Raw genomic sequence first — 72,089 nt, forward strand, 5'->3', positions numbered from 1 at the left:
TCTATCGATTCTGAGTCGTGCTCCTTCTTGTTAGTGTTTTCTCTCTCTCTGTGCAGTGATTTCTGCCATCACTAGACCAACTGCCTGTTTTGGACTGCCCCTGCGGATGCTGTTTACTGATTGTTTGACCTCCTACAATCGCCTACCTGTCTCCTAAAAAATCCAGAAACCTGTCTCCTAAAAAATCCAGAAACAGAAACATTCCAATCTAGGAAAAGAAAATAGGTGTTATTAAATTCTTTAATGTTATTAATTATACTCTAGTCCAGTGCTAATTCAAAGCATTTTAACAGTATTTATTATTTTGTATCATTGTTCTGTGACTGACCAATATTGTTCTTGCCTTCCAATACTAGCACCCATTAAGTGTTACTGTCCTCATTCCCCCTAAAAGATGTCAGACTGTGCAAAAAGTGATTAATGGGCTATAATAGCACATGTCAATATGAGACAGAAAACGTACATTTTTACAAGCATGCAGTTAGCACAAGTGTGCACAGATCGCAGAACTATGAGAAAGATGTAATAAAACATTCAGCATATTGTAAAATTTAATTGCTCACTTAAACATCTGATAGCCTGATACATATTCGAATTCAGCATATTACTACATAATTAGCATGAGGTCCATCTATTATTCTTTGGGGGACAAAAATAATTAACATTTTCTTGACCGATGCTATTGAGGTAATAAAATAATATTGTAAGCAGAAAAGTATGGATGGGCCAGAATAAACTGGTTTCATGTAGGAAAGGCCTCTGTAGGCTTCACCCTCTTTGACAGGCCTCTAGGGGCGTCAGTCAAGGGGGGAGCCTGGTTTCAAGGCCAGAGCATCTTGGCCTAGCACCGTAAGAACCAATATGGGCACCCAGTGGAATGAAATAGGATCCCCAGAAGAAAGAGTATGGGCATCCGGTAGTGTGAAATCGGATCACTGGAAGAAACACCGGATGTGCACCTGGTGGTATGAAAAAGGATCTCCTTTTTAAAAAAATAGAAGTAGTTCTGGTTGAACATAATGGTACCAAGAACTGGTTGTTGTGAGTATTGAATATCAATTTGCCTATATATTGAACACAATAGTGGAAACCTGGAAAAGTATTCTGAAAAAATAAAAATGGTTATGTAAGTGTCCTTGAAGAAAATGTATAAAAGTTATGCCCACCTAAGACTCTATATTTTGGTTCACTGTATGTTCTGTCTTTGGTTTGTGAAAAATAGCACCCCCCCCCACCTGAGGACTTTTAGTTTGGCAACTTTGTCTTTCTTTTGCAAAAGCAGGAAGTAGGTGCTGGTGCACCAGCTTTAACACTTTTATATATAAAGATTAATCCCCTGCAATCTTGTTGTTTATGCCATCGAAAGCATCATCTGTAAGTGGTTAAGGATATTGTACAGATCCTAGATTAATTTCATTCTTTTTTTTACCTTAATTCTTAAATCTTATTTGTTAAGAATTGAAATGTTTATATTTACAGTGTAATATTACATTTACATTTAAGGCATTTAGTAGATGCTCTTATCCAGAGCGACTTACAAAGTGCTTTGTAATTTACTCATAGAATATCCCAGTACAGTACAGTAGGTTGGAGTCCAACATACCAATAAACTAGAATACTCTAGAATACAGGGATCAATGCTGATACCTAGAAGTACAAAATACATAAGGTCTATCTTAAACAATGATAAGTGCAATAAACAATAAGTGCTAGAGTTTGTTAAACAACATAAACAATACCCTACAATAAGTACTAAAGTCTGCATTTGAAGACTGCAAGGGACTCTGTTGTCCGGACAGCAAGTGGGAGTTCATTCCACCATCTTGGAGCCTGCTTGTCGTCCATGAGTCCTGAAGCAAGGTATTTCAAGCCGAGCCATACTTGAGGTTCGAAGCACTCGAAGTATGGATCTAGCTTTGACCATTGACCTCATGTATGAAGGGGCTGGTCCATTTTTTGCTTTGTAGGTAAGCATTAAGCTTTTAAATCTGATGCCTGCAGCTACTGGGAGCCAATGAAGGGAGCGCAGCACTGGAGTAACGTGTAATCTTCGGAAGATTGAAGACCAGTCCTGCTGCTGCATTCTGGACAAGTTGTAGAGATTTGATGGCTCTTGGAACAGCAAGTAGAGAGTTGCAAGTAGTCTAGCTTTGAGATCACAAGAGACTGCATAAGCACCTGGGTAGCTTCCTGGGATGAACAGAAGCTCTGCTTTACTGGGGTTGAGCTTCAAGTGGTGGGCTGTCATCCATGACATGATGTCAGTCAAGCATGCTGAGATACTTCTCAAGACCTGAACCAACCAGAGAATAATCCAGCGAGAAAAACCAAAGCACACTTAATATTAGGTTGGTAGCAGAAGGGTTTTATAAGCAGTGGACCATTGTACTTGATAGTTAGCTTTTACTGATTCATATTGTCAAGCGTGCTTTAGCTCTTGACATACTTATACTGTGTTTTTATTCTTATTTTCATTATAACTTCACTCCCATTCATTCCGTGCATGAATTCCTGGGTCAGTAAAGCACAGGGGCTTGGAGGATATATCCTGGCTCTCATGTGTTTGTCTGAAGAGAGTTTGGCTTGCTGTTAAATTGTGTATACTTATACACACAAGGAGAACGGTACAGTGAAAAGGCATGCATTTTGCTGAATAAACATTGCTGCAGTGATGTATTGCAGTATCATGGAAGAGAAATATTTAAAAGTCACTAAGATACAGATGGATGACGCAGCATCACACATCAGCTCTCGCTACTCCGCGTCTATGCAATCATCTAGATCATCATGATAAACGTGGATAAAGCGAAGCTGGAGGCTAATTTGGAAAATTTACGTCTAGAAAAGGAGGCTGCAGCTGCTAATGCTAAAGCAGAGGTATTGGAGGTAGCTGCCCAACTAGAGGGCGAAGAGCTCTATATAGAGAAAGACCACCCCATCATGGCACAAAATGCAAGTAAATACATGAGTGAGTATGTTAGCAATCAAGCCATGCATCTTACAGAACAGTCCATTTCAACTGTCAGTCCAACAGACAAGCATAAGTCAGAACACAGCATCCGGATAACACCTTGCATAGCTCAGACTTCAGTGAAGCAAGAACCCAGCCAGTGTGTCATGATTGACTCAAACCCTCGTGACTGCAACTCACCATGATAACAACCCAGTCTGCTTCATCAAAGAAACAGTGAGATTCCTCAGCAGGCTGAAAGAGATGGCCCAAGGCCTAGTGATTGGTTCCAACAGCCTAAGCCAGCCCCCTCTCAGTACATAGCTCATCAGTACCAGCTCCCTCTGAGGATGCTCTGTTGGTGGATTTAGGAAAATATCTAGCTTGACAAGAAATCGTAAATACCGGTCTCTCTCATTTTGGTGATCGTTCCAAAAGCTACAGAACATGGAAGTCCTCTTTTGTTAACACAATTACAGACTTAGGATTTACAGCTGGTGAACAGCTAGATCTGTTATTAAAATGGCCTGGCAAGGAATCTTCTGCATATGTGAATTATATTAGCACTTGGAGATCTTGTGATGGAATTACTCTCTGCAAAGGAAGATGGTTACTTAAGTGGCTTGGCCTATGTGGACACTTCTTCTGGCATCGAACCTATATTGGAGAAACTATCATAGAAACTTCCATGTTTCCATAGAAACTTTATAGTGTACAGGAAAAATGGATCTTTTAAGGCTCAAAGTTTAACGTTTCCTATTCACCTTTCTCCTTTTTTACTTAATTGTCATCAAGCGAAAATGAGAAATGATCCAAGCTTCATTCTGCCAAACATCAACAGCTCTCAGGGTGGAAGAACCTCCACTTAGACATGCCAGCTACAGGATGCTAGTGTCTGTACACAAAACAGATCTTTTGAGCTGTAGATCTGAACACCAGCAGCTCTTTGAAAGATGATCCAGCTAAACACTGCCCTATTCACAAAAACCCACTGAGAAAGTGTTGTGGTTTTAGACTTAAAACTCTAGAAAAAAAGAAAGCTACCTAAAGGAGAAAGGAATATGCTTCAAGTGGTGTGCATCTGCTTCACATGTCACCCACAGCTTTAAAGCCACGATGAAGTGTGACAGCAACAATCACAATACAGCCCTTCATCCTGGTTTACCTCAATGGAAAACAAAGGCAACAACCCCTTATCAGAGCATGGTGGGGAGGAAGAGGTACATCCTTCGTCAACACCTGCAGTGAAATCTCTGTGCACTGAGATCTGTGGCAAAGGGCTCTTAGCAAAATCCTGCTCGAAAATATGCCTTGTCAAGTTCTACCCAGAAGAGAATTCTGAACATGTTATACGCTATTCTCGATGACCAGAGTAATAGATCTTTAGCCACAGTTTTTCAACCTGTTCAGCATCTGCACCAGTCCATTTCCTTACATGCTAAGGACATGTGCTGGAACTGCGGAGGCTTCAGGCAGGAGAGCCTCTGGTTATCAGATTGAAGCAGAAAAAGGAGACAGGCTAATGCTTCCAATGCTGATTGAGTGCAAAGAAATACAGAATAATCGATATGAAATCCCTATACCATAAGCAACTCTGCATCATCTTCACCTTAAGTGCATTGCAGCAGAGAGCCCAGTGTTGGAACCTGATACCCACATCATTCTCCTCTTGGGCAGAGAGATCTTCAGAGTTCAAAAATTGAGATCACAGATCAACGGACCTCACAATGCTCCCTTTGCACAGAAACTAGATCTTTGGTGAGTTCTTATAGGTGATTACTGTCTGGGAAAAGTCCACAAGCCCATTGTGCACAGCTTCAAGACGAACATGCTGGAGAATGCAAGGCCTTCATTCTTTATTCCATGCCACAGACACATTCACTTAAGATAAAGCTTTAATCACAGCCTCAAGTTGCATGCTTCCAAGGGTCACTGGGGAAGCAAATCAGACAATGGGCTTGCGCTCACCATCTTCAAAAGAACATGTGATGATGACCCAAAGATATCAGGGAATTGAATATGAAGGTCCATGTATTTGGAAATACCCCTTCACCAGCAGTAACTATCTACAGCCTGAGGATAACTGCAAGATAAGGTGAAAAAAAGAACAGCAGTATGGAATTGATACCACACAGTTTGTGGGGCGCCACTTCAATGTGGACAATGGGCTCCTTTCGCTGCAGACAGAGAAGGAAGCCATCAATCTGCTCAGGAGGACACAAGCATCTTTCTGAATAAAATCTAAGGCATCACAAGTTTGTGTCAAATAGCACAGAAGTACTGAAAACTTTTCCTCACAATGACCTTGCCAAAGACATTAAAGACCTTAATGGAGAAGTTGCTCACACACAACACAGCCTTGGTCTAATCAACAGTGGCATCATGTTCACAGCCTGGCAAACCAGTTTTGGAACCGTTGGAAGCAAGAATACCTACACACTCTGCACGTGTGCTGCAAATGGCTGGAGCCGCTGCCAAACATTCAAGTAGGAGACCTTGTGCTGCTGAAAGACAACCAAATGGTAAGAATTGACTGGCCAATGGTGTTAGTCACCAGGACCTGGAAGGTTCGAAAAGTCAAATTGAAGGTAACCAAGGGGATGTGCAAGAACTTCCTATTTTATCCTGTTCTTTTTATTCTTATTTTTTTAGTTTCACTTCCATTTGTTTGGTGCATGAATTCCTGGGTCACTAAAGCACAGGAGCTTGGAGGCTACATCCTGACTCTCATGTGTTTGAAGAGAGTTTGGCTTGCCGTTAAATTGTTTATGCTTATATACACAAGAAGAAAACTACACTGCAACCGATTAAAAATATTTGTTTTTCAGTAAATGGTGCAGAATTATATCATGGTGCCTTTTTTTCCCCCATAAAATGGGTTATCACCATTGAACATTTGCTGTTTTAACAAATACAAGTTTTAACTGTTACACAATATTTTAACTTCACAATTAAATTTATCATCTTCTCTTAACCTTTAAGGCTCTCCATTCACATGGGATTTTGTAACTGTGAAACATCATGACACTGCTACTCTTCCCTGCAATAAGATGTGTTCCTGTTTGGTCACATGGAGAATGCTTGATAAACCACATGACTTTCTGGCTAAGTGTAATCAGACATCCTGCCAGTCAGAGGAGGGATTTCACCTGTCACATGATCAGTACCTGAAGGGAAATCTCTCCCTCACCATCACTGATGTTGATTTCACTATGAGGGGCTGGTAAACATGTGCATGTGATGGTAGAAAACAAGTGCGTTGTGAATCTGCAGATTGAGGATAAGTGGATTATTTAATATGCTACAAAACCTTATTGATTTAATTGTATTATTTTGTATCAGATTTGCATCCAACTGATTTCCAATTTGCAAGTTCCTAATTAGGTTTTTCCTCAGCATTGACTCATTCAGTTCAGATAAAGACTGGTGAACCTCTTGTGTTGGATTTGCTCATTTTAGAGTCAGTGGAGGTGATTTATAACAGCACAGGTGCAGCTGCTCCCTCTAGTGGACAGATCTGTACAGTGGCTACAGTTTAAAGATGAATACACCCAGAGAGCATTGCTCATCTCTGCTGTTGACCTGAAAGAAACAGCTTCATCTGATAGTGGAATTTACACCATCCTTGACAAGACTAAAGATGTTATTCAAATCTACAACATGTCAGTCCAAGGTATGACATCAGTGTGACTAACAGTTTAGGTGGCATCAATGAAACTGTCATAGTACACATAGTGAACCACTGTCATGTGCTGTCATGTTAATACAACATGTATCTTCAAGGGCACTAGTAGTTATTATTGCACATTTGGGTTCAATGCAAGTGTCCATTTGTAAATCTTTGCTTTTAAATATTTATGGTCATCTCAACAAACTTGAAGTTGTGTATATAGTTTATGTTAAATAATATTAACACATTAATAATACTAATATGTTAATAACAATATGTTAAAATTAAATTATTAATTTAAGTTTAATTATTATGCTAAAGGATATGTAGTCAGTGTAACTCATGAGGGCAACTTCCAAACTGTGTACTACCAGAGAAGGTAATAAAACATATGATAAAGTAACTTGCGAACTTGGATGCAACTGCTGTGTTTTAACATCAGTTAACATCATGCTAAAGTTACTGAGTATTAATCACTGTAACTTGTTTTCCTTGTATGTCGTAACATTAGAGACAATAGCAGGTAGTACCTGGTAGTGTGTTAAAAGGTTAAGGGTTGTCTGTGTCACATCTTAAAAATCTCCCTCTATCCTACTGCAGTGCTCCTCTGTTACACAAACACTTTTATAACTTACAGTGACGTGATACTGCCTCTTTACTGGATTAATGATGGCATATTTTGTTAGCTTGCTGTGTTTATAACAAATTGTAAATATGTTTTGACCTTCTAACAGAAGTCACTATAGACACACAGTACAGAGACACAGTATTTAACCACTTTTTTTTTTTTCTAGAGGAGGCAAGCAGAGACCAGGAAGTATGGGTGTTTACACTGATTGGGAGTTCACTTCTGGTGGTGTTCACTGGGAATGTAGTTATGATATCATTACACTTCCACAGGGGACATGCACAGAATGGACAAGAAAACAAGTCCAGAAGAAGAACATAGTCTGGCTCCATCTAATAATGACCAGAGCAGATCAGGAGTGTGTATGTTTTATTTATATATAATATATATAAATATACAGAATGCCCACAGTATCTTTCGCCCATGAATGTTGTAGGTCTTAAGACTTCTTTTTGTTTGTCTGGCTTTTTGCCATAATACAAATATTTTACAGTGCTTTATGATTTGATTTTCTTTGACATAATGATCCTTATACAAGTGATTTTAAATTACATAGTTTTTGTATTTTGTTTCATATAGCTTATATAATGTGAATATGAGAGCTGTAATTAGTTATTTGGAAGGGAATTCTTCTGATCTTTCTTCCCTCAGAAGGTGAAGGGTGTAGGAATGCCCTAATACCATGTGTACTGTCATTCTAATTTTAAGGCTTTAATAACTATTCCATACCACTGGGTGGCGATGGAAGGACACTCAGCCGATAGTAGGCTTACATAACTACTACATTACACAGGTAGGCGCTGTTACCTCACCCAGCTGCAAGCAGGGTTGTACAGATTCAGCACCAGAGTAAAAAAATGTTTGACATAACAAGGATCAAACTATATATACGCACACACACACCAGGTATAAGGAGGGTAACCCTTAGTTGTGTTCAAACTAAAAGTGTCATACAAGCCATCCAGACACTTGGAGAGGGTCATGGGATGCTGGTCGAAGACGAGATTAGTGGTCGACCAATTAACTGGGCCGAATAATGACATGAGATAATCGGCATCAAAAAAGAATGGTGCAAGTGCTGTGCAAGTCTGTGCTTGCTCCTTTATGCTTGAAACTGATTTGCAATAGTAAAAGGTATATTACACGCTGGGCAATGAGCACGACGTACAGACTCGCACGACGGAGACAAACGTTTAACATACGATACAGACAGCGGCACTCACACATAACACAAACCGTGAACGTGAACACATACGGTGTACAAGAACAACGTGAACACGAACATGACCAATGATCGACAATAATGCGCACACACTGACAAGGGTTTAAATACATACAAAGGATACAAGACTAAACTGATGCAGATGTGCGCTAAACAACCTACGCGTGGTTACAAACGAGACACAGTCAACGGAGAAGTCCCACTGCACTCGGCGGGCTATACCACGTGACCAGTGCTAGGGCCGCGTTCCGTGACACTCGGCACAGTTTTGGACACCAGCCTTGAGTTTTGAGGGAAACTGATGCAGCAGCTTTATCTCATTAAAAAGTGTGAGAACGAGTATCACACCATAGATTGGGAATTTAAGATGCAAGGGTATAGGAAAACTCGTGAGAGTTGAGAGTATTGGCAGTAAAAGAAGAGGAAAGCAACGACATTTACCGCCACACACCCCCACAACCGCTCCACTGACGATGCGATTGCACATCTGCTCCACACTACACTGACTCACCTGGACGAAGGGAGGGGAAATTATGTTAAAATGCTATTTGTCGACTACAGTTCAGCATTTAACACTATCATTCCCTCCCTACTCACTACTAAGTTGGGAGATCTAGGACTGCATACATCCCTGTGCGACTGGATCTCCAACTTCCTAACAAACAGACCACAATCAGTACGGGTGGGCAACTGCGCCTCATCCACCCTCACCCTCAGCACTGGAGCTCCTCAGGGTTGTGTCCTAAGCCCCCTGCTCTACTCACTGTACACCTACGACTGCACAGCCACTTCCAGCTCTAACATCATTGTCAAGTTTGCTGATGACACCGTTGTCGTGGGTCTGATCTCGGACAACGACGAGAGGGCCTACCTGGAGGAGATTAAACACCTGGAAAACTGGTGCCAGGAAAATAATCTCCTCCTAAACGTCAGTAAGACAAAGGAGCTGATCGTGGATTGCAGCGAGAAGCAGGAGCGGCACTACCAACCTGTGAGGATCAGTGGAACCACGGTGGAGAGAGTAGATAGTTTCAGGTACCTTGGTGTTCACATCTCGCAGGACCTGTCCTGGTCCCGCCATACCAGCTCCCTGGCAAAGAAGGCTCGTCAGCGTCTTTACCAGCTCAGACGCCTAAGGGACTTCAGACTGCCCTCCAAGGTACTGCGGAACTTCTACACCTGCACTATCGAGAGCATCCTCACGGGGAACATCACAGTCTGGTTTGGAAATAGCACCAAGCAGGACAGACAAGCACTCCAAAGGGTAGTGCGTTCAGCAGAGCGCATCACTCACTCGGAACTTCCTGACCTGCAGACCACCTACTACAAGCGGTGCCAAACCAAGGCCAGGAAAATTGTGAAGGACCCCACCCATCCCAACAATAGACTCTTCTCTCTGTTGAGGTCAGGGAGGCGCTTCCGCTCCCTGAAGGCCAAGACAGAGAGGCTGAAGAGGAGCTTCTTCCCACAGGCCATTCGGGCCCTGAATCAGGGAAACTGATAAACTGTGGGGACCACCACCACCACCACGTAACGTGACTGTATATCTGTACATCTGTATATATAGATTTTAGATTTATACTCAATTAACCTGTTACAACAACTGTAGATATGGTACTATACAATGGATCTGTACATTCTCTAGATTGTGTACATATATACTCAACCATATACATTGTACATTGTGTATATAATCATAATATACATATATTGTACATACATTGTTAATATATTTTTGTACATACATAAAATATATTTATTTATCTGTATATATATTTTTTTCCTCTATGCACCCCTGGTTCTCTTCCTCAGTTTGGACAGAGCACTCTCCACCATTTCACTGCGTGTTGTACTGTGTATGACTATGTATGTGACAAATAAACAAAACTTGAAACTTGAAACTTGAAACATTTGGAAGATTTGTACAGGGAACAGACTTATAAAAAGGCACTGGGAATAATTAAATGTGTTCTACAACATCTCAATTCACAATTTATATAATTACCATGTGAGATGTGCTATAGGATCCTCAAGGCAACTGAGAACATTTATAAGACGTCCTTTTTAGCACATGCAGCAGAAATGTGTAACATTTCAGGCTTGGAACTATGATATACTTACAATGTGTGTTGTTATTATGTCTTATTGTAAATGTTATGATGTCAGAAATGTTGTAATTTAATTTTTTAAAGCCACGAATGACCAAAGAAAAATTCCTTCAAGGAAGACAATACATTTTCTAATCTAATTATTTGGCTCCACAGAGAAATTCTTGCACTGCTTCCTGTGTGTCATAGACCCAAACCTTTCTAGTGGAATTCCGTGTTTTGCATGTCGTGACAGCAACTGTTTGGTTGCCGCATTATGGCATTATGGTGCATGTTGTGGCAGTGTCTGATTGGCTGGGCTGTTTATATAAAGCTGTTGTAGCATGAGTTCCTGTCTCATTTGAACGGGGATAAGGACTGTACGTTTTGAATTGGTTTCTCTGCATCATGAACTTCTCTGTTGTTGAGCTGACTTCGGTGAATATAGCAATGCCAGATGAACAACCTACAGTTAATGTTGAGTCTGACACAGAGGAAGGTGGTCTTGATTTATCTGTGCATCATTTGATAATAGAAATGATAAACTTGATAAGACCACTGTCGAGACGATTTCACCAGCTACGTGCTTTGTGGAAATTTGTAGTAGCTGTGTTCGATCTTTATAGTGCATGTCGATAGAATAGAACATAAGTTCAGCTGTTTGGAATGGTGTATATATAGATATGTATATTTATTTTAGAGATTTGACGGCTGGATACGACCAAAAAATATAACTGAAATATTTCCCCCTCTCCCATAAAAAAAAAACACCCCACGTTCTTTCTAACACTACAACAAGAATCTGCATATGGAGCGCTGAAACCTTTCAGATGGGAATGAACGAAAAGTATAACTCAATTCTACAAAATTAATTCTACAAAAACATCACCACTAAAGCAAGAATCTTTACACGGAGCAGCGAAGGCGTGATTGTTACCTTACAAAACAACCTTGAGAGTGAGAAAGGCGCTATTGAAGCGTAAATAATATTAACAATAATAACAATAACAACAATAACAATAATAAGGGCAGTGGTAGCTCAGCGGTTACGGCGTTTCAATTATCATCCAAAGGCTGCTGCTTCAAACCCCACCACTGCCAAGTTGCCACTACTGCGCCCCTGAGCAAGACCCTTAACCTTCAATTACTCAAGCTGGAATCACTCATAATTGTAAGTTGATTTAGATAAAAGCATCAGTATGAATGTAAATTATTGGTTACAATGTTCTATCTAATAAAAGCGTTTGAAGCCTTTATTTGTTGCGTGTTTTTGTTATATATAAAATGCTGTCTAATATACAGACTTATACAATTCATCTGAAAAGACAGTTATGCTTGTAACAGCTGAAACAAGAGCAATTGGATATTATTAGAGGAATCATGAACAAGCCTTGAAGAAGTTTGAAGTCCCACACAGAATGCAGGATATTTTGGTGGAAAATTTGTATACTAATTATTTATATAACAACAACTATTATTCTTAAATATTTAAAAAGAACTAATAGGTAGCCAATAAAAAGGTTTAGAGCTCTAAAATGTGTAAAAACTGTTTTTTAAAAACATTTAAAAGGACTTTCCACAAAAGTCTCATATACAGTAATTCTATATCATTATTGTATGCAAATGTACTTCCGTATCTTCTTCATAATAACTATTTTACACACCAAACGTACACCATGCACTAAGTTAGCAGACAGAGAGAGGCTACCAGAACTACGAATGTCTCATCACACGACCTCTTCTTAAAACCACTAGTAAATTAATTTGCTAAAGATTAGAATATGGCTATTCTTTCTAGCCTATGTAAGTGTGTGAGTTAGCTGAGGTTAGTTTATTTTCTGGCTTCTTATTCCAAATTTCAACTCCGCCTTAAAATACTCAGCAGGCTAATGGCAAACAGCTTTTTTTTTTTTTTTAATCTCAAATGGTTTGAATATAGTAAAGCCACGATGTAATGAACATTATGAATTGAGAAAAAGTGAGTGCTTTACTTGTCGACTTGTTATTTTCTCCTCTCCTTTCTCCGACCCTGAACGTCCTTTACCTCACGGCCAAACTGGAAATGTCATCATTTTTTATAAGAATGGATTAATAAACAAATGACACTTGGTTGTGGATCCACAGTAGTGAACAGTGTAAAGCGCTATTTTATCTGGTTCAAATGCTTTCAGTAGAACGTTGGTAGCTTGTTCCCCACACTGGGTCATCAAAATGATAGGAGTGGAAATCACCAGTTTGTGAGTGCATGGTTATTCTCATTTGAACATAATATGTTTTTAACTGTTAACAAGAAGAAAACGCTACAGTTAAACTCTACAGCAGTGTATAAACTAGCCAGGCTATTTTCAGGCTAGATATCCGATGGAATCGGATCGGATTCCTTGTAAACTCTTTATCAATATCTTATCCAGAAAGAATTGGTGCAAGTGCTTTTTTTACATACTAAAAATATTCACTCTGACATGGTCACACAGCCCTGTTCATGACACCGTTTAGTCAGGCTTCACATGCTTGCTGTGCAAGTCTGTGCTTGAAACTGATTTGTAATAGTAAAGGGTATATTACCAGCTGGGCAATGAGCACGACGTACAGACTCGCTCGACGAAGACAAACATTTATTAACAAACGATACAAGACTAAACTGATGCAGATGTGCGCTAAACAACCTACGCGTGGTTACAAACGAGACACAGTCAACGGAGGAGTCCCACTGCACTCGGCGGGCTATACCACGTGACCAGTGCTAGGGCCGCGTTCCGTGACACTCGGCACAGTTTTGGACACCAGCCTTGAGTTTTGAGGGAAACCGATGCAGCAGCTTTATCTCATTAAAAAGTGAGTACGAGTATCACACCATGGTTTGGGAATTTAAGATGCAAGGGTATAGGAAAACTCGTGAGAGTTGAGAGTATTGGCAGTAAAACAAGAGGAAAGCAACGACATTTGGAAGATTTGTACAGGGAACAGACTTATAAAAAGGCACTGGGAATAATTAAATGTGTTCTACAACATCTCAATTCACAATTTAAATAATTACCATGTGGGATGTGCTATAGGATCCTCAAGGCAACTAAGAACATTTATAAGACGTCCTTTTTACCACATGCAGCAGAAATGTGTAACATTTCAGGCTTGGAACTATGATATACTTACAATGTGTGTTGTTATTATGTCTTATTGTAAATGTTATGATGTCAGAAATGTTGTAATTTAATTTTTTAAAGCCAGGAATGACAAAAGAAAAATTCCTTCAAGGAAGACAATACATTTTCTAATCTAATTATTTGGCTCCACAGAGACATTCTTGCACTGCTTGCTGTGTGTCATAGACCCAAACCTTTCTAGTGGAATTCCGTGTTTTGCATGTCGTGACAGCAACTGTTTGGTTGCCGCATTATGGCATTATGGTGCATGTTGTGGCAGTGTCTGATTGGCTGGGCTGTTTATATAAATCCGTTGTAGCATGAGTTCCTGTCTCATTTGAACGGGGATAAGGACTGTACATTTTGAATTGGTTTCTCTGCATCATGAACTTCTCTGTTGTTGAGCTGACTTCGGTGAATATAGCAATGCCAGATGAACAGCCTACAGTTAATGTTGAGTCTGACACAGAGGAAGGTGGTCTTGATTTATCTGTGCATCATTTGATAATAGAAATGATAAACTTGATAAGACCACTGTCGAGACGATTTCACCAGCTACGTGCTTTGTGGAAATTTGTAGTAGCTGTGTTCGATCTTTATAGTGCATGTCGATAGAATAGAACATAAGTTCAGCTGTTTGGAATGGTGTATATATAGATATGTATATTTATTTTAGAGATTTGACGGCTGGATACGACCAAAAAATATAACTGAAATATTTCCCCCTCTCCCATAAAAAAAAAACACCCCACGTTCTTTCTAACACTACAACAAGAATCTGCATATGGAGCGCTGAAACCTTTCAGATGGGAATGAACGAAAAGTATAACTCAATTCTACAAAATTAATTCTACAAAAACATCACCACTAAAGCAAGAATCTTTACACGGAGCAGCGAAGGCGTGATTGTTACCTTACAAAACAACCTTGAGAGTGAGAAAGGCGCTATTGAAGCGTAAATAATATTAACAATAATAACAATAACAACAATAACAATAATAAGGGCAGTGGTAGCTCAGCGGTTACGGCGTTTCAATTATCATCCAAAGGCTGCTGCTTCAAACCCCACCACTGCCAAGTTGCCACTACTGCGCCCCTGAGCAAGACCCTTAACCTTCAATTACTCAAGCTGGAATCACTCATAATTGTAAGTTGATTTAGATAAAAGCATCAGTATGAATGTAAATTATTGGTTACAATGTTCTATCTAATAAAAGCGTTTGAAGCCTTTATTTGTTGCGTGTTTTTGTTATATATAAAATGCTGTCTAATATACAGACTTATACAATTCATCTGAAAAGACAGTTATGCTTGTAACAGCTGAAACAAGAGCAATTGGATATTATTAGAGGAATCATGAACAAGCCTTGAAGAAGTTTGAAGTCCCACACAGAATGCAGGATATTTTGGTGGAAAATTTGTATACTAATTATTTATATAACAACAACTATTATTCTTAAATATTTAAAAAGAACTAATAGGTAGCCAATAAAAAGGTTTAGAGCTCTAAAATGTGTAAAAACTGTTTTTTAAAAACATTTAAAAGGACTTTCCACAAAAGTCTCATATACAGTAATTCTATATCATTATTGTATGCAAATGTACTTCCGTATCTTCTTCATAATAACTATTTTACACACCAAACGTACACCATGCACTAAGTTAGCAGACAGAGAGAGGCTACCAGACCTACGAATGTCTCATCACACGACCTCTTCTTAAAACCACTAGTAAATTAATTTGCTAAAGATTAGAATATGGCTATTCTTTCTAGCCTATGTAAGTGTGTGAGTTAGCTGAGGTTAGTTTATTTTCTGGCTTCTTATTCCAAATTTCAACTCCGCCTTAAAATACTCAGCAGGCTAATGGCAAACAGCTTTTTTTTTTTTTTAATCTCAAATGGTTTGAATATAGTAAAGCCACGATGTAATGAACATTATGAATTGAGAAAAAGTGAGTGCTTTACTTGTCGACTTGTTATTTTCTCCTCTCCTTTCTCCGACCCTGAACGTCCTTTACCTCACGGCCAAACTGGAAATGTCATCATTTTTTATAAGAATGGATTAATAAACAAATGACACTTGGTTGTGGATCCACAGTAGTGAACAGTGTAAAGCGCTATTTTATCTGGTTCAAATGCTTTCAGTAGAACGTTGGTAGCTTGTTCCCCACACTGGCTCATCAAAATGATAGGAGTGGAAATCACCAGTTTGTGAGTGCATGGTTATTCTCATTTGAACATAATATGTTTTTAACTGTTAACAAGAAGAAAACGCTACAGTTAAACTCTACAGCAGTGTATAAGCTAGCCAGGCTATTTTCAGGCTAGATATCGGATGGAATCGGATCGGATTCCTTGTAAACTCTTTATCAATATCTTATCCAGAAAGAATTGGTGCAAGTGCTTTTTTTACATACTAAAAATATTCACTCTGACATGGTCACACAGCCCTGTTCATGACACCGTTTAGTCAGGCTTCACATGCTTGCTGTGCAAGTCTGTGCTTGAAACTGATTTGTAATAGTAAAGGGTATATTACCAGCTGGGCAATGAGCACGACGTACAGACTCGCTCGACGAAGACAAACATTTATTAACAAACGATACAAGACTAAACTGATGCAGATGTGCGCTAAACAACCTACGCGTGGTTACAAACGAGACACAGTCAACGGAGAAGTCCCACTGCACTCGGCGGGCTATACCACGTGACCAGTGCTAGGGCCGCGTTCCGTGACACTCGGCACAGTTTTGGACACCCGCCTTGAGTTTTGAGGGAAACTGATGCAGCAGCTTTATCTCATTAAAAAGTGTGAGAACGAGTATCACACCATGGATTGGGAATTTAAGATGCAAGGGTATAGGAAAACTCGTGAGAGTTGAGAGTATTGGCAGTAAAACAAGAGGAAAGCAACGACATTTACCGCCACACACCCCCACAACCGCTCCACTGACGATGCGATTGCACATCTGCTCCACACTACACTGACTCACCTGGACGAAGGGAGGGGAAATTATGTTAAAATGCTATTTGTCGACTACAGTTCAGCATTTAACACTATCATTCCCTCCCTACTCACTACTAAGTTGGGAGATCTAGGACTGCATACATCCCTGTGCGACTGGATCTCCAACTTCCTAACAAACAGACCACAATCAGTACGGGTGGGCAACTGCGCCTCATCCACCCTCACCCTCAGCACTGGAGCTCCTCAGGGTTGTGTCCTAAGCCCCCTGCTCTACTCACTGTACACCTACGGCTGCACAGCCACTTCCAGCTCTAACATCATTGTCAAGTTTGCTGATGACACCGTTGTCGTGGGTCTGATCTCGGACAACGACGAGAGGGCCTACCTGGAGGAGATTAAACACCTGGAAAACTGGTGCCAGGAAAATAATCTCCTCCTAAACGTCAGTAAGACAAAGGAGCTGATCGTGGATTGCAGCGAGAAGCAGGAGCGGCACTACCAACCTGTGAGGATCAGTGGAACCACGGTGGAGAGAGTAGATAGTTTCAGGTACCTTGGTGTTCACATCTCGCAGGACCTGTCCTGGTCCCGCCATACCAGCTCCCTGGCAAAGAAGGCTCGTCAGCGTCTTTACCAGCTCAGACGCCTAAGGGACTTCAGACTGCCCTCCAAGGTACTGTGGAACTTCTACACCTGCACTATCGAGAGCATCCTCACGGGGAACATCACAGTCTGGTTTGGAAATAGCACCAAGCAGGACAGACAAGCACTCCAAAGGGTAGTGCGTTCAGCAGAGCGCATCACTCACTCGGAACTTCCTGACCTGCAGACCACCTACTACAAGCGGTGCCAAACCAAGGCCAGGAAAATTGTGAAGGACCCCACCCATCCCAACAATAGACTCTTCTCTCTGTTGAGGTCAGGGAGGCGCTTCCGCTCCCTGAAGGCCAAGACAGAGAGGCTGAAGAGGAGCTTCTTCCCACAGGCCATTCGGGCCCTGAATCAGGGAAACTGATAAACTGTGGGGACCACCACCACCACCACGTAACGTGACTGTATATCTGTACATCTGTATATATAGATTTTAGATTTATACTCAATTAACCTGTTACAACAACTGTAGATATGGTACTATACAATGGATCTGTACATTCTCTAGATTGTGTACATATATACTCAACCATATACATTGTACATTGTGTATATAATCATAATATACATATATTGTACATACATTGTTAATATATTTTTGTACATACATAAAATATATTTATTTATCTGTATATATATTTTTTTCCTCTATGCACCCCTGGTTCTCTTCCTCAGTTTGGACAGAGCACTCTCCACCATTTCACTGCGTGTTGTACTGTGTATGACTATGTATGTGACAAATAAACAAAACTTGAAACTTGAAACTTGAAACATTTGGAAGATTTGTACAGGGAACAGACTTATAAAAAGGCACTGGGAATAATTAAATGTGTTCTACAACATCTCAATTCACAATTTATATAATTACCATGTGAGATGTGCTATAGGATCCTCAAGGCAACTGAGAACATTTATAAGACGTCCTTTTTAGCACATGCAGCAGAAATGTGTAACATTTCAGGCTTGGAACTATGATATACTTACAATGTGTGTTGTTATTATGTCTTATTGTAAATGTTATGATGTCAGAAATGTTGTAATTTAATTTTTTAAAGCCACGAATGACCAAAGAAAAATTCCTTCAAGGAAGACAATACATTTTCTAATCTAATTATTTGGCTCCACAGAGAAATTCTTGCACTGCTTCCTGTGTGTCATAGACCCAAACCTTTCTAGTGGAATTCCGTGTTTTGCATGTCGTGACAGCAACTGTTTGGTTGCCGCATTATGGCATTATGGTGCATGTTGTGGCAGTGTCTGATTGGCTGGGCTGTTTATATAAAGCTGTTGTAGCATGAGTTCCTGTCTCATTTGAACGGGGATAAGGACTGTACGTTTTGAATTGGTTTCTCTGCATCATGAACTTCTCTGTTGTTGAGCTGACTTCGGTGAATATAGCAATGCCAGATGAACAACCTACAGTTAATGTTGAGTCTGACACAGAGGAAGGTGGTCTTGATTTATCTGTGCATCATTTGATAATAGAAATGATAAACTTGATAAGACCACTGTCGAGACGATTTCACCAGCTACGTGCTTTGTGGAAATTTGTAGTAGCTGTGTTCGATCTTTATAGTGCATGTCGATAGAATAGAACATAAGTTCAGGTGTTTGGAATGGTGTATATATAGATATGTATATTTATTTTAGAGATTTGACGGCTGGATACGACCAAAAAATATAACTGAAATATTTCCCCCTCTCCCATAAAAAAAAAACACCCCACGTTCTTTCTAACACTACAACAAGAATCTGCATATGGAGCGCTGAAACCTTTCAGATGGGAATGAACGAAAAGTATAACTCAATTCTACAAAATTAATTCTACAAAAACATCACCACTAAAGCAAGAATCTTTACACGGAGCAGCGAAGGCGTGATTGTTACCTTACAAAACAACCTTGAGAGTGAGAAAGGCGCTATTGAAGCGTAAATAATATTAACAATAATAACAATAACAACAATAACAATAATAAGGGCAGTGGTAGCTCAGCGGTTACGGCGTTTCAATTATCATCCAAAGGCTGCTGCTTCAAACCCCACCACTGCCAAGTTGCCACTACTGCGCCCCTGAGCAAGACCCTTAACCTTCAATTACTCAAGCTGGAATCACTCATAATTGTAAGTTGATTTAGATAAAAGCATCAGCATGAATGTAAATTATTGGTTACAATGTTCTATCTAATAAAAGCGTTTGAAGCCTTTATTTGTTGCGTGTTTTTGTTATATATAAAATGCTGTTTAAAATACAGACTTAAACAATTCATCTGAAAAGACAGTTATGCTTGTAACAGCTGAAACAAGAGCAATTGGATATTATTAGAGGAATCATGAACAAGCCTTGAAGAAGTTTGAAGTCCCTCACAGAATGCAGGATATTTTGGTGGAAAATTTGTATACTAATTGTTTATATAACAACAACTATTATTCTTAAATATTTAAAAAGAACTAATAGGTAGCCAATAAAAAGGTTTAGAGCTCTAAAATGTGTAAAAACTGTTTTTTAAAAACATTTAAAAGGACTTTCCACAAAAGTCTCATATACAGTAATTCTATATCATTATTGTATGCAACTGTACTTCCATATCTTCTTAATAATAACTATTTTACACACCAAATGCACACCATGCACTAAGTTAGCAGACAGAGAGAGGCTACCAGAACTACGAATGTCTCTTCACACGACCTCTTCTTAAAACCACTAGTAAATTAATCTGATAAAGATTAGAATATGGCTATTCTTTCTAGCCTATGTATGTGTATGAGTTAGCTGAGGTTAGTTTATTTTCTGGCTTCTTATTCCAAATTTCAACTCCACCTTAAAATACTCAGCAGGCTAATGGCAAACAGCTTTTTTGACGTTTATATGACACTAACAATGGTTTAAATACAGACAAATGTGACAAGGCTAAACCGATACAGGTGTGTGCTAAACAACAATCTTTATATTGAATTTATATCCCAATAGAATAGAACAAAAGTTCAGCTGTTTGGAATAGTATTATATATATATACTCATTTTACAGATTTGACTCCCGGATATAACCGACAACTATAACTAAAATACCTCCAAAAAAAAATCCCATGTTCTTTATAAGACTACAACAAGAATCTGCACATGGAGCGCTGAAGACTTTCAGATGGGAATGAGCAATACGTATAACTCATTTCTACAAAATAAATTATACAAAAACATCACTAAAGCAAGAATCTGTACACGGAGCACTGAAGGCCAGATTAGTGCCCGACAAAAGAACATTGATAAACTGTTAACAATAAGAAAACGCTACTGGTAAACTATACAGCGTTGTATAAACTTGCCAGCCTGCAATCATTGCTGTGGTATTATCAGGCTAGATATCGGATCGGAGTCCTTAAAAATTCTTTATCAATATCCGATCCACAATTTTTTTCTGATATCGACCTGGATCTGTGCCATCTCTTAATAGAATAGAATGAAAATCTTTACACTCTATTTAGTTTAGGAAAGAATAGAAGAGAATAGAAAAGAATCTTAATTACATTTGTACTCACGTTCAAAGAAACCACGATCTGTAGCAGTATGTGATCCTACATGGAAACGTAATGTGGTCCAACCATGATTAGGAGCTTGTGGAGTCTGACTGCTGCAACGATTCTGAAACCTGCAGCTGCATCACTCTTACAAGGCTATAATGGCCGATGTAATCCTATATAATGGCATATTTTATCTCATCAGATTATAATGGCACATTTGGAGACTGTCCCCCCTGAAGGAGCAGATAGTGTGATGGAGACTGCCCCCTGTGAAGGAGTGCAGTGTGATGGAGACTGTCCTCCCTGAAGGAGCGGGTAGTGTGATGGAGACTGTCCCCTGTGAAGGAGTGCAGTGTGATGGAGACTGTCCCCCCTGAAGGAACGGGTAGTGTGATGGAGACTGTCCCCTGTGAAGGAGTGCAGTGTGCTGGAGACTGTCCACCCTGAAGGAGCAGGTAGTGTGATGGAGACTGTCCCCTGTGAAGGAGTGCAGTGTGATGGAGACTGTCCACCCTGAAAGTGAGCATAGTGTGATGGAGACTGTAGGAAGGAGCGTGATTCAGCTTTCATACAGTACAAGCACTGTTCATCTGACCCTACCAATATGTCAGTCATCTTAAAGAACCAGCACCTCTCATGTGACCCTACCAATATGTCAGTCATCTTAAAGAACCAGCACCTCTCATGTGACCCTACCAATATGTCAGTCATCTTAAAGAACCAGCACCTCTCATGTGACCCTACCAATATGTCAGCCTTCATATAGTACAAGATCGACTCTTTAGCCAGTCGTCAGACAGAGTTACACCCAGCCCCTAATCATTACATTCCCCAAAACCGGCAAAACCAGATCATGACCCCCTGCTAGAATGAGTTCATATAGCAAACATTATAATCACACAGGACGGAGCTATCCAAACATGTTGTAATGCGTTCTAACACAAAGTTCACAGTAAAATGGAAGTGAGACTGCAGTGGTTCCAGCAGGTCTGAATTATACTTGTGGTGATAGCTAGAGGCAAGGACCACCATTACCTGCCCACACAATATTGGTCAATTACATGTGACCTTTAACACTATAATGGTCTGCTACATGTGACCTTTAACACTATAATGGTCTACTACATGTGGTGTCAGCTTGTAAAGAGGTGGTGAGCCTTTACCACACGTGAGAAATGAGTGTCAGCTTGAACTTGATGTTTGTCTGCACTGTCATTGTACTGGGCTGGGGGGGGGGGCACTTTAATAACCCCTAAAAGGAGGACATCACCCCCGCATAAAGACGACAAGAAAGAGGATATGACACTACAACACACAATTACAACCATAACCTTGATAGCTAGTTAATAGTGCTGCCAGTTTGAGCTAGAAATCTGTAATACACATTCATGTTTTACTCACTGGTGCAATAAAACAATCAACAATGCCTGAAATATAAATGATAATGACTGAAATATGAATTTAAACAAGAAATTATTTTATTCATAAAGAATACAGAGCCTTGGCATTTCTTTCTAGGTGGTGTGGGGGTGTGAGAATTCAAATGACAAAATGATCAGAGACCTGTAACAAGGTAATAATGGTTCAAGAATAAAATATAGAGCTGAATAATATTTTTGAACATTATGCATGTGCATGAATGAGACACCAGCTCTGACAGTGCCAGGGGGAATTTATTCAGTCTGTAGTATTGGCCATCTTGTTAGCATAATACATTTTGTATGATTACCACTGACTTAATAGATCTTTCTCTAATTCTCTCTCTCCCTCACATACACACGAAAAAATATAATTAAACGAACAAATAAATAAGTCTTGAGCGCCTTCTGGTGGCCATGGTAGCAATAAGGAGGGAAAAACGACTATGCCCTTACTGTTTTATATCACACTGACATGGAGAGTAAAGAAATTCATCAAAATGGAAAGGAGTAGGTGGTACACTGATCTGAAGCCAAAAGAGCTTACAGCACCTGGAACTCCCAGGGGGGCTCCCATCCAAGTACTATCTAAACCAAGCCATGCTTAGCATCTCAGACTGAGCAAGATGAGGGTGATACAGCTGCAAGCAAGCACTGTTGGTCACACAAGGACTTTTAATCTTAACATTCTGAGCCACTTTGGGCACTTTACATTACATTACATTTATAGCATCGAGCTGACACTTTTATCTAAAGCAACTTACAATTATGACCATCTTCCATCAAACTTCAAGCATGCTGCAGAGAGAGAGTGTCTTTTGCTAAAGGTCATCTGTCTCCCATCTCAATAATCCCACTGAAGTGCCTTCTGGTATATAAACACTTTTATAACTTGCAACTACATGTGAATATATCTCTGTATTGGAGGAATGATGCCATATTTTGTTTGCTTGCTGCATATGAAAGATTAAATTCTATAAATGTAATGTATGAAATTTGTTTCACTTTCTTCAGTATTGCTCTTCTTTAGTCCAGTAGATAGTGATGATTTAAATGAAACTAAAGTCAAAACCAGTTGTAGAACATTAGACATTTATGAAGAAAAAATATAAAATGAATTGTTTATATTTTATTTATTTATTTATTTACCTTTCATACATAAAAATGCAACTCAAAGTGCTTCACAGTAAAAACCCCACCAAACCCATGTATATAAACAATCAACATGTAAAAATATAAACATTTTATAAAATGAACATTGAATGACAATGACAACAAAACAAATAAAAGATAATAAGATGTTTAAATAAATACAGTAATTAGAAGTATATGAATATTAACTAACAATAGTAAATGAAAATTATTTCAACTGCTTTTTAAAACTACTCTAAATTAGGTGCTTGTCAAATATAAATCGGTAAAGAGTTCACATAAAAACAGAAGGCTACTCCACCAGCAGTGTAATGAGGCAACATTACAGCATTAGCACTGTATTAAAGCATTAACATTGCATTACAGCATTAACATTGTATTACACCATTAACAGTGCATTACAGAATTAACACTGCATTACAGCACTAACACTGAATTAACATTGAATTACAGTCCTGGTAAAGGCTGATAAGCAAGCAAGCCACAGATAGTCCAAGAAATGCGCTAGTTTATCTTAGGTAGGTTATCAACAGTCTAGAGAGAGATGGATTGCCTAGCTAGCAAATCAACATAACGTTACTGTTATTTGCTGACATCAAACTTGGAGATGGTTTAAACATTTGCTTTATATCAGAGTTTCCTGATCAAGCTGCACACTATTTATTTATTTATTTATTTATTTATATAATCAGGCTTTGGTGGCCAAGTATGTTTGCACACACAAGGGATTTGTTTTTGGTTACAGAATGGATCTCATTGCACTGCAGAATTTGCAAACATATTTGATTTCATAAAAACATCTATTCCCAAATTTTACAGGTATGCACACAGACACACAGAGACTCAGACATCCTCCACAATAAGACAGCTACAGGAAAAGGAAACATCAGGAACTCTTCATGACATTTGTTGATCTCTCCAAAGCATTCTAATAACATTTGTCTGTCCAAGACTGGGTTCTCCTGTCTCCTCAGTACTGACTGGGTTCTCCTGTCTCCTCAATACTGACTGGGTCCTCCTGTCTCCTCTGTACAGTACTGACTGGGTTCTCCTGTCTCCTCAGTACTGACTGGGTTCTCCTGTCTCCTCTGTGCTGACTGGGTTCTCCTGTCTCCTCAGTACTGACTGGGTTCTCCTGTCTCCTCTGTGCTGACTGGGTTCTCCTGTCTCCTCAGTACTGACTGGGTTCTCTTTGTGTTCTCAGCCATGTTGTCCTTCAGTAAGCATTACTTTGACCTGCTGTTGTTAGACCCTGGAGCCTTTCTGTCTTCAGGCAGCCAACACAAGGTCTCTGCCTATCAGCCATGACATGGCAGCTTGACCGTGAGCTGGTCACCCAAAGTCATCCGCTCCCTCTTCTTGTCTCCTTTACCCCTCCCTTTCTCTTTCTCTCTCTCCGTCTCTCTCTCTCTCTCTAAGCACAGGAGTGGCTCATGGCTGGCACGGGAACAGCTCGTGGCTCGTTCATGCAAATTATTCAAGAATAATTTTTCTGATTGAGAGAAAATGACAGCATTGGTCCCTTTGTGAGATCTCTCCACTTCCAGTCAAAGATACTTTATACATATACATGTACAAACCAAGCAGAACTCTCAGGTCACCACCTGCTGGTCTTTTAGTCATTCACAGAAATAAAACTAAAATGTGTTTTAGTCATTATGGTCCTGCTCTGTAGAACACACTGTTTCATGACCTCAGATCTGAGGTTTATTAAAATTATAAATCTATTATGTTGGAGAAATAGTATATTCATTATTTAACTTAGTTCTATATTCAAAAAGACACTTCTGTGTGTTTAAACAAATATAATTTGTAATTGTGCATATCTGTGACATGGAGCGGCAAAAAGACAGACGCAATTGCTGAGAACAGCAAGATTTATTCAGAGTAAATCCAGTCAACAACTGGCTGCTGCTGCTGCTGACTGGGTGATAATTCTTGTGCCACAAGAACAGAATGAATGAATCACAACGCTAGTTTTCCCTGATATATTTGATATATTATACATTATTGCATTTTCAGGACAATCATACTTAAAATAAGTTGATTATTTTTTAAATGTTTATTTTAAAAATGAAAAAAAAAAAAAAAAATTTTCCATCAATAGCTAAATGATCAGCACGAATACTGGACATACTGAACAGAACAGCTCAGCACATAATCGGGAAAAAAGGCAATGAAACTAAACAGACAAACAAGGAAGACCTGAAAACACGAAGACACAGCGGAGACCTTTAAACAATGAGACCAGAATTGCAACAATGACTAGCAAGCAAATGCAAGGCAGAATGACTTTAAATACATAATGAGGCTAATGAGGGCCAACACAAGGTAAACGAAGATGAAACTAATCAAAACAAGGACCACAACAAGACCAGGATCAAGAGTGGAGCAAAACAAAAACAAGACATACTAGGGAGGCCGCATCACAAGCAGGGAGGAAGCATGACAATATTTACGCTCTTTTATTTTCTTTTAGGTTTTGCACGGACGTTTCCTTCAGTAAAGCTGAAGTTTCACAATGCTGCTACTCTCCCCTGTAATCAGACATCATGGCAGTCAAAGGAGGGATTTCACATGTCCCATGATCAGTACCTGAAAGGAAATCTCTCCCTCACCATCACTGGTGTTGATTACAATAAGAGGGGCTGGTACACCTGTGAGTGCGATGGTGTAGAGATCTGTGATGTGGCCCACAGAAGTCAATTTAAGTCTGTTGACTTGTTTTCTTGACTGACTACTGTTGACACTACCCCAGTAACCTGGATATAATGTTAAATTAAAATTCTAAAATTCTAAATGAAAGTTATAAGTTATACAACATATTACCTTAGTAGAGCAAAACGCATGCTGTACTGGAAAGATGTCAATCAACCCATAATTTAAATGAAATACTTAGCAGTCAATGTATTAGCAATGCAGTACAGTTAATGCATATATATTTGTCACTCTGACTCTTAATTTGTCATGACACATTTTCATGACAAAATGAGAAGCTTAAAATTCGCAAAGTAGTAGTTTTTCTGTTCCTCTCTAGACATTTCTCCTTTTCAACTTCCACAATTACCTGACTCAGAGTCATCCTACATGTCACTACAAAGGTAAGAATAATTCAAAATGTTTGTTAAATGTTGTATAGCTAAATTAATTCGGTTTGAAATATAATTCTGGATACCAAATTCAGTATGTAAACATTGTTACCTGATCACAACCCGAAATAAATAGAACTGTGTAACGTGGAGTGATCACGAGGCAGACACACATGCTGAGAAGAACAAGATGTATTAAGAGCAAATCCAAAATCAGAGTCATTAGAGCAGTCCAGGGTCAGTGAGCCAATATGAAACGTACGAGAATAGAGAGTTCCACTTTATTGAGGAAAGCACAGAGTATATGTGTCCTATATCTACTGTCTAAATCTATAGGATGACGGGGAAAAGTGAGGCATGTTCTAAGGGCCTACGTAGAAAGGAAAGAGACGAGGTTAGTAAAGATTAGATGTTCTCTGCATGAACGAGCCTCGAGCTGTTCCCGTGCCTGCCATGAGCCACTCCTGTGCTTAAAGAGAGACGGAGAGAGAGACGGAGAGAGAGAAAGAGAGAAAGAGAAAGGGAGGGGTAAAGGAGACAAGAAGAGGGAGCGCATGACCTTGGGCGACCAGCTCATGGTCAAGCCGCCATGTCATGGCTGATAAGCAGAGACCTTACGTTGGGTGCCTGAAGACAGAAAGGCTCCAGGGTCTAACAATGCTCTCAATACATCAAGATCCAGTTCAAGTGGTCTAGACCAACCACTGGGTTTTATTTACACACTGGTTTTTATTCACGAGCCCACCTGGTACAGTTTTTATGTACGAGCCCACCTGGTACAGAATAATGTGATATCACTAATAAACTTAGCATGAAAAATGAAATCATTTCCTTTGACATATATTCCATATACAAATAATTAACCATTACATTGAAGATAACTACATACTGTTTAGGAAGCAATAGATAATGGATAAAACAGTATATATCAATGTAAAATATGTCCAAATATGAGTAGGTTAATTTTTGACAGTAATACTGATTATGATGTGGCTTTGGTTATGTCCTTTACAGGTGGGTAGAGGCTACTAACACTTCTGAAATAGTTAAAGGCTACTAACACTTCTGAAATAGGTAGAGACTACTAACACCACTGAAATAAGTAGAGGCTACTAACACCACTAAAATAGTTAGAGGCTACTAACAACACTGAAATAGTTAGAGGCTACTAACAACACTGAAATTGTTAGAGGCTACTAACCACACTAAAATAGTTAGAGGGTACTAACACCACTGCAGTTGAGAAATTAATAACTTCATAGCCTCCAGCCTCAGGGAATAAGTCACATCCAGTTTTAATTGCAGGACACCCCTGTATGTTCCTAAATGTATGCACCTGTATGTTCCTAAATGTATGCACCTGTATGTTCCTAAATGGAACAATGATTTAGCAGGTGTGATTTAAAAAATAGAGAATACATTCTCTATTATTAGAGTAATAATAGAGTATGTATCACTCTATTATTAGAGTATGTATCACATATTATTAGGCATACTAATAATAGTGTTTATTTCACAGTATGCTAAAATAAATAACTAGAATCTGCGACCAAGAGTAAACACACAGACTGAGTGGCTATGATTAAACAAGGTAATCATATAATATTCCATTGTGGGGGAGTCTTGTATGCATCAAACTCATGAAGTAGGTGGAACTAAGTATGATACATCATACCAAGAAATTACGGAATGTGAAAATATTTTCTCAGTACACATTTTTGATATAGTACTTATATCATGAAGACAGGAATCACCATAAGAAACTAACTGGCTGATTAAATATCAAGTTTTTAAATTCATTTAAACTCAAAGTATTCATTATGAATTTTAATAATATAATGATAGTTAATAATGTTAATGCTAACAATAATAATACACTTGGTTGATGTAGTTATAGCTAGCAACAAGCATTTAGCTAACACATTGGTCATCTGTTCACCTGTTTTAATGGGTTTTCCTTTTATGGTGTACTTGTTGGAATTCCTGGCTAGACAACAGCTAATGCATGCTTGGCCAAGCAGCATATGATGTCCATGATGCGACAGGCTAAAAACTAAACTAAAACCTTAACCAGCACTAACTAGCACATAGCAATTTAGCAAAACTAAAACACTTAACCAGCACTAACTAGTACATAACAATTTAGCCCAACTAAAATGTTAACTAGCACTATCACATCACAGTCTAGTCAAACTAGCACATAGTAATTTATCCAAACTAAAGTACTTATCTAGCACTAACTAGCACATTGCAATTTAGCCAAAATAAAACACTTAACTAGCACTATCACAGAGCAATTTACCAAAGTAAAACCTTAACTAGCACAGCAATTTATCCACACTAAAACACTTAACTAGTACTACCTAGCACATAGCTAATTTAGACAATCTAAGACAACTGACTAACTAGCTCTATAAATACCTATAGCCCAATAATTCACATGAATGCTGTATTCCTAATTATTCCTAATTTTTCTTAGGGAATGGTCCTGAAAATTTTTGACGTATGACTATCCAGTATTTTATCCAATTGTTTATTAAAGATTGGGTAAAAAATACGATGAACAGGGTTCTCCTGTCTCCTCTGTACAGTACTGACTGAGTTCTCCGGTCTCCTCTGTAGATTACTGACTGGGTTCTCCTGTGTCCTCTGTTCAAGTTCAAGTTTGGTTTATTTGTCACATACATAGTCATACACAGTATAACCCGCAGTGAAATGGTTCTGTACAGTACAGTACTCTGTACAGTACTGACTGGGTTTTCTTTTTTCTCGTCAGCCATGCTGTCCTGCAGCAGGTGTCACTGTGTCATTCTACTACTGCTGTTTGAAATTATAAATAGTAAGTAAATTAATTCTCATTGGTCTAAAGACTTTGGTATGTGAACCATGCTTTATTCTAACACTATCAAAATAAAGTCATATTTTCAATCCGAATTGTTTGTATAGACATAAATATAATATGTGTAAAACATTTAAATGTGTTTGACAAAAGAGTATACCAATCAGTACCAATCAACTCAGCTACAGGGTCATTGGAAGTAGAGGTGCAAAGGAAGCTGCAGAACCTCCTAGTGGATGGTGAGAAGTGGCAGCCAATCATGCACACTCACAATTAAGTAAAAAATTGATCTAACTTCCATCTTTTCAGAAAACTCCACCTGAATAGGTACATGATCTTGACACCCTGTTCTAAGTGGCAAGCATGCTAACTACCAAGATACTGTGTTGCCCAACCTCACCTATTGCAAATCGCTCTTGCCTTTGCACTGTGAAACTTAGCCATGCCTCACTCCAAGTTAAGTTTATCCCAAAATTAACAACACCAAAGTGTGCACAACAGTGTGTCAACCAGCCTGTCAAGACATTTTAATCATCTGTTCAATAATGCTGTTTCTCATTTTGCTGTGAGAATTATGTCAGAATTATCTCCCAGCAGGAGCAAACCTGGACACAAAGAAATGTTTACATAAAGACTATCAGACAATACTTACACAATATATTTCCTTAAAAAATCAGTACATTTCCCAACATGTGGATATATTCCCCAACCATACCTGAATTGCTATTTACATTTTTGCTAGTGGACAATGTTATTAAATAGGCAGTACATGGTGTCATGTAAATCCTATGTGCCATCTTGAAATGTACTAATTGAGGAGAAGTTTTTGGATGATGTGACAATGTTTGCCAAACAACATCCCAATCTGGATTAACATTAATCTAGATTAACATTAGATTAACATTAATTTAGTTTAACATTAGATTAACATTAATCAGGATTAACATTAGATTAACTCTAATGTGGACTAACATTAAGAGCACCAAGGTCTTTATTCAAGACTGAACTTGACCCTAAAACAGGGTTTTTAGCTTTAACAACAGAATCATACAAATATGAAACAAGCCCACTTGTAGAGGAAGTATTCTAAGTATTAAGAACTCTGCTCTCGTAACTCAGCCTTCAGAGAATTGACAGTTTTAACCCTGATTAGATCATAGTATTGTTTTGCATAGGTTTTTTTTCTGCCCAGCATCAACTTTTGTCTTTCCTTTAGTTCCTTGTGTTTGTAACCTTTAGTTGGAGAAAATAATTTTAAAAAAAACTTTTGGTTTCATTTTGCACTCTTGCAAGAGCCTGCAAGTGATTCCCCTTACCATACTGGTTTCTCTTGTCACTGGAAGTGTGTGGTTAACACTAGTCTCTGGACCCATGGGTTCGTGTTTCACTTTAGACTCTTAACCCACAGTTCTGTCTTTCACATTAGTCTCTGGACACATGGTTCACACTAATCTCTGGACCCACGTCTGGCCACACATTATCCAACCTACTGAAGAGCAGCTCACAGATTAATTCGTGCTCAGACTTTGTTTAGAGACCACTGTTATGTTATCTGTTAACATGTCTGGGTGTCAGTATTACTGATAGTTAAGATTGCTCAATTGGGTTCAGTATAAGTGTAACGGTAAGCGGTAAGGAGGTGGACGCATGTGCGGAGAAGAGCGAGATTTATTATGGGCAAATCCAAAATCAGTTGTTGTGGCAGTCTAGGGTCATAGAGCCAACACGGAGAGCACAGGGACACATGATTAAACAAACAAAACACAGAGACAAACAGGGGAAACAGGATATAACAAAGGCTAGCAAACACGAAGGCACGGATTGCAAAGAAACATAACTATTCGAATAAACAGGCATTGAACAGTAAAGACACTGGGCACACGGCAGGGTTTAAATACATGAATTTAACAAGGTAGAAATGAGGGACAGGTGTAAGCAATCAAACGAGGAGCGGAGAAAACAAAACTAAGGCATGGAACTAAAATACTCAAGACAGGGAAAACATGGAACACGGAAGCTGGGAGGCACTAATCATGACAATAAATGTTTAAGTATTTGCTATTCAACAAATAGTGAACAATTTTATCATTTAAAATCTTCAGTAAATAAATATGTAATGTATTTGTTTATTGCACATTTTAAATGAGAAAATTGAATTTATTATAGAGTTGGCCAACATTTAAACTTTACTGTTTAAGGCTCATTAACTAATCTCTCTTTTCAGGTTTTTCACCAATACAAATCCTGTTTATAGATGTGAAACCTCACAATACTGCTACTCTCCCCTGCAGTCAGAGGTGTCCTGGTTGGGTCACATGGACTGTGTTCCATAAACCACATGACATTCTGGCTCAGTGTAATCAGACATCCTGCCATTCAAAGGAGGGATTTCACATGTCCCATGATCAGTACCTGAAGAGTGATCTCTCCCTCAGCATCACTGATGCTGATTACACTAAAAAAAATATTTACACCTGTGAGTGTAATGGAAAAGACGTGTGTGATGTGGCACTTCAACTTGAGGGTATGTGAGTTATTTAACAGGCCAAACAACTCTTTGTAATATAGATTCAGTTTATTTTTTTAGCAGATTTGTATCCAGCTGTAAGTTCTCAATTGGATTTTCCTTCAGCATTGAGTTCTTCAGTTCGGATTAAGCCTGGTGAACATCTGGTGCTGGATTTGCCCATATCAGAGTCAGTGGAGGTGATTTATAACAGCACAGGTGCAGCTGCTCCCTCTAGTGGACAGATCTGCACAGTGGATGAACACACTCTACAGTGCAAAGATGAATACACAAAGAGGGCATCGCTCATCTCTGCTGTTGAGCTGAGAGAAACAGCTCCAACTGATAGTGGTTTACAGCATCTGGGACAAAAAAAACAAAGACATTATTCACACGTACACAGTGTCAGTACAAGGTATGTCTTTAACATGTTATTCACTCATACAGTGTCAGTGTGAGGTATGTCTTTAACATGTTATTCACTCATACAGTGTCAGTGTGAGGTATGTCTTTAACATGTTATTCACTCATACAGTGTCGGTGTGAGGTATGTCTTTAACATGTTATTCACTCATACAGTGTCAGTATGAGGTATGTCTTTAACATGTTATTCACTCATACAGTGTCAGTGTGAGGTATGTCTTTAACATGTTATTCACTCATACAGTGTCAGTGTGAGGTATGTGTTTAACATGTTATTCACTCATACAGTGTCAGTGTGAGGTATGTGTTTAACATGTTATTCACTCATACAGTGTCAGTGTGAGGTATGTGTTTAACATGTTATTCACTCATACAGTGTCAGTGTGAGGTATGTGTTTAACATGTTATTCACTCATACAGTGTCGGTGTGAGGTATGTCTTTAACATGTTATTCACTCATACAGTGTCGGTGTGAGGTATGTGTTTAACATGTTATTCACTCATACAGTGTCGGTGTGAGGTATGTGTTTAACATGTTATTCACTCATACAGTGTCGGTGTGAGGTATGTCTTTAACATGTTATTCACTCATACAGTGTCGGTGTGAGGTATGTGTTTAACATGTTATTCACTCATACAGTGTCAGTGTGAGGTATGTGTTTAACATGTTATTCACTCATACAGTGTCAGTGTGAGGTATGTGTTTAACATGTTATTCACTCATACAGTGTCAGTGTGAGGTATGTCTTTAACATGTTATTCACTCATACAGTGTCGGTGTGAGGTATGTGTTTAACATGTTATTCACTCATACAGTGTCGGTGTGAGGTATGTGTTTAACATGTTATTCACTCATACAGTGTCGGTGTGAGGTATGTCTTTAACATGTTATTCACTCATACAGTGTCGGTGTGAGGTATGTCTTTAACATGTTATTCACTCATACAGTGTCAGTGTGAGGTATGTGTTTAACATGTTATTCACTCATACAGTGTCAGTGTGAGGTATGTGTTTAACATGTTATTCACTCATACAGTGTCGGTGTGAGGTATGTCTTTAACATGTTATTCACTCATACAGTGTCGGTGTGAGGTATGTCTTTAACATGTTATTCACTCATACAGTGTCGGTGTGAGGTATGTCTTTAACATGTTATTCACTCATACAGTGTCAGTGTGAGGTATGTCTTTAACATGTTATTCACTCATACAGTGTCAGTGTGAGGTATGTCTTTAGTGTGATTTATTTATAGAGTTATTTATCCAGTAGTGAAGAAATGGAAGCAATAAGTGGGCCACTGTCACTTGCTGTCTGTTAATATACGACTGGAGTTTCAATAGTGCTGATGGTAGAGAGTATCACTGTGCAAGTGGGTTATGCAGAATCCTTTGAAAATTGATTCTTGAATGTATTAAATCTTTTAGCTGGATCTACTGTGTAGTGTTTTAGGTTAAAAGGTTAAAGGTCATCTGTATCTGTGACAGGTCAGGCAGAATCAGACGCTCATGGATATAAAACAGGAGCTTTATTAATCTTCAACTCAGTGGTAGCTGAATAAACCAGGGTCAAAACCAAAAGAGCAAAGTAACGGGAAATCCGAATCATAGAGATAGAACAGTCCATGTCAAAACCAGAAAAGCAATCCAAAACCAGGCAATAATTCCAAAAAAGGGGCAGGCGAAAATCAGAAATGAGAAATACAAAATCAGCATACGAGACACAGGACAATAATCAAAGAAAATAATGCTTAGATGAATCTGGAGGCAATACTTCACAATGTATGAGAGCTTGAGACAGGCTTATATACAAAATACTCCGAACACACAGGTGAATTCAATATTCCGGTGACGACGATCTGATTGAACGTCCCTGATTGACGGAGTCGTTGGCCGAGTGACGAATAGTCTGCTGGGTAGTGTAATGTGATAGGGGTTTGGGCAGTATGACAGTGTCCCATCTTAATAAGAACTCTCTATCCCACTACAGTGTCGCTCTGGTACATAATCACTTTTATAACATATAGCATATGATTATGCCTCTGTACTGGTTAACCATAACCCTCTGTACTGGTTAACCCTAACCCTCTGTACTGGTTGAATGATGGTATATTTTCTTATCCTGTTGGGATGGTTTACTATATTTAATTGTAAATTATTATAGTAGAGTCCTCTGTAGACACAAAGCATGGATAAAGTTTCTTATTAAACTTTTTTGTGTGTGTGTTTTGTAGAAGACCATGTCCATGCACAGACCTGGGAGCAGCTTGGGAGTTTCCAGTAATAGGAGTGATGGGGAGTTTACTTGTGCTGTCCTTGATAGTGAATGGGTTGCAGTTCTGCAGGGGACATGCACAGAATAGACTCTTAACTGCATCCAGAATGGACAAGCAAACAACAGTCCAGAAGAAGTGCAGAGGAGTTCAGGAACTCCCACTGAGTGTCTCCCCCTCTACTTGTAAAGGTTTTTGACCCAGTTCCAATTTGAGTCACTAAATGCTTATTATTTTAAGTATTAATTGAAATATAATCAAGTGTTTTCTATGTAATATCATGTGTTTAAAATGAGCACATTGTGTATAGTAATACCGGAGAACTGTGTAGGGAAGATAGACTACAAATTATTCCCCTGATAAAAATTTGACCTGGTCAAAGAGGGGCTCTCTCCCACTCTGGCACATGGACCAATCCCAAGACCTGCTGGTGCTTTGATGTTGAGTAACAAAGCCATAAACGGCTGAGCTGTCAAGATGTCCTGGCATTCTGACCCTCACTAGAGCCCACTCTGAAGATCCAATTCCTCGGTCCAAGAATTCTGATCTTCTTACCATCATAGACCTTGATCACTCAGAGCCACCAGAATGATTACAAGGAAAGGATACTAACCTCAGTATGATTCTGGCAATTGGAATAAAGATTGACTAAGATTGTTAAGATTGAATAAAATTGTTATTCTAATGATTTTAGTGATCTTGACACTACTGGTCATTAGTAGAATCTTAGTTAAGGATTGTTGTGCATGTTTTCCCCATCTTTCTTACTCAAACAAACCTTGGTTAGTATATCTGTGATATTGTGATGTTTGGTAGATGAGAAATAACCATGTATTGAATTGGCAACTTTCATGATTTGAGACTGAGTTATTAGTCATTAATAAATGGATTAAAATTAATAAAAATGTCCTTGTTAATTGGGATTGTGCCCTAATTAATTGTATCAGCTGTAATTGACAATTAAAATTGTTAAAACGTCTGCAGTTGTATTATTTTAAACATATGTAATATCACATGTTTAAAATGACCACATGGTGTATAATATTACTGCAGCGTGTTGTTTTAAATATTCTATGTAATATGTTTAAAATGAGCACTGCTGTGTAATTCTACTGTAGAACTGTATTATTTTAAATATTATATGTTGTATGTGTTTAAAATGTGCACATGGTATATCATAAAACTGGAGAGTTGTCAGTTCTGCCCTCTCCTCCACACTCACATGGGGTGCCAGGTTGGGGACACTCTTCAATAACACTGACAATGTAATGCAAGGATGCATTTGCAATATCTTTTCTTGCAAATTATAAACCAGCTCATGTGGATTTTTTATAATTCTGTAAGTGTTGGCTACATTCATGGCTGGTTATGCTTGGTAGCCGAGTCCCTATGATATTATTTCTAAAAATATTCCATAATGAACTTATCTACACAGAACACTACATTTCAGTAAAATATCTAGTTAGCAATCTAAGTATAAGAAAATTTGAGCACATCCATGGATTCAGTCAAACAATTAAATAAACTCTCCTAAAATGTGTAGCTATATAGTTTCTGTTAGATAAGATGGATAAATAGCTAGTAGTAGTTAGGAGGGGCATGAGTAACATTACTCAAGTTAGTAATTCATTCATTCAGTGTATAATCAACATTCATGGACTCAAACATTTTTTTTTTGGATGCATATTTCTGTCGGGCTGGTTGTTGTCGAGGTACTAAACAGCCGTGGCATGTCTGCTTTTCTGGTGTGAGTGATAGCAGTTAATTTTAGCAGGATAGTGTAAGCCCGCACAATTCTGGATCACTTCACCACCTGTTTTTCAAAGAATCCCTGTCTTTTTATTCTAGCTGCACATGGAATTCGAGTACTCAAATACTCACATTAGTTAATGCCCATTCCTACTAGTAGCTGTGATAACTTCAGCTAAGGTTATCTTACCTTTTATTTATCTTAATCAGCTCAATGCTTACATGTTCAAGAGAAAACTAGTCAAAGTTCTTAAAGTTCTTGAGGGCTTTAAGCCATCTCTTCTTGCTTTCAAATGCATAGCAACTAAAACATCCAGATACCCAGTTTACATTCCACTCACCAGTCTACCAATCACATTTAGACATAGACTATTTTAGTTAGCAACTCATACTTGCACAAATATGCATACACTCAAAAATCACTCCTACTTCAAAATTCCAGCAAGAACATCTGCTCTGACAGATTGGTGGAAACTTCAAAAAATTGCAAACTTTAATGGGATATCCTTTCACTTGTTTGAAACAGCCAAAGCTCCTCATAAATAATACAACTCTGCACTTTGCTTCATGGATTGAAGTTCCATTAGCCTCTGTTAGATGCTGACACAGCACGCAGCTTTGCATTTAACCTTTGTCCCACATGTTCTCGGTTTTGATTTCCTGCCACACCTCCCTCAGGTGGTGTGTGTTGTACCTCATTCACCACCTGAGGATTGTTATGTTTAACATGATTGTTTATGTTTGTTGTTATGTTTTATTGTTATGTTTGTTGCTTATGTTTATTGTTTATGTTTGATATGTGTTTGTTGTTGTTTATTGTTTGTTTGTTGTTATGTTCGTTGTTTGTGTTTGGTGCTATGTTTATTGTTATGTTTCTTGTTTATGTTTATTGTTATGTCTGTTGTTTATTGCTATGTTTATTGTTTGTATTTATTTGTTATGTTTATTGTTTGTGTTTATTGTTTATGTTTATTGTTTATGTTTATTGTTTATAAAACTTTTTGTTTCCATCACTTTTGTCAGTCAATGAATGCTACGGTGGTTTTCTTTTGTTCTCATTAGTGCACCTTTATATTCATTTTCAGTCGTTTCATTAAACTCTTCAGTTGGAGGCTTGCATTTTCTTCCTCCTTTTTCAGCAATTTCTGATTTACCAGTATAATCCAATACTTAAATCCACCTTGTACATAACTACAACAAAACACTTCACATTCACAAACATTTAAATGACCACTAACACTGAAATTTCTTGGCATTCATAGGCTTGTGAGACATGCTGTCATAATGGAGAATGTCGGTGCAAAGCACTAAACTATTCTGTGTCATGTGTGAGTGTGCATGCACATTGGAGTGTGTGACAGAGAAACTGAGTGAAAGAGTGAGAGAGGTAAAACAGAGATTGTGATAGATGTCAGAGTGACTTATTGAACCAGAGTGAGAAAGACATAGAAAGAGTGACAGAAATAATCTAAAGAACTACAGATCATACTGTAATGCTTTTGTTCTTCCTTCGTTCATGTGTGTGTGTGTGTGTGTGTGAGTGTATGTGTGTGTATGTGTGTATGTGTGTGTGTGTGTGTGTGTGTGTGTGTATGTGTGTGTGTGTGTGTGTGTGTGTGTGTGTGTGTGTGTGTGTGTGTGTGTGTGTGTGTGTGTGTGTGTGTGCGTGCGTGCACATTGGAGTGTGAGACTGAGAGGGAGAATGACAGACTGTATAAGGGTGTTTATTTGTACAGCACTCTTCACACACAATAATTCAAAATGCTTCACATCCGGTATAGAAGAATACTTTATGAAAATGTTACAAATACAATTTATTAAAATAAAGTTAAAATGGACTAAATTTAACTTAAGGAAATAAAATGATAAGATTAGAGAGATAAAAACCTGAATTAAAATAAACATACTTTATGAAAAATATAAATAATAAAGTGCATAAAATCACATTGTCATGGCGCACCCCACATAGCTCTAGATTGCATGATACAGCATGTACTAGTGTTACAGTGTCACTGTTTTCGTTTGCTGTTTATTCATGTACTAGTTATTGTGTTGCCGTATTTGCGGTTACCCCATGTGCTGTTGTTGATGTTCCCCTTGTTTGTAGCCACACCTTCTTTATTAGTCTTGTCCTGTGTTACACCTGCCCCTTGTTACCCACCTCATTAGTGTGTTGGTGTTGGTCTGTTAAACATCTAAACCACTGGTCATGGCTGTTGTGTACATAGCATGTTTACAAATCACTTGCTGTGTTTCCGTTCCGGGACACGCACCTGTGTCTGATTCTTTACATCAGACACCTTGTCATGTCACAAGTCACAGGATCTGATGTTTAACCTGAGCTGAAAGCCTGGCCAAATAAAGACATTTTTGTTTTTGACTTAAAACGTCAAGTGTTGGGGCTCTTCTAATATCTAACAAATAGTATAATAGCTAAACGCTACCTCTCTCTCATAATGGATAAACACTGCCTCTCCATTCTTAGATTTGACCATGGGCAGCACTGAAAAGTTCCTAATGATCTGAGAGTTCTGCTCGTAACTGCAGCATGTCAGATAGATGGTCCTACACCATTAAACCAATGATAGACCAGTAATAATACTTTGACCTCAGCTCTGTAGTAAACTGGTAGCCAGTGTAAGGGCTTAAGAATGGTGATGTTTTCTCTTTTTTGTGGTGATGTGTCTTTTTTGGGGGTCCCGTTAGGAGGCTGAGGAAGAGACGGACAAAAAAATGCTTCCTAACGTTTTTTGAAGCAAACATAAGAAACACAATAAAACAATCTGTGTGCTAGAAGAGAACTGGAGAGACAGAGAAGATAGAAAAATGAAGCAGATTACACTTATCAGAATGATAACTCACTACACTATTATCCGACTGAGACAGCAAAAATATTTTGTCTGTGTGAAAGACAATCACATATAGAGACAGAAAAGAAAAATGAAATTTGAGTGTGTGTGAGACATTTTTCAGAAATTAATTCAATTCATTGGAGGGGGGTTCCTGTGTCAGGTGTTAGAGAGGCAGATGCAAGTTTCTCATTATAAAATTCACTAAGTGACATTCTCTCTCTGTGGTTAAGGTACATGACTAGTAATTGGAAAGTTGCTGGTTCAAGCCCCACCACTGCCAAGTTGCCAGTGTTGGGCACCTAAGCAAGGTCCTTTAAACTTGATTTGTGTTCAGTCATAATTGTAAGTTGCTTTGGATAAAAGTGTCAACTAAATGCTGCAAATGTAAATCTGTCACCTGCAAACAGGTCACAGGAACCTATTCTAGCTCACAAAAACATACTGAGGAGTCAGAATAGCAAAGCCTAAACCCTGCATAGAGGGGCTCAGTGAATGTGGAGTGGAATGTGTGCAAATGTGTGAGTGTGTGTGTGTGAGAGGAGATGCTGTAGAAGGACAGAGTGCCTGCAGCCCAGTCCAGATACACTCCTACTCTGTTAGAGCTGGAGGGAGGGGCAGAGATGGCAGTGAACTTATTATTGTGTCTGACAAAGTAACTTTTATTAAAGCAGTACAGACTCCAGGACTTTACGTTGTATCCAAACCCACAGTTACCACTGAGTCCTTTCCTGCTGATGTCTTTATATGTCACTGATATATCAGCCCCCACCCTCCACTCAACCTCCCAGTAACAGCGTCCAGTCAGACTCTCTCTACACAGAACCTGCGCACACTCATCAAATCTCTCTGGATGATCAGCATACGGCTGCTGCTGATGCTCCTCCACACACGTCACCTTTCTGTTCTCCTCAGACAGAGCGAGACGTGTGTGTGCTGTGTTTGGGTCCAGTGTGAGATCACACACATCTGCACACAAGAAGAGACATTAGAGGAGAGGTTTCCACAGGTGTTTCCACACTATACGTATTTTTTACTGGTGGAGAGGATGCAATCTCAATGGATGACTCTGTGTGTGTGTGTGTGTGTGTGTGTGTGTGTGTGTGTGTGTGTGTGTGTGTGTGTGTGTGTACATTTTCTGCTTACATTTTCTTAGGCCTGGTGTGATTCTGAACTTCCCTGCATGTTCCACCCTTAACAAACACACACACACACACACACACACACACACACACACACACACACACACACACACACACACACACACACACACAATATGATCTATATGTTATATATTCTATTATATGTGTAATAGTACTTCCTCTAGTTTGCTCCTCTTGGCATCCTTATTGTCGTGGTTTTCGGTCTCGTGGATTTGTTTTTCTTCCCAGTTTCATTTTCTCCACCCTTCATTTGTAGCACCTGTGTCTTATTAGTATTTGTTAGTATTTATTACTACCCTGTTTTGTTCCCTGTTTGCTTTGCTGGTCATTGTTCATTTTTCCAAGTGGTTTCATTGTCATCTCCTGTCTTAGTTATTTGTTATTATCATTGCTTGTGTTTTTGTTATATATAATCTGTTATAAATTTTTGTTATATAAGCTTCCCATTTTTCCATTCACTTTAAAAGTACAAAATACAGTTTTCTTTCACAGTTGGATTAAACCACAATTGCTATTATATTTAAACAGCTTAATAAGCAAATGTGCAAAATGCTGTTTGTATATAATATTTCTGAGAAGTTTAGTGTAGAGCTGGACTGCCAGCTAAAACAGGGGACATCACTAGTGAAATCCTGCAAATGTGCAGTGCAATTCCACTGCCAATTGAGTGGTGGCCCTTGGCTATCACCAGATCAAGTTAGAAAAGCTTCTACTGCACCAGTTTTTAATAAATCTATATTGGAGTACTTATATTTGTAATATTGCCCATTGTAATGATGCCCCTTACATTTAATTCAGAGAAAGTATGGTTACATATTTTTCTGAATTTTAACATAATGCAAAAATAGTTCCACTGCCACATGTCAGTAGGAGACCTTGACCATCAGTAATGTAGACAGATTTCACTGTACAATTTCATCATAAACCAATATTAAAATCAAACTACCTTTAGGCAAATTTATTTCTTTCATTTAGGCTGAATTTGCCTATCCATTTCTCAGACATTTCCAGACATGCCAAAACAGTTCCATGACTACATAAGAGTAGGAACCCTTGACTATCACCAGTGCAAGTTTGGCCACATTTCATTGTGCCATTTCTTCATAAATCCATTTTACAGTCATACTACCTTTAGGGGAATTAAAAATGCTCATTTCATTTAGGTTGATTTTAACTATTTCTCTAGATTTTCCCATAATGTTAAAACAATTCCACTACCTCATAAATGTAGGAGCCTTTTACTATCACCAGTGCAAGTTTAGTCACATTCTAGATTAAAAGCCAGATTACAAAGCCAATATAATAATAGAGCTAAGAGACAGTATGGATATTTCATTCTAAATATTTTTCCCATAATGCCAAAACAATTCCACTACCACATAAGAGTAGGAGCCCTTGGTTATCGCCAGTTCAATTATGACCAGATTCCACTGTACTATATATTCATATCCATATTGGTCATACTATCATTGTGCAAATTAATATATTCATATCTTATAGGCTGATTTTGGTTAGCTGTTTCTCAGAGTTTTCCCATAATGCCAAAACTGTTCCACTACTCCCAAAGAATGGTAACCCTTGGCTATCAGTAGTGCAAGTTTGGACAGATTCTACTGGACAATTTTGTCATGAACCAATTTTAAAATCTAAATATCTGTTTAACCACCACTTTTCTAATGCCATTGTTTACAATACAAATTGTAGGGTGTTTTATAAAATTAGGCTGGGCCTGCTAGGGATGTCTAGGGCACAAACCCTTTTACCTTATTCAGTTTTATTGTATGTTCAGACATGATTTCATGTATTGTGCAGAAATAGCACCACCTCCTACTTTAAAACATGGATGTATGCAGGCGCTACCTTACAAGGATAAAAAAGATGCCACCCTAGTCATTTTAAAGGTGAAGGCAAGCTACACCTAACAAGGATGGAACCCATCTACAGGAAAGATGAGAACCACCATACACTTTTCAAGGATGGAAAAAACAAGGTTTTACATTGGCAAATTACAGTCCTTAGTCCACTAATGGTACTGAATGTGTTTTGTATGTCCAAACATACCTGGCCAATTAATCCTACTATAGAAACAATGATTGGAACAATACATCAATGCCGATAGTTTTGCATTGAGATATCAGCTTCTATGAAATTAGTATTTTAATTCGCCTAAAGCTAGTAAAATTTTAAAATGGTCTTATGAAGAAATGTTGAGGTGAAATGTGGCCAAACTCACACTGGTGATAGTCAAGGGTTCCTACTCTTATGTAGTCATGGAACTGTCTTGGCATTATTGGAAATTTCAGAGAAATAGATACCCACAAACTACATGAAAAAAACTACGTTCATGACTACATGAATTCTCGTAAAGGTAGTATGATTTAATATAGATTTATGAAAAAAAATGGTACAGTGAAATCTGTCCAAACTTGCTTGGCTAATAGACAAGCTACACTACTCTTATGTGGTAGTGGAAATATCTTGGCATTAAGGGAACTTACTGTTAAATGGATATGCAAAATCAGCCTAAATTAAATGAGTACATGAATTTGTCTAAAAATAGTATGAATTTCATACGGATTAAAGGAAAAAAAAAGGTACACTGAAATTTGTCCAAACTTCAAGGGTTCCTATTCACATGTGATAGTGGAGCTGTTTTTGCATCATGTTAAATATGTAACCATACTTTCTCTGAATTAAATGTAATGGGCATTTAATCATCATGACAAGTACATATAAGGACTTCAATATAGATTTATTCAAAACTGGTGCACTATAATCTTTTCAAACTTGATCTGGTGATAGCCAAGGGCCACCACTCAATTGGCATCCCATGCCCTGCACATTTGCAACAGTTCACTAGTGATGACCCCCGTTTTAGCTGGCAGTCAAGCGCTATAGTTTAATAAACTTCTGAGTAACATTAAACCGAAGAAGTATTTTGCACAATGCTTATTAAGCCATTTAAAGATATTACCAATTGTGTTTAATCTTATTATGCAAGTAAACTAGTTTAATCAAGTAAACTGTATTTTGGACTTTTAAATGTAATAAAAGTGTGCGTCTTCATCTAAGCTCTTCAAAACAATATGCAAGTCTGTTTATCTTTGCTTAGGGAGCGTTGGATTGAGGTGAGCAGAGGAATACCATAAAATCGAATTTAATGCTCGGATGACTTGACTGTGAATCGCTAATCCCTTGATCGCGGTCACACAACCACACTGTAAGGCTTTGGAGTTAATCCAATTTAACTTGTTCTCCAAACCAGATTAGCAGAGAGCTTCAGAACTAGAAGGAAAAGACCTGTGAAGCATGTGGAGGAGAGTCAGGCTCAACTCAGTTTTGTAATAATCTTGCTGGTTTTTTCCACTACATAACACAGGCCTGTTCTTTAAATCTTCTTGACTGTTCATGCATGAACTGTAGAGAACATCCAAAGCTCTCAAACGCGTTACTTCAAGAAATGAAAACAAGCACAAAAGAAGAGGTAGGTCCAGTAGTTTCTGTACAGCACAAAACAAAAACCCTCTTTATATGTGTATGTGTACACGCATTCCACATAGACGCAACTGAAAGGGACAGTACACAAATTACTGACCCTTACAACATACAGACACATAATAGTACTGCCCCTATTCAATCATTCTCCCTCAATCTTCCTCTTTCTTCCTCTCTCTCTCCCTCACACACACACACATACACACACACACACACACACACACACACACACACACACACACACACACACACACACACATACAAATGATAATGGCAATAATAATAATAATAATAATAATAATAATAATAATAATAATAATAATAATAATGTTCCTGCTCCACTGTGTGTGAGAGCAGGTTGTATTTGAGAACACACAGTTGAGTATCAGATCGAGGACAGGGGATTTCTACATACCTGAGTGTGTCCAGTCTGCAGTGGGGATCCTCCAGTCTAGCAGAGAGCAGCTTCACTCCTGACTCTCCTGGGTGGTTGTAGGTCAGATCCAGTTCCTTCAGGTGTGAGGGGTTTGACCTCAGAGCTGAAGCCAGAGAAGAACAACCTTCCTCTGTGACCAAACAACCAGACAGTCTGCAGAAAGGAGGAAGACAGACGGAGAGAGACAGAGAGTGAGACGCATTTCCAGACCAGCTTGCATGGGGTAGCTAGAGAGGCTGGAACTGTAGTGGAGGCTTCACCCTGTGCTTTATAATAAACTACTGACATGGTGAGGTCTCGTATGGAGGTCTGGTGTACATTTATAATAAACTACTGACATGGTGAGGTCTCGTATGGAGGTCTGGTGTACATTTATAATAAACTACTGACATGGTGAGGTCTCATATGGAGGTCTGGTGTACATTTATAATAAACTACTGACATGGTGAAGTCTCATATCCATTCCTCACCCAGGATTCTACACCAGCAAACACCCCTCCACAATAATAAACTTAATAAACCTAACCTGCTTAGCTCTGAGCTTGGACATACTAGATAAATGTGTCAGTACAGGCACTAAAAAAGTGATTTTTTATATGATCCACTGCTTAAATTATCAATTTAATTTTAGAAACAGAAATGAGGTAACAGATCAGAAACTGAACAACAACCAACTTTATCTTTAAGTTTCAATTGAAGTCAAACATTATAAGCAATAAATAATACATACTTGTGTAAATCTGAATAATAAATAACATTTCAAACCTTAGTCATATTGGTCCTGAACTAAACAGTATGAGGTCTGGTTTACTGTGTATAAACAGTAGTTATATTGGTCCTGAACTAAACAGTGTGAGGTCTGGTTTACTGTGTATAAACAGTAGTTATATTGGCCCTGAACTAAACAGTATGAGGTCTGGTTTACTGTGTATAAACAGTAGTTATATTGGTCCTGAACTAAACAGTATGAGGTCTGGATTACTGTGTATAAACAGCAGTTATATTGGCCCTGAACTAAACAGTATGAGGTCTGGTTTACTGTGTATAAACAGTAGTTATATTAGTCCTGAACTAAACAGTATGAGGTCTGGTTTACTGTGTATAAAAAGTAGTTATATTGGTCCTGAACTAAACAGTATGAGGTCTGGTTTACTGTGTATAAACAGTAGTTATATTGTTCCTGAACTAAACAGTATGAGGTCTGGTTTACTGTGTATAAACAGTAGTTATATTGGTCCTGAACTAAACAGTATGAGGTCTGGATTACTGTGTATAAACAGTAGTTATATTGGTCCTGAACTAAACAGTATGAGGTCTGGTTTACTGTGTATAAACAGTAGTTATATTGGTCCTGAACTAAACAGTATGAGGTCTGGTTTACTGTGTATAAACAGTAGTTATATTGGTCCTGAACTAAACAGTATGAGGTCTGGATTGCTGGTTGGCAAAGAATTTTAGCACCAAATGTCCAGTGGGCCCTGCAGAACATAATTAGTGGGGAGATAGATGAGAGCAGTGAACACACTAAAAAGGCTTTACAGCACAAAGGAACTTTAGGGTACACAAATTAATCAATGGTAAAATCACTAATATAGTGTATAATAATTATAAACTGTATAATTCCTTATCAGATTATGATATTCACTTGAGATCAGCCAGGGAATCATTAATTAAACCATCAAATTACAATTTGAATGACTCATCAATTAATCAAGTGTGTGCAATGCTTAAACATAAACATAAATATTAATTAGTAGCTGAGAAAGGTTTCATTTCTGTCCAGCATTTTATATCATTTACAAGTATCTTCCATTCTTTGAATCATAGCCTTGAAAAAGGTTGTATTTCGAGACTATAGGTGGCCAAAATTTCTACAAGTGGTTATAAGTCTAGGAGTATCTGAATTCTGTGGAATCAAACAAAGAATTATGGATGCAACGATAGTCTACAGTGAGAGTGGACACAGCCGACACTACAGCAGAGCTGTGGGGCTACAGTGAGAGTGGACACAGCCGACACTACAGCAGACCTGTGGGGCTACAGTGAGAGTGGACACAGCCGACACTACAGCAGAGCTGTGGGGCTACAGTGAGAGTGGACACAGCCGACACTACGGCAGACCTGTGGGGCTACAGTGAGAGTGGACACAGCCGACACTATGGCAGACCTGTGGGGCTACAGTGAGAGTGGACACAGCCGACACTACGGCAGACCTGTGGGGCTACAGTGAGAGTGGACACAGCCGACACTACGGCAGAGCTGTGGGGCTACAGTGAGAGTGGACACAGCCGACACTACGGCAGACCTGTGGGGCTACAGTGAGAGTGGACACAGCCGACACTACGGCAGACCTGTGGGGCTACAGTGAGAGTGGACACAGCCGACACTACAGCAGACCTGTGGGGCTACAGTGAGAGTGGACACAGCCGACACTACGGCAGACCTGTGGGGCTACAGTGAGAGTGGACACAGCTCCTCTGTCTGCTGTGAGAGAAAGAAATAGTATACACTAACAGTCAAAATGATGTATTGCTTGATTTGATTGATTGATTTGACAGCTGTCAATCATCACCCCATACACACCACCCAACCCCCCAACATATTTATTATATAATTAATATATATAATATATTATTATTATTATTATTATTATTATTATTATTATTATTATTATATGATATGATATATGATATGATGTAACAATATTATATGAAAATTAAATAAAACAATGAGGGAGCCTCAGAATAGTTTTATTGACTTTAAAAATAAATCTTTAATTGAGAAATAATCAAGTGATTAAAGTAAATAAAATTTATGAGTCTTAAATGAATATGTACCACCCGGTCTTTAATGTTTGCTCTGCTCCGCTGCCGGTCATGTACTGATACTGACTTGTGTCTCTCTCTCTCTCACTCACCCACTCACTCCCCCCCTCCCCCCCACTGGTTGATTCTCTAAGAAGTCACACCTCCTCCCAAGTCCTTCCCCCTACCATACAGGAATACACGTTCTGTCAAAAATGTATATAAGGTGTCCCATCACACCAAAAAAGTTCCAATTTTGTCGCCTTTTTTCTTTCTACCCAACCAGACAAAAAGAGGTTTCTTTAATTGAGAAATATTAACGAAATTAAAGAAAATTAAAGTTTTCAGTCTCATACTACACCAGTCTTTCTCCTCTTTCTCTGTCTGTTCAGTATCCTCTCTGACACACTCTCCAGTCAGGGGTCATTGACACACTCTCTCTCTCTCTCTCTCTCTCTCTCTCTCTCTCTCTCTCTCTCTCTCTCTCTCTCTCTCTCTCTCTCTCTCTCTCTCTCTCTCTCTCTCTCCTCCTCACATCTCATGTTGTGCCATATGTACTCAAACAGGGCAATAAGCAAACTTTTCACAAAACATCATGAAGTTTCCTTCTTGATCTGAAAATTATTAATCATATTAGAAAATGAATACATTGGTCAGTCATCTTTTTTTCACTGCAACATAGCTAAACTAGGGGGAAAATAGTAATGTTCTTTCACGAAGGTATTTTATGAATTAGCCAATTGGATATCTCTAATGATTGCGTAGCTTACTTGTATTTTATCAAACAAGCATTACGTATTATGTACAAGCTATTGCAACTATTCTTTTTATGAACTAGCTAGGAAAGGATATTGTCTTTATTCTAATGATTAGTGATCATTATGTAATATGACCATTGTGTTTTAAAGAAACATTTTGATCGACTGAAACTCTTTTGATCAACGGCTATTCTTATTCTCATGGCTAGCTATATAGAAAACTTTAAATTTAAAGTAGGTGATTCTATTTACTTAAATTAAGCATTAAATGATGTAACATCAATGTGTTTTAGTATAAAGAATACCATCGTGATGATCTTTTCTGCTCATGGTCTATAATTCTATTCTGTGTATTTCCGTAGGTTCAGACGTTCACGAGTTCCTTGAATCTGTGGAGAGAATTGCTGATCAAGGTTATTTCTTATTTGTGAACTTTTATACATTTTTATTTTATGTATTTTATTTATCATTTTATTTTTTTGTTATTTTTTGTCAGTGGATATAAGGACAAAAGATGCTAAAACAGCTCATATACTGAATGAGTTGATACAAGGTAATCCATTCTAGAGCACGTCTAACCCTCTATCGTCTTATATACATCATCCTTTTCATTATTACTTAGTTTCAAAACACATACACCTATTACATAGGTGAATATACATATTAGATGCCCGTTTTTACATTCATCAGGGTTTTCAAACATATGAGATAGAACACACACACACACACACACACACACACACACACACATACATATATATATATATATATATATATATATATAAACGAGAACATGTATTATTGGCTTCTGATAAGAGAACTTCACTGATTGCTAGACTCACATACTACATACATCAGCTTTTCCGGAGCGGTTGTCGATGAGGTTTCCCATATGACCTGATCACCAGGGTTCAGGTTTTCATGGAGATTCCAGCAGTCCAGTAGTATTCATGTACCTGCTCCCCACACATGCTATCAATTTTTTCTATGAACTCTTTGAGAGCTGATTTGATGTTCTGTTCCTCCTGCAGGTCGGTTACCACTACCTCAGTGATAGTCTGAATCTTGCTAGAGGATGTATGTATCTGAATGCTGCACAGCTTCAAAGCTCTGGACAGAGTGTGGGTGAACCACAGCTTGAACAGTTTTTTTTTTTTATTAGTTTAGGCACGTTGAGGCTGAAATAGTATTCATCCAGATCGTACAGGCACATGTGTAGATGCTGACTAGGATGGTCAGTAGCACAACAGTTTTCTCTCATATCTTCATCAATAATTCTATACATTAGATTCCCAGCTCGAACGACCGCCAGCACCGTTGCGTTGATGCACACATTGGTTTCGTTGTTATTAACGTTTTCACAAAAGCTTGTTTCAGAGGGTTCGCTCTCACTATCATTCACACCTGTAAGAGCTGCTTCTTCGTAATATGAGTTCATCGTAGGAGTATAGAATATCAGACCTGTTTCTGGGCTCATTGTTTCAACCTGTAATGTTTCATCGAGTCCATGCCCCCAACCCCCTTTTTATATAAGATGGGAAGGGAAAAAAAAGCGGCAAAATTGGAACTTTCTGGCCGAGTGTATTTCTGACCCTCAGAGGAGTTTGGTTTTTGGGGGGATGGACACCTTATATCAATTTTTGACAGAAAGTGTATTCCTGTGTGCTAGGGGGAAGGACTTGGGAGGAAGTGTGACTTCTTAGAGAATCAGCCAATGGGAAGGGGGTGAGTGGGTAAGTGAGCGAGAGAGAGACAACCGAGAGCCATACACGTGTTTGAGTATCAGTACATGACCGACAGCAGAGTGGACATTAAAGACCGGGTTCTACATAATCGTTTAAGACTCGTAACTTTTATTTACTTTAATCACTTGATTATTTCTCAATTAAAGAATTTTTTTAAAGTCAATAAAACTATTTTGAGGATCCCTCATTGTGTTTTATTTTATTTTCATATAGAATTGTCACATCGTGTCATATATAATAATAATAATAATAATAATAATAATAATAATAATCTAATATTATGTATATTCGTTATATAATAAATCTGCTGGGGGGGGTCGGGTGGTGTGTGTGTGTGTGTGTGTGTGTGGGGTGGACGATTGACAGCTGTCAAATCAATCAATCAAATCAAGCAATAAATCCTTTTAACTGTTAGTGTATACTGACTCTCTCTGCTGTGCTCCCTTCCTTCCATGTCCTCTTCCTGGACACATTTACCATCATGTTCTCCTGTCCTTTCTCTGTCCTGCTGTCCATGGCAATAGCATTAACCTCTCTCTTCATCCTGGTCTTTTTCTGTCTTGCTATATTAACTGGAAAAAACAATCGTGGGTATTTTATGTCCTAGCCAGTTCCTCAGATTTAAGGAAGCTAACATTAGCTTTACAAGAAAGGGACAGACAGACAGAGCTTCTTCTCTGCTCCCAGTCTCCTGATTGCTCATTGCCTGCACCGTTGTCTTGTTTGTTTCTTGCTTTCTCCCTCGTATTTAAGAGAGATTAGAATGACTGGTGTTTTCCATACATGAGATGAAAGTCTTACATTAGAACACCTCATTTTGCTCTGTTCAAACTATCATGCTTTTGGCCACACACCTGTCTTAGTAATAAGAGTCTTGGGAACAAGAGTCTTCTCTGTACGCAGCCACCTAGCTAGTGTCTACCAGCAGGTGAGGTGTTTAGGGATCATCTGTAAATTGTTTCAACTACTGATAGTTTTCATGCAAGGCCTTTTGGGGAACATCTGTAAATTATATCAGTCTGAAGAACCATGTAAAGATCTATTTAAGTATGAAATGATTTCTTTTAATAAAGAACCCCTGAAGTACTATCTATTTTTAAGAATGTCTGAATAAGGACCAGTAAAATCGATCAAAACTGTGTTATGTCCGCCTGTATATCTGCATTTTGTGTTCCAGATTTTGCCTCTTCCTCTCTGGTGTCCCCATCCTGATCCACACCAGGTTTTCCAGTGAGCAGAGGAACAAAATAACAGGAAGAGAAAGAGACAAAGGATTTAGCTGAGGGCTCATTGGAGAAGAGTTTGTGGTTGTGGGTTTTGACTTGTTGCTACATTTTGAGTTTGTATTTGCTAGACTTTGTGTATGACTTTGTATTTGCCCCTTTATTTATGGTTTATTTTGCCCCTTTGGTTGATTGCTGGATAATATATGTTTCTTGTATCTTGTATGTATATTGTCCTGTATATATTTTCACACTGGTGCCATTTTGTTTGGTTGTGGGTTTATCTTTGTTCTAACAGTGTAGTCATTGTAAGTTTCTTTTTGTTAGCTTAGTCAGTCGTCATTTTGTTTCTAGTGTGCTTTTGTTTGTTGCGTTGGCCTTGGTCACTCCTGATGCGATTGCACCAGTTTATTAACTTTAAACACCAAAAACTTGTAAATATACTAGGTCTTTGCTGCCAACTGTGTCTGGTTATTCATTCCATTACTCATTTCTACTGTTGTACTACTCAAAACCCCATGTTACGTCCTCCCAGCCTAGACAGGGTGGTAACAACTGATATATACCAGCAAGCTAATAAACTACAATACCCATTTCACATCCTTAGTATTCTCTTTCTGTTACATAAACCACACAAACATATGCTAGAATTTCCTCCTCATACAAAACTATCACCCCCCACCTTGCCCTTGAAAACAGCATTATGTACTGTATATAGTATTGGTTTTATATTTTAATATTAATATTCCCTCATAAAAAATAGTGACTGCAATTCTAAAGTTAACCACTAGAGGCACATTTGTAATGCCCTGATAGAACTGGTCTGAAAATGTGGTATTGTGGTTCTGCAATTAGATACTACTACTGTGCTGCAGTAACTGAATGGGAGTCTTCTCTATATACAGTCACCTACCTAGTGTCTAGCAGCAGGTGGTGTTTAGGGACCATTTGTAAATTTTATGGCTAACTGATAGTCTGAATGTTAGGCATCTAGGGATATCTGTAAATTATAGCTACAGAAAATAACCTGGTTACACTCTCCCCCTATAAACTGTATGGGTTTCTACATGTACATCAGCCACACACTGCATCGATCACCACTACAACTCAATTCTTATCCTGAGGGAAACACTGTCAGTTGGGGGGCAGTAATTGTAGCATGGTGGCCATGGCCAACCTGACAAGTTCTTGGGGGTGCTCTTGCAAATACCTCTCTAAAGTACTAAACCTGATCACCATAGCAACATTTTGAGATTTGATTTTCCAGTAAGAGAGTGGGAGAACACATTAATTCTAGGGCATTCTAATATCTTTCTTCTTAAACATAGTGTAAGGGTAACTACATTTATGTGTAAACATAAAGCCCATTAGCAACATTCACCCAGCACTATTTTGACTATCCCCACCATTGCACAAAATCACCTCTTGTAATTAAAGTAAATAACAGTACACACTCTTGATGTTACAACACTGTTGAAGCTTCTGAATATTTTCATACCGAAAGACATTTTGCAAAATCTTTGTGCTCAGGTTACCAAAAATGCAGCATGTGGACAAAATGCCAAAGCTCATAGAGGAAGCAGCATTATAATAAATACACTTGAACATGTGGACAAGGCCTCATCTGTGTCACCTCTTTACAATGTTATATTTCTTTTCCAGGTGTTGAAAATCTGCTCATACATCACATTTATCTCTGTTTTCGCAGTGTGCTCATTTACCGAAACACATCTAGTTTCACTAGAAAATATTTGCAAATGTTTTAAGAAGAGAACTTCATAAAACAATGAAATGAAATGAAATTATATTGCCTTGCCTTGTTTAACAGTGTTTTCTTTAAATACTGCACTATAATGGGGTTATTTTATACACTGACCTTATAAAAATTGTTCTGTAGTGTCACTACACCTTACTGTTTACATTCAAAAATAAAGTCACAGAAAGCTCACCTGAGAATCTCCAGTTTACAGTGTGAACTCTTCAGTCCAGCACAGAGCTGCTCCACTCCTGAATCCTGCAGGTCATTGTCATTAATCTCCAGCTCTCTCAGCGAAGAGTTTTCTGTTTGTAGAACTGATGTGAGAGATTTACAAGACTCTTCAGTGAGACCACAGTCAGATAATCTGCAAAGGAAGAGTAAAAACAGTAAATAATGCAGTTCAGTCAGAGGATGCTGAATTACTAGATCTGAAATGCTGAACAAAAAGAATAAGAAGGTCTGGAGCACACTGAGAAATTTTTAGTTTTTTAATTGTGCAAACATACTGTTTTAACACTTCTGAGTCTCTATCTGACTCAAAAGGGACAAAGACATCTGACAAATATCATAAATAAGCAACCTAAGACATGTACAAATAATGGATAATTGGTTCAGAAATCAATAAATGGGAATTTCCATAATCAGAGTATCATGCCCCTAATACCATAACCTACATATAAGACTTTTAACAAACATGGTATGTGTCTAAACACAATACTGTCAGTTGACTTGTATACAGTTCCGTAAAAAAATAAGAGACCACTACAAAATTATCAGTTTCTCTAGTTTTACAATTGATGGGTATGTGTTTGACCAGGCTGAGCAGTTTTGTTTTATTCTATAAACTACTGGCAACATTTCTTCCAAATTCCAGATAGAAATATTGTATTTTAGAGCATTTTATTTTTAATGAAAATGACTAATGGTCAAAATAACAAAACAGTTACAGAAATTTCAGACCACAAATAATGCAAAGAAAACAAGCTCATATTCATTTATAAACAACACAGTACTAATATTTCAATTTAGGATGAGGCAAGAAATCTATATTTTGTGGAATAACCCTTATGTTTAATCACAGCTTTCCACCAGTCTTTCAAAATGCTGTTGGGGAACTTTATGCTAGCACAGACATTCCAGGAGCTCGGCTTTGTTTGATGGCTTTGGCCATCCATCTTCTTCTTGATCTTGATCTTCTTCTTCTTGGTCTGGAGATTGAGCTGGCCATGATAGTCTTGATCTGGTGGTCCCTCAACTACACTTTGATTGACTTGGCTGTGTGACATGGAGCATTGTCCTGTTAAAAAAAAACAATCATCAGAGTTGGGGAACATTGTCAGAGCAGAAGGAAGTTTTTTTCCAGCAGTTTTGTAAGTGGCTTGATTCATTTGTCCTTCACAAAAACAAATCTGCCCGATTCCAGCCTTGCTGAAACATCTCCAGATCATCACCGATCCTGCACCAAATTTCACAGTGGGAGTGAGACACTCTGGCTTGTAGGCCTCTCAAGGATAAAGCTGAAAACTGAACTCATCAGAGAAGATTACCTTACTCCAGTCCTCTACGGTCTAATCCTTATGGTCTTTCGCAAACTTCAGTCTGGCTCTTCTTTGCTTCTAATAGAATAAGGGCTTTTTTTCTAGCTTACACGACTTCAGGGCTTCCTCCAGAAGCCTGTTTCAAACCATCCTCACTGTGCAATTCATCCCAGCTGCCGCATGCCATTCTTTTTGTAGGTCACTTGACATCATCTTACGGTTGGTAAGTGACATTCGAATGAAGTGGTGATCGCCATGGTCAGTAGAGAGTCATTTTCGACCTCTGCCAGTCTGTAGCTGTTGTCATATGTGTTTGCTGCTTGACCTTGTTCTTATGAACCGTAGTTTTTGAAATTTTCAATATAGAAGCAAACTGACACTCACTGTATCCCTCAGCCAGTAAAGCTACAATTGAACCTTTCTTTTCAACTCTTTTAGCATGGTCTGTAACTGTATTTTGACTACACTTACTTTTTGGGTAGTCCTAGCACTGCTTTTCCCATCCAGCTGGTTCTATAACAAGAGAATAGTGATGACAGCAGCAGTGGTTTTTATACTGTTGCTCGTTAGAATAGGATTTTGTTAAGGTGATCACCTATTCAGCATCTCATTAAGTAGAATGAGGTGTGTCTGTTAAGGAATTCAACAAACACTTGAATGGAATGGCTGCTGTACATGTGGAGATGCTGATTTAAGAAAAAATTGGAGTGTTCTCTTTTTTTTTTTCCAGAGCTGCATATCGCATGGTTCAGATGTTCCATGTGGTGTACTGTAAGACCTGAAGTTGAGGTTTGTGTTTTATGGTTTAGATGCTGCTTTTCTTCAAGAGTGCTTTTAACTTACTGTTCCCAATGTACAAAGCGGCTGATAAGGAGATCTTATGCCCCACCCCTCTCTAACTACACAACTCCTTATAAGAGGACTATGACCCGCCCCTCTCTAACTACACTAACTATTGATTTGAATACATTGACAAAATGGACAATTATATTGACACAGTTCAGACAGTTCTTGAGTTCTTGAGAGTTATGAACGTCACTGCATGTTACATTGAACACACAGAGCTGAATGTGTAGGACTCTAACTATCATTTAACCCAACATAAAATAACATCTTTACCAACAACTGTTTATACTAGACTATGACAAAATGCCTTGGTAAAGTATTTAAACAATAAAAGTGTTTCAGATTAAGCCATATTTACACCTAGACCTTTATAAAGTGTTTCAGATGAAGCCATATTAACACCTATACCTTTCTAATGTGCACACTCACCATAATCAGCTCTAATAAAAATCTGTGATAAACTTCCATCAGAGCAAAATGTATGTGTACACACTTGTCATCCTCATCCCTGTACACTTTTCTCTGTATTGGTCAGTAGTGGTTTAACTGTAATGTTGGCCAGAAAGCTGAACTGATATTTGGTACTTGAACACTTTTGTATGTTACACTGCAGCACATTTTCTCTGGCTGTTTCACCAAGAGTGTAACCTATAAACACTGTTGGCCACTGTTTAGATTTAGGACCATTCTCAAAACACAGGCATTACATCAAATGTACAAATGTACCCATTACATCAAATGTACTTTAAGCATCATCAATATGTTTAGGCTAATGAATAACTGGACTCTACTGGAATGAATCATCTGACTTGAGACAGTTCACAACTTTATAGGAAACTAAATTAAACCATAAGCACCTGGTGTTGGAATCTTTAATCACCCAGATGTGCTTTAATGTAGGTTCCCTCTATCCTTCTCTCTCTCTTTAATGTGCTAGCTCACTCTCCATTTCATTTCACTTTCCTTTTCAATCTTCTGAGTTAAGAACATCCAGTACTATATCCACTGTTAATCTCTAAATGAAAATACTCACATGGCTTTTCTGGATGCTTTGAGCACTGGCAGCAGTCTCAATAGACATTCCTCTGATGGCTCATATTTCCTCAGGTCAAACTCATCCAGCTCCTCTTCTGAGTTCAGCAAAACAAACACCAGAGCTGACCACTGAGCAGGAGAGAGTCTGGCTCCATGGAGATGACTGTTACCTCCTCTGGTCAGGTATGTTTGGACTTCCTGCACTAGAGAATGATCATTCAGTTCATTCAGACAGTGGAAAAGATTGATGGATTTCTCTGGAGAGGAATTCTCCCTGATCTTTTCCTTGATGTACTTCACTGTTTCCTTTTTGCTATGAGAGCTTCTTCCCATCTGTTTCAGTAGTAGGCTTAGTAAGAGACTCTGATTGGACTCCAATGAGAGACCCAGAAGGAAGCGGAGGAAAAGGTCCAGATGTCCATTTTGACTCTCTAAGGCCTTGTCCACTGCACTGTTGAGGAAGACAGACATTGGGGTTTTGAAAATAGTGAAAAATCCAGGGTGTTCCTGTTGTAGCACATTGGTGTTGGTGGAGATGAAGGAAATAAACACATATAAAGCAGCCAGAAACTCCTGAACACTCAGATGTACAAAGCTGAACACCTTCCCCAGCTGTAGCTCAAACTCCTCTCTGAAGATCTGAGTGCACATTCCTGAATACACTGAAATTTCTCTGACATCAATGCCACTGTTTCTCAGGTCTTCCTCATAGAATATCAGGTTGCCTTTTTCCAGCTGTTGGAAAGCCAGTTTTCCCAGTGCCAAAACAAGCTTTCTAGTTTGGTAAGTGTCACTTTGTTGATCATACTTTTGGCCCTTGTGTTTGATATGAAAGATCAGGAAGTGTGCGAACATCTGAGTCAGAGTCTTGGGGATCTCTCCACTTTCTGCTTCACCCAACATTCTCTCTAGAACAGAGGCTCCAATCCAACAGAAGACTGGAATGTGACACATGATGTAGAGGCTTCTTGATGACTTCATGTGTGTGATGAGTCTATTGGCCAGGCTCTCATCACTGATCCTCTTCCTGAAGTACTCCTCTTTCTTAAGGTCACTGAATCCTCTTACTTCCGTTACCTGGTCAATACACTCAGGAGGGATCTGACTGGCTGCTGCTGGTCGAGAGGTTATCCAAAGGAGAGCAGAGGGAAGCAGATCCCCCTTGATGAGGGTTGTCAGCAGCACATCCATTGAGGTCGACTGTGTTACTTCCCACAATCTCTCATTGTTCTGAAAATCTAGAGGAAGTCGACATTCATCCAGACCATCAAGGATGAACAGAATTTTGTAGTGTTTATAATGTTTTGGTTTTAATTCGCATGTTTCTGGAAAAAAGCAATAAAGAAGCTCCACCAGACTGAACCTTTTCTTCTTCATCAAATTCAGCTCCCTAAAAGGAAGTGGAAATATGAAGAGAACATCTTGATTTGCTCTTCCTTCAGACCAGTCCAGTATGAACTTCTGCACAGAGACTGTTTTACCAATTCCAGCCACTCCTTTAGTCAGGACAGTTCTGATAGCTTTGTCTTGTCCTGGTAAGGGTCTAAAGATGTCATTGCATTTGATGGGTGCCTCCTGTGTTGTGGGTTTCCTGGATGCTGTCTCGAGCTGTCTCACCTCATGTTCATTACTGACCTCTCCATTCCCTCCCTCTGTGATATAGAGCTCTGTGTAGATCTCATTCAGAAGTGCTGTGGTTCCATGCTGTGAGATTCCTTCATGAATTTTCTGACATTTTTCCCTCAGTATGGATTTGAGCTTTCTGTGGCAAGCGGGGGCAAGTTCTAAAAAAAAAAAGAGGAAGACAACAGCATACATGTTAATCTCTTTTAGGACCATTCATAAAAGAGCCCTTTACATGAATTGCAGGAAAAGATATAATTATAAATACAGTAGATTGATTATTCCCCTTACATTGGGCCTGAAAGTTCAGGTCTTATCTTAGAAAACGCAAGGACTGTAGGTGTTAGATTTCGGGATTATAACAGTGTTATTTTTGAGTATCTTTGTTGTCAGTAACACTGAATGAAATAAAGAACACAAGGAGAAAGTTTCATGGTGTCAAGAGCCCAGCTGGATACACATCCACTGCCAAACCCATAGTGTAGGTGCCCTGTTACCAGTCACCTGAAACACACCACACCTGCCCCATTCCCAATCACGTGAATATTAATCACAAGCACCTGTTCCTTGTTTACTTCTCAGCTAAATGCCGTAATTGGTTTCCTTGGTTTCTCTCTATTATTTAAGCCCACAGGTACATTCCTCTAGTGCTTTGCATTGCTTGCCTAAGACACTTCGAGTGTGCCAGCATGTTTGCTTTCCTTTCTGAGTGCTTTTTACCCAGCTCACCACTGTGCTCTGTTGTGGTGTTTACTGAATGGAGAATAAACACTCGATCACATCTCGCTCCCTCCCTGCCCATGTCACACTGGTTGTCAGTAACACTGAATGGTCAGCAGTTTAAAATGGAGAACACATGGGTTCATGGAGGACGTCATTAAACCAGCTGAAGTTCCAACACCCACACTGGCAACAATCACCTGACTGAGGACATCTACAACTAGTAGACTGGACATCTGAGAGACAATGGAAAGAAAAACCCCTGTGTATCAAACCTTATATATCACAATGCTTAGCTAGGTAAAATCTCATCGATCTAATCTCATTTCTAAAGAATAAAAATGTATCTTCCAAACTTCAGCATTCTGCAAACACATGACAATGGTGATAAATATAGGACAGAGTTGTCTTGAGTCTGAACCTGATCAGACTACACTGAGGGGGGTTAATTTGAGAACAGGCCACCACTGATTTAAGTTGCTTATTTTGAACAGAGATTCACCAAAAGTCTCCTTCTGAAGTAATGTAATAATGTCATGACCCAGAGCTCTTACTGGTCTCTAGTGTGTTGGCAAGGTCTGTCTGGTTCATGTTCCTCAAGAAGTGCAGTGTGATCTTCAGCACTCCCTCTCTGACACTGCACTGATCCTCCTCATCCTCCACCTGTCTCTCAGTGCATGCTGGGTAATCTGGGCTCAGTAGATTCTTAAATATCTTCAGTTCATTCTTTAACAGAGAGATGATTTTATCCTCCAGCTCCTGAATAAACAGTATCAGTAAAACTAGTGTTATACACAGATGATTTTAACACTGGATAATCCATTAAGCATAACAGAGGACAGCACTGAGTGGGATTGGGTGGTCATGTAGACATTATGGTTTATAAAAGAACATAAGCATCACATTAACTGAGCTGTATATTAAAGTTTCATAAAGTTATAACACTAGTTTGTGAAGTTTGGGTATAGTTCATTATCATCTTAATTACAAAAAGGTAAAGCATGAACCAGTAAAGCATGAAGCAGTAAAACCACAGAGTCTCATCATGATGTGATCTAAACTCACTCTAATGATAAGACTCTTCTCCCCCTCACACACACACACACACACACACACACACAGACCTTGAATACTGACTCCAGTTTTTCTTTATAAATATTTTCAGGCTTCTTTTGGGCACTGTAGACAAACAAAACAATGCCTTTAATGGAAAGTGTACAGTTTATAGACATGAATCCATGTTAACTTCATGGTTGTGTACATTATGATGTGATAGACATGGAATAACCCAACAGACTTGAACTCAAATGTTATACTGACAGTAGAGCAGAATAAACACAGAGAACCTGCCCCTGGCTTTCACTTTGGTGATTTAGAGTAATGTTTATGTGAATGGTGCCTCACCAGAAAACTTTATTAAAAAAACACCTTGTACCGGCACTCACTGGACACTTTATTAAATACCTAATTTATATTTTATAGTTCACTCCTACAGACTATAGTCCATCTTTGACATGGGGGTCTGATGACACAGTTCATTATCCTCCCTCTACCCCATTTATCACTGACCACAGTACCAATATATATATATATATATATATATATATATATATATATATATATATATATATATATATATATATATATATTTAGAACACTAAATAATTTAGTTACAATGAGAGTAAAATTTAATTTTATTCTATTTTATGGATATTCATACAAATTGCTTTGTTAATAACAAAAAACTGCTTGTAAATATTAGTTACAACAGAATTGTGCAACAGAAATTTAGCTGGAAAATGACTGGAAAAGCCAATTATAGTTACCCCATCCACACAGAACAGAGGGCAACAGAACTGAGAGGGGGGGGGGGGGGTGTAGAGAAAGAGAGAGATTAAAGAAAGAATATGAATATGTGTGTGGGGGTATATGATGCTGGGTTTCTTTCTCCTTTTCTCCTAAATCTAACACACCTGTGCCGAAACCCTCTTATAAGTCTGATCTGCAGTAATATTGATTACTGGGGTATTATTGTGGTAATATTAGAATGGAGGGGGGAGGGGGTACACTCAGTGAAATCTCACAGTGTTTAATGTGTCACTCACTTTATGTCAGATGGCACTGGTGCACTGAATACAGGAGGGTTCATTATGGACCAGTCACTCTTCATAGACAGACAGCTGGGTGCTGGAGACTCTGCTCTCTTTACCCTAATGAAGATGAAGTGTTGAGTAATTACATCCGTCACTACGTTTCATTTATCCTGAATATTCCCTCTTCCTGTTTATTCAGATTAAGGGCTGATGGAAAGATCCTCACTTTGGGTCAGAGGTTCCTCCTCTACTGCTGGAGTTATGAGGCTCCATCATGGAGTTGTTCCTCTTCACATACACACAGCTGGACACTGGAGATGCTGCTCTCTGCTCCCTGTCAACAGTTCATCTATTATAAGTGTAGGAGCAGGACACTGAAACATTGATTATAATTAACTAGATGTCACTGCAGTTTGAGTAAGTCCCTCATAAATAAGACCAATGCAACAGTGTGTGAGTATACATGTCATGACAACACATCTGTGTTTATTAAAATGATCCAGCAGTATCCAGCACTAGAGAGGAGAGTGAAGCAGACACAGGAAACAGACTCTAGATCCACTGGCTCCATCACATCCTCTGATGATACACTTTCATTACTAACCATCAGCATCAGCCCACAGTATCACACTCTTCCATTCACAGCAGATGTTAAAACCAGAGTGTTAATGAAATTAATGTGAACTGAATGACATAGTTTAGGGATTGTTTATGTAGCCTACTTCAGGATTAACCAAATGAACGTATATGTGGACCTAAAATAAAAATGCAGTGACCTGTTCCATTGGTGCCATTTTCAGGCTAAATGCTGCATATTAACGACAGTGAAAATAAAAGCATGCTGTATTTCAGAGATACAGTAGATATCAATGTTAAAACTCTAGCTAATCCTGCACCATTATATACAAAATTTTATAATGAATTAAAGAATTAAAGCCTTTAAATGATATCGGCTTTTCGATCTAATTTATCTGGTGATAAAATCTGAGTTCAAATGCAAACTCACAATATTTATCTACTATGCTTCGACCAGACATTTCCGTGATGAAACAGTCCGATCTGTTTATCTAGGCCTGAACACTGTGCACTTTCAATTTTATGCTATGGAGAATAAAACTTTACTCAAAAACTCAGGAAAAGAAGAATAAACACCATGTAAACAGACACCATTTAATTCGTATGCCTGTGTTACATATTCATGGATCATTAACATTAAATCTTTAGTGACTTCTCCTCTTCTCTTCAGTTACTTTCTATGTCAACATTTCTTCACAGTGTCATTGTGACATTCTGCAAGGGGCACTTTAATAACCTCTATAAGGAGGACATCACATCCCTCTCCCCCCACAAAGGGGATATGACCCTACAGCACACAATTACAACCATAACCTACACAATTAGTTAATAATGCTGCCAGTTTGATCTAGAAATCTGTAATATTCATTAATGTTTTCTCACCATACACACCGCTCACACACTGACTGGTGAACAGTCAGAGTAATGTGGCATCACAAACTGAAGTTCAATTACATCAACTTGAGAGAAAAACAGTTGAAAATTAGATGTTTATTAACTGTAAATTATGCTGCAGTATTTATAGAATTTAGAAAAAATAAGTAGCTCTTTAGAAATTTTGCAATTATTAATTAATTAAATGATAACGCATACCCTTCTAACTAAAGTAACACCACATTTTTACATTTAGTATAAAGACTACGTGTAGTTTAAAGCATTTTGGATATTTTTACTGTTTTGTACTTACCAATTTTCCTGTCGATGTTCCAGGAAGAAAGCGACTACACCTTTGTCTTTGACTTAACTTACCCGTTTGTCCTGTTACAGCACATTCTATATCCTCTGTAGCAGCTCCTCCCCACCAGGTGCCAGTCACCACTAATCAACAATCAACAGACCAACAAGTGTAGGAATGATAACACTCCATCTGTTAACTCCTGATTACCTCCTATAAATAAACTCACACCTTGCGTAAGATAGAAGTTCTATTCAAATGATCGGTTCAATTCTCAATACCCCCCTATGAGTCTTAAGTCATAAATCTTGAGGCTTTCAAAACAAGTTTGAGTCACTATCTCTGGTGGGCACAACACAGATACCGTGTCTCAGTTAAACCCACCGTGCTGATCTCAATCAGCTTATTTTAATGAAACCCACTGTACTGATCCCAGTCATTTTATTTTAATTAAGCCCACTGTGCTGATCACAATAATCTTATTTTAATTAAACCCACCATGATGATCTCGATTGGCCTATTTTGACTGAGCCCACCATGCTGATCTCTAAACCTTTGTGTTCAGTGTCAGAAAAAACAATGTATTTACATGTATTTACAGTTAATTTAAGAAGTTTCAGTGAAAATAGAGTGGTCATACCATGTGAGTTCCAGGAGAAAGTTTGGCCACTTGGGAATAAGTGTACAGAAGTTGACATAAGATCATTAGACAATTTAAGTGAACAAAGAGGTGGGATTGTGTAATAAACCTATTTGGACACCCAATTACACACATTAGCAGTGTTATTAGTTGTAGTTGTTTTGCTTACATCATACTAATGCTTGATCAATCATACATCTTCTAGAAACCTGACATGCCCATTATTAGTGTTCTTCGATGCCTGCCAGATATTAGTTGTCCACCTCATCCACCCTTCAATCCTCACCTCACCCACCCTTCAATCCTCACCTCATCCACCCTTCAATCCTCATCTCATCCTCCCTACAAACCCGACCTATATCCAGTTTACATTTAGGTCTAAATAAACCTAAGATTGCCAACATTCATAAAAAAGTGGAAACAATAATGGGGTTTGGAGGGGCAGTTTCATTGAGAACTGCTGTACTATGGCCTTTTGTTAAACATGTTTCAGTAACACATATTAAACATAGTTTGAACATACTATAAAACACTTCTTAACCAGAGATGTGATGATAAGATGGGGCACCTTTTACCGGTAATGAAACCTTTGGAGACAGTCTAAGAACAATGTGCTACAGATCACACACTAGACGGTTTTCCTGTAGGAGTATAAATGTTCCTTCAGTTATTGATTTAGACAGCATTTGTTTACTGGACATCAGCTAGTGTAAAACACAAAATACAACACTTAGAAAGTAGAAAGTGTCATTGTACTGACAGAAACCTAATTTCTACAGCTGGTCTGAAAATCATTAGCTAACTGCATTGTGTGCTTACAATTTATACGAGTGACAAATAGTAACTAATATAAATAATCTCCCCTTATAATACTGTGGTTGGGGGAAAACGCTGGAAAATTGGTAGGCCTCACCTCACAAACATGTTTTAGACCTAAAATCATTTGATCGTTTGGACAGTAAGTGTAGGCTCCCCAAAGAGGATGGGACAGTAAGTAGATGTTGGGGGTTTATCCTTTGACCTGGTGGTCCTCAGTCAAAATGTTGAGAGAACATGTAGGAAATACATCTGAGATAAGCGGCGGCCTGGAACTGCAACAAGAGTCGTAGAGCTCATAACGGTACAAGAGCGCCATCTAGTGGTAAATCTTGTGGTGACATAAGAGACTCCAGAGCGATTCACCCCACCCCCCGTCAGAGTAGGAGGATCACGTTTCACCACTCTAAACAGGCTCCTAGCGACTCAGGTCCCACATTCGCTGTTTCTTAAACACGCTATTCCACATTAAACGTCTATTGGATTGCTGCGGTCACCAAACACCCGGAGAGACCAAGATAAAATGCTCTGTTCTCTTGAGTACGTGGTGATTCTTTTCACTTTTTCCTGATTCTTCAGAGATGGACGTAACTTCCAGTGTATGGACAGCCTCCTTGGGGCCATTGATCAGATTTTTCTTTGGTAAGTGCATTCTTAAATTATTATGTGGGAAGTATCTTATCGATAATCTTTATCGTTGATCACCCTATCCTTCCTCAAAATTAACCGTTAAGAATGTACTGTCTTTTGGGGGTGCCCAGCATCACAGATAGTGTCCTGATTTGTCGTTTCCGTCAATTCACCAAGTTAATATCTGAATATCTATTCTCTTTTATACATTTATTTAACATTACCATGCTAGCTAGATCTGAACCGTCTTTCTAGCCGTGAAAGCAGCCCCTGATTCCTGTTGCATGCAAAGATACCGACCGCAGTCACGCGATGTGCACTTCGCACTTCGGTTCGGTCGCGCAATCTACACTGCAGGATTATCCTGCTGCACCTGCGTACCTCCACAATCAGAGGACGCTTAGACGAACATTTAGACGCCTCACTTGCCATATTTGGGCTGCTACTTAAGCCGCGGGAATCTCCGACGACAAACATGTACCCACAAGCTACATCTCGCAGGATATTAAATATTTCGTGTGTGGATATTACGTGTTTTTGACGGTATTATAAGCATTTATTTATTTGTATGCAAAACGGTAAATAGTAAAATATTTAAATAGGCCTAAATTAAATCACAAAGTCTGACATCAAAGTAGTTTATGGAAGACTTGATGGACTACTGATGTATTAACAAGAACCAGCTGCAGTACTCTGTGTTCCATGTTCAGGTTGAAGGAGTTGAATATTACGATTTTACAGTTAAACTAGGGCACTCTGAAGTGATGAAAAACAAAGATATCAGAAATTTCCCCTACATTCACCTTTGTGTTTGTACACTATGTGAAGAATGTCACATTCCTACAATATGGAACCACTAAAATCTTTAAGCCTCTCATGCTTATTAAGACCCAGCCAACTTAAAATTACTGGTTGAGGATTGTCATGGACCTGATGTTTCCTTGAAGGAAAGCTTTCAAAACTTTTTACATGTTTGTAGATTTTCTGGTGATATAATTTCCTCCTGCAGTTCTGGGATCAGTTCTGGGATCAGCGATCCCATCCACACTCGTGGCGCTGAATAAATCTGCGACTCTATGCTGCCCTGAACGGTGTCGGGGTGGGACAGAGTGGAAGAGGCTGGGAGACACGGTGGCCCAGTGTGGGCAGGACACCCAAACTGGTCTCCAGTTCATCTGTACGGCTAAAGAAGGGGGAAGTTTTCTCACTGTCCCTCAGGTCAACTACTCCACCAGGGGGCACTACTCTGTTTACTGTAATGGCAATGAAATGACCCTCTGTCGACAGCTCCTTCAGCCTCTTCGTAAGTCCTCTGTCAGAAAGCTGTATGAACTTAAGTTCTTTTTTCTTCTTTTTAGTTTCATTTTATTTTGTTCTTTGAAAACATCCACCCCCCCCCCCAAAAAAAAAAAAAAACATCAACAACAACAACTAAAAAGAACAACTGAACTGAAATAATATCTAATAAATTTATGGCATGACCTCACACTTGTTCAAATTGTGTCCTAACAGAACAGAGGTTTTACCAGTCCAATGTCCCTAGACACAAAACTCTCTGACTAATCTAGATTACTGCAACTCTTTCTTCCTTAGTCTTCTATGCATTATCTTCATCATTCAAAATAGGCTGCTAGATTTTCATTAAATATATTTAAATTTCAGCAGCAATAATTCTGGCTTGTTTTGCACATACTGTTGTCATAACTGTAATTCTGGGTTTGGCTGTTACACTATCTAGCAGTCTGTTGGTGTGAAGTTTAAACATGTGAAGCTGTGAATGGTGTCCATCTAAACAGAACTTCAGTTCTTTGCCCTGCCCTAAGGTCTTCTGGTGTTGACCTTCTGTCTGTCTCTACGTTCAGACTGGTCAGTGGTGGATGTAGACTAGTTCAGTACTAGGACCCTCAACTGTGGAACTCTCTGCTACAGTTCCTTCGAGATTGCTCTTCAGTTTCTGGCTTCAAAACTTTCCTATTTTCATGAAATTTTCATGAAAACTAAGTCTTGTTGCTGTTGTTGTTTGAGGGGTTAATGTTTAGTTCATAATTTGTGTATGCTTTTCCCATAAAGTATCTTGAGAAGTCATTTTGAAAAAATGTTAAATAAAATGTTGTATAAATATATTATGAAATGAAATTAAAGTCCAATGATGGTGTTGAATGACGTTGATCCTCTTGTTTTTAATGTTCTAGCTGATCAGTCAACCCTTGAGCTGGAGGCTGAACAGCACCTCAGAATGGACTTCTATATATCTGACCCAGTGATCATAACATTCAGATCACCTGGGAATTCTTCCAGCATGCAGCTCTGCACTGTGGATGGACGTGTTAAGCAGTGCCACCCTGACTATCAGGACAGACTTCGTATCGTTGACAACACCTTCATGCTGATGGATGTGCTGCTCTCTGATAGTGGCATCTATACTGTGAAGGAGAAAGAGGGGGTCACCGTCCGCATTTCCAATGTGACTATCAAAGGTATGTGGAATTTAACATTGCTCAAGTTTAATCTCACTCATTTCCAAAATGTTCTACAGTCTGCTCATTCAAGCAGTCATATATTAAAGTAGAAATGCCAAAGTTTTTGACTTACTCCATATTTATCTGTTATTTTTGTGTAATGGGATGTAGCAGTCACTGTAGAAACCTTTTCCAAGCCATGTGCAAAGGGGAAATGCAGAGCCCCTGATTGGCTGAGTCCTTTGGGTTTGGCCGCTGATTGGCTGATTCTTTCGGGTTTGGGTGCCTCGAAGAGAGACATTAGAAACTGCAGCCCTCATGACATGCTATCTCTCAAAGCTTAAAACTAAGCTCTTTCAGTTACTCAATGTTCATGATAGAAATACTTCACACTCTCCTCTTAGAATGATCTGAAGACATTATATATCAGAGCTTGACTTCATTATACATCAGAGCTTGACTTCATTATATATCAGAGCCCGACTTTTCTATTTTAGGTTTTTGATATCTGTGAATCTGAATTCTATCTTAATATCACACTAGATCTAATATTCTCATATCACTCTTGATAGATCTCATGTTTTCAAAAGCATATTCACAAGAAGATCCACCTGGCATGAAATACACATCATTCTATGAAATTAATATATAAAAATATAACTTTCTCAAAGTTCCTTATTTATGCAACATATCTTTTTAGAAATTATAAACTAACTCAAAATGTTTGCGTAATGGTATTGAAACAGAGATCATGTGATATTTTGTGATGTTCTCATTTTAAGAAGCATTGAGATCAGATATTAAAGTTGCTACCCCACATTTACCTCTCCATAAACACCATAAATGGTATAACTGACCCCACCATTCACGTATTATACTTATCCAATACTTTACTTAATATACTCACCCCAGCATTCACTTATTATAGCCATCAACATGTATTTTAATAATGTCAACTGATATAACTGAATTACATTCATTTGTTGTGAGATCAGATTTAACCCATGTCTCTGCTTTGTCTGTTGTCCATGTAGATGTACATCACAGCTGGAAATGGAAGGAAGGATACTGTACAGGGTTTGGTCATGGATCATGGGCTGTTGGAATTGGAGCGCTGATTGTTGGTGTGCTCCTGGGAAAGTTCATACCATCACCGGTGTCCAGAAGAAGAGAATCTCCACACAGCCATCAGGAGGATAAGGAAAATGGTATACTACTAAATGGTATTAAGAGATAATCACATCCTCAGGTTTAATAGGATGTATCAAGGTTTGAAAAACCATCAGTGGCATGCTTAGAGGTATTTGTGATATAAACGCAAATATATCGATAAAGAATTTTTAGATCTACACTCCTTCAGACAAACAAACCAACCCATTTTTCTTCCCTCGATACACCATTGCTGTTCTCAGAAATTCCTTCTATGTAATTTAAAACATTTGGATTTTTATACAGTGTTGTGAGTTCTTTTCAGGATGGGCAGCCATCCTAAAAATGTAGTAAGCTACAAAAATGTAGCTATAGCTTACTATAACAAAAGTGAAGTTCAGCCAGCTGGAAGCCCATAACTCATTGTTTGTTTTGCTTACTGAAACTGGCCTGAATCATGTTCTCCCCTGATTTAAACTGTAGAGGCCATTTTGGAGCTAATTTAACATTTCATCTGGTTTGTAATGTTGGAGGTGTGGGATGCAAATTTTATTCATGTAGCTAACATGTTCTTTGCTGAGTGTTTTAATGTAACTAATGACATTGTTCTGCTTTACTGAGTTTATTAACGTAACTGATGACATGCTTTGCCTGGTGTAAAAGCAGATTTCCACTGCGCATGACCTGTAAGCTTAAATTCTGTTAGAAATCTAGCTGGAATATTTAATGGGATATGACTAAAATGCATTATAATCATTCTAAAGAAGAAATGAGACTAGTATTTTTGGTATATTTTGTATGAAGAATAATTTCATTTCAAGGTCATTTTTTTCTGAGTGAATATTGGGCTTGGCTGCATGTGTAACTACAGACAGACTTTCGTTGGACTCCTGCACCCACCTTACTTTCCCTGGGTCAGTAATACATCAGCTAAAAGATATTTATGTTTGGGGGGAAAGCTTTACATTTATCTGACACTTTTATCCAAAAAGAATTATGACTGAAAACAACTTGAGGATTAAGGGCCTTACACAGTGGTCCAACAGTGGCAAATTTGGAAGTGGTGGACTTATAATTGGAAGTTTGCTGGTTCAAGCAGCAACCTTCCAATTATAAGTCCAGCACCTTAACCACTCCGTTACCACTGTACATACAAAATTCTTAGACTAAGAGTTCAGCGTATTGCTCACAAGAGGCAGTGAAGTCAGCAACATAGTAGTGAATGACTGGAACATTAGTTCATCAATACCAGATCTCTGCCATCCTCCTGGTAAAATATATGATAATTCCGTTCATCATCAGGAGCAACCTCCTCCAGATTTTTAGTGTTCACAGCATTTTTAAGCACTTTGTTTTATATTTTATAGTTATTTAATCTTATTGCAGTAGTTATGTGAAATGGTAATGTGACAAATTATCTGGGTTTAAAGTATTCATGAGGAGTTATAAGCTGTGAAATGTCTGTTCTTAAAGAGAAACATTACTGTGAAACATTCACCTGTGTAACCTTAAGACAGAACCATATGAGGGTTGGACATACAGTGTGGTTGGACATTTTAATAACATTTTTACTCCTATGTCTCCACTTAGGGGAATTGCTGTAAAACAAAATAGTCACAGTCTAATACACTGATTTTGCCTTTTAATTGTTTGAACAATGATTGTGTATTCTTGAATGCTGTCAAAATTTAACAACATTTATGTTGTGTTCTGCTTGTGCCTTTTTTACACCATTATTCTATGTTTACATATTTTTATTATTTAAATCTTGTCTTGCCTGTAATATTTATTTAAACAAATGTTCCACCAGTTTGCAGAACCTGTTGCACATATGTTTTACATATTATTTTTCATTTGCATGTTTGTCTTATTATTATTATTATTATTATTATTATTATTACAAACATCTCAGGATCTTTATGGCTATTTAATTGAAGGCAACGCAGTGCCATGTTTCTGACAAGAATTTTACCTGTACACACTGAGAAATACAAGTGTCAATGAAACCAAAAAACACAAAAATGAAATTCTGGCCTAGACAATAAAATAAAGCAATAAAGTTATTTTTATCTATTTTAAATCAATGTGCACTTGATGTTATTTGCTTAATATAGATTGTTTATTTTATTTTTTGTATTATCTTTTTATAGTCCGTTTAGTGCGGAGTATGAAGTATAAATAACCGTGTGGAGTGAGACTTTTATTTTGCATTGTATTAGTCACTTCTTCTGGGTTGGACCGTCAGTCTGCCGACTGTCTTATTCGGTGATCCGGTCTGTTTTCCTTATATGATCGGTCAAAACCGAGATGATTAGAGTGATTTTGGTGATTCGGAGATTGATAGTATGGCTGACGGTTACAAATTTAGCGGCAGAGCTGATGTGACTGGCTTTGTAGCTAAAGTAGGTAGTTCGAGCCTGTAGCTAGCCAGCTAGCTTGTTAGCTTGCTAAGTTATTATCAACAAACTAGAAAGTGCCCCAGAAGTTAGTTAGCTAATAGGTTTGGCTATAAATAATTTTAAGACCACGATTAATTCATTGTCTAATTAATTAACGTTTTTGTCCAATAAAACACTTAGTCAGCTACGCTATGTAGGTGCATTGGAGGATGACTAGGAAGCGTCACATCCAATAGTTGTGGTCAATGATGGCTTCGCTTCTCGCAAAAAGCTGACTCCAGATGGTGAGACTTGCTTTTCACAAACTGAGACCACGACAGAGACGAGCGAAGTTACCAACTACTTCGTCTTTTAGGTTCTCACCCGAGTGCCTGACTTAATAAAAATGAATGAGGCTGAAAGCAAGTTCCTGTGAGGTGTTTGTTAGCTAGCTCAGCTGGCTAGTGTCTATGACACACGAGGTAATATAGTATATTCGTAGGTCGGGACATTGAATAAAAAACCCTTGGACATGAAAACAGAATACAAGCCCTTGTGGGTCTCGGGTGCTTTAATGCAGGTGGATCCAAGGCAGATCACTCTGGACTGTTCCCGTGAGAAATAAATTCATTAGTACTGGGAAAGATCTTTGTTTTTATAAGACTTGAGAGTTCTGTTGCTAAGCAAGGTTCGTTATCACTAAGAACAGAGTGGTACAGAAGAGCAACTTTATCTTGCAGGTATGAGATGAGATCATCTTTGTTTAAAAATAAGGAAAATCTTCCAGTGGGATATGGTGGTGTTTCAGTTTGCATATATTTAATAATGCATGTTTGGATATAATGGAGATTTCAAACAGTAGTATGTAAAAGACGGTGGGGCTATTAAAATCACTCCTAAAAAGTGTGGGTTCTTTGTGTAATGCCTTAATAACGCTTGTTAATGTTAAAGTGCAATAAAGAACAGGACCAGGTATTCTCTTCCAACTAATTCTGTTGTTTGCATCTTTTTTCTTGAATGAAGTAAAAAATTATGCCAGCATATAGAGGAATTTAGGAACAACATGCACTTATGCTGGCCTGACAGAACATAGGTTGACACTACAAATCACAGTTCTTACATAGCGAGTCCTGCCTTTTCCCTATCTGGACACAAGGTTTTTGGGAGTAGGCAACCTTTGGGTCACCACACCAGACCATGTTTGGCACTGGACAGACCAGCTATACTCACACTCAATCGCAAAAGCCACACAGTCAAATCAAAGCCAGACAAAGCCTACATGGTGACTGAAACTTTATTGGTGAGACTGAAGAACAGAGGAGGGGACATTTGCAGTGTCAGGAGTTTGACGTTCATAGAAAATAACAGGAAACAAAGACACCCCAAATTACTTAAGTCACTATGAAAAAATAAGGAGACTTCTCCTTTACCAAAATATAGCATTATTTTACAGTGCATCCCCACTCGATGTAAGGACAACAAATCTTACGTAGTCATGACGACCCTCAGTCAAGATAGTTATTCCACTCCATAATATTTACATACCACATTAGTAAGACTATACACATTAACCACCAAGAGAAACTGTCATTTTATTTAGTGACCATAAGATTTTTACTTAAGTTTTAGATGGATTTTAATGCCAGTCACTTGGAATGTGATGCACAGGGCAGCATCACTGATCTTTTACCCATTCTGTTTAATAAAACATGCTCCAGAGCAGTCAAACAGAAATGTTTCTGAGGCAGACTTCTGGATATGCTCACAGCATCCTAACACATAGGGCAGATGGTTTTGGACAGCTGGAACCTTTTTTAAATCTCTCAAAATACTGAAACAGATTAAGGCTTGTGAAGACCAGTTACACTGCATTATTGCCAGTACATCAAAGATTCAAAG

The 72,089-nt window shown here is 38.5% G+C and overlaps 3 protein-coding genes and 1 long non-coding RNA gene across 6 annotated transcripts in view; 2 read left to right on the forward strand and 2 right to left on the reverse strand.

Annotated features, from left to right (window-relative positions):
• The first annotated feature begins 26,482 nt into the window (after positions 1 to 26,482).
• Positions 26,483 to 31,575, forward strand: LOC113567601. Its single transcript, XR_003409473.2, has 3 exons — positions 26,483 to 26,507; positions 29,272 to 29,334; positions 31,559 to 31,575. It is a non-coding gene; the product is annotated as an uncharacterized LOC113567601 (long non-coding RNA).
• Positions 31,576 to 39,551: 7,976 nt separating this feature from the next.
• On the reverse strand, positions 39,552 to 59,833 carry LOC113567599 (NLR family CARD domain-containing protein 3-like). The gene is made up of 8 exons (XM_035526489.1): positions 59,829 to 59,833; positions 59,400 to 59,454; positions 58,830 to 59,034; positions 55,931 to 57,716; positions 52,704 to 52,877; positions 44,204 to 44,377; positions 40,277 to 40,323; positions 39,552 to 40,099 (listed from the first exon to the last, which is right to left on the reverse strand). Exons 1-8 carry the CDS (start codon positions 59,831 to 59,833, stop codon positions 39,552 to 39,554), a joined length of 2,994 nt encoding a protein of 997 aa, XP_035382382.1.
• Positions 59,834 to 63,998: 4,165 nt separating this feature from the next.
• On the forward strand, positions 63,999 to 67,900 carry LOC113567598. The gene is made up of 4 exons (XM_026995680.2): positions 63,999 to 64,216; positions 65,214 to 65,507; positions 66,397 to 66,681; positions 67,698 to 67,900. The coding sequence occupies exons 1-4, from the start codon at positions 64,156 to 64,158 to the stop codon at positions 67,898 to 67,900; spliced, it is 843 nt and encodes a 280-aa protein (XP_026851481.2). The 5' UTR covers positions 63,999 to 64,155.
• Positions 67,901 to 71,468: 3,568 nt separating this feature from the next.
• gak (cyclin G associated kinase) overlaps positions 71,469 to 72,089 on the reverse strand; it is a 27,705-nt gene continuing 27,084 nt past the window's right edge. For all 3 annotated transcript variants that reach the window (XM_035526145.1, XM_035526142.1, XM_035526144.1), the window contains one exon: positions 71,469 to 72,089. This exon is cut by the window's right edge and continues 1,629 nt beyond it. The gene's annotated coding sequence lies outside the window, so the exon portion shown is untranslated.

This window comes from Electrophorus electricus, chromosome 5 (assembly GCF_013358815.1).
Source record: "Electrophorus electricus isolate fEleEle1 chromosome 5, fEleEle1.pri, whole genome shotgun sequence".
Classification (NCBI taxonomy): domain Eukaryota; kingdom Metazoa; phylum Chordata; class Actinopteri; order Gymnotiformes; family Gymnotidae; genus Electrophorus; species Electrophorus electricus.

Coding starts and splice junctions, on each gene's coding strand:
- LOC113567598 (XM_026995680.2), top strand. CDS start 64,156: ATGGACGTAACTTCCAGTGTATGGACAGCCTCCTTGGGGCCATTGATC. Junction 65,508..66,396: donor ACAGCTCCTTCAGCCTCTTC/GTAAGTCCTCTG, acceptor TTAATGTTCTAG/CTGATCAGTCAACCCTTGAG. Junction 66,682..67,697: donor TTCCAATGTGACTATCAAAG/GTATGTGGAATT, acceptor TTGTCCATGTAG/ATGTACATCACAGCTGGAAA.
- LOC113567599 (XM_035526489.1), bottom strand. Junction 57,717..58,829: donor TGCCAACACACTAGAGACCA/GTAAGAGCTCTG, acceptor TTTTTTTTTTAG/AACTTGCCCCCGCTTGCCAC. Junction 40,100..40,276: donor CACACCAGGCCTAAGAAAAT/GTAAGCAGAAAA, acceptor TCTTGTGTGCAG/ATGTGTGTGATCTCACACTG.